The 60295-nt window shown below is 43.9% G+C and overlaps 1 protein-coding gene across 2 annotated transcripts; it reads left to right on the top strand.

Annotated features, from left to right (window-relative positions):
* Positions 1–2617: 2617 nt before the first annotated feature.
* On the top strand, positions 2618–59971 carry CDK5RAP1 (CDK5RAP1 mitochondrial tRNA methylthiotransferase). 2 transcript variants are annotated; one of them, XR_012236775.1, is made up of 15 exons: positions 2618–2765; positions 5012–5283; positions 10271–10374; positions 13178–13212; positions 22443–22543; positions 23350–23560; positions 27605–27725; positions 27863–28093; positions 28414–28511; positions 33720–33775; positions 36052–36182; positions 36276–36425; positions 46967–47098; positions 53953–54092; positions 59950–59971. XR_012236775.1 is itself a non-coding variant. In XM_073606547.1 (14 exons), exons 2-14 carry the CDS (start codon positions 5028–5030, stop codon positions 54031–54033), a joined length of 1707 nt encoding a protein of 568 aa, XP_073462648.1. In that variant the 5' UTR covers positions 2618–2765; positions 5012–5027; the 3' UTR covers positions 54034–54248. The 2 variants fall into 2 exon arrangements, 1 of the variants encoding a protein (XP_073462648.1); XM_073606547.1 differs by lacking the exon at positions 59950–59971 and having other exon boundaries at positions 53953–54248.
* The last annotated feature ends 324 nt before the right edge of the window (positions 59972–60295 follow it).

The raw sequence follows: 60295 nt of genomic DNA, 5'->3' as shown, positions 1-60295 counted from the left end.
TTGGAATTTACAAATGCAACAATTTAGAAATCAGGTTTAGCACTGGGAAACACTTTTTGATCGATACAAAGTGCATTTTATATACATCTATATGAATCAGACCAAAATGAGGGATAAATGAGGAGGGATGAGGGACAGAGGGACATTGCTCCAAATCAGGGACAGTTGGGAGCTATGGAGAAGGGTTTTCAGGGATCGTCTAAAAGCTAATAGAGTAGGAAATAATCGGACAGATTGGGGTAAGGCAAAGGGGATAGGAGGGTTTAGTTCCGCTTTAGCAAGGGCTCAATATATTATAGGTTGCTATCCTCATATGTTTAACCTTAGTGTTTTTCCTTGATCAAGAGACACCATACCACTGGACATTCCTTGTTGGCTTCATAAAAATTACTATTTTTTTTTAACAGGATCGATAATGACCTAGTCTAGGTCATTACCAGTGTCTAGTCTCCAGCAGTCGATGCATTGTGGGTGTTCCACAACATCACAGACTGCAGGCAGCCTATTTTATTTTTTTCTTCTCAGTTAGGCACATCCTGTCTGACAGTGTTGCAGAAAAATAAGAGCTCTACAAGGTACACCATTGTACAGCCAAAGCAAATAGACAGCAGACACTGTACATCTGACTAGAATATAGAACATGGCTCCATCTGTGTCCTTATAAGCTTAAAGGGGTTGTAAAGGTAAGTGTTTCTTTACCTTAATGCATCCTATGCATTAAGGTGAAAAAACACCTGTCAGTGACTGGCCCTTCGCCCCCCCCCCCCCCCCGTTTTTACTTACCTGAACCCTTGAAATTGTCCCACGCGCCATCTCTCGGCTAGGGGGTTCTCGGCTGTTGATTAGATAGATTGATAGCAGCGCAGCCATTGGCTCCCGCTGTTGTCAATCAAATCCAATGATGCGGCCACCGGGGGGGTGGGGCCGAGTCCTGCAATCGACGTCTATGGATGCCAAATACTGGACTCGGGAGCGCGCCCGCAAGGTAACCCCCCCCCCCGGGAGAGCAGGAGAGCACTTCTCCCAGGGGGTTATCTAATGCGGGGAGGAGCCGAGAGAGCCGCCGAGGGATCCCAGAAGAGGCGGATCGGGGCCACTCTGTGCAAAACGAGCTGCACAGTGGAGGTAAAACAAAAGGAAGAAGGACGGCGCCCTCTAAGTGCAGCGTGTTTTACAATAAGTTTATTATAAGTGGTATAAAAAGTGAGCCTGATGAAGGAGCACGCATGCTCCGAATACGAAGCGCCGCCTGCCGACCCCGTTCCCGGATGCGACGACATCACGACATTGCGGAGCTTAATGAAGCACCCACAATCTGCGTCCCAGCCACCCGGAAGCGCTGTGCGCATACAGTACCACCGGATAGCTATAGGACAGAGGATCACCTTCCCCGGCCTGTGAGATCCACACCATTCGGGAACATGCGGATGAACTTGTGTATTGCCATAAACGTTGGAATATATCTGCTCTCATGTGAGTGTTTTTAATCCACTTATAATAAACTTATTGTAAAGCACACTGCACTTAGATGGCCCCGTCCTTCTTTCTTTTGTTTTGTTCCAGAGCTCCTTCTAGCTTTTACTGACTGGCTGCCTTTTATACAATCAGCATCTGATTATCCTTACATGATTATCCTCACTTGGACTTGTTCTGAAATACTAATTTATTACTAAGTTCCCCTTTTTCCCCTTTCATAGCCCCCCCCCCCTTTTTTTTCAGTTGTTCAGTTTTTCATATGTATACAGCTACATCCAGAGCGCGCCATATTAATCCCTTGTTTTTTGATAGTGGAGGTAAGTATGATATGTTTGTTATTTTATTTTTCTTAAAGGAACCTTTAGCCCCGGTTCACACTAGGACGACTTGTCAGGCGACCTAGTCGCCTGACAAGTAGCATCCCGTTCTGTGCAATGGAACCGTTCTAGTCGCTCCGACTTAGAAAAAGGTTCCTGTACGACTTTGGGGGCGACTTGCATTGACTTCTATACAGAAGTCGTCTTGCAAGTCGCCGCTGAGTCGTGTCCTGGGTCGCCTGAGGCAGTCGCGCTGTAAGTCGTGCTGCCTCAGTGTGAACCGACCCTTAGTATCACTTTAATTCATGACTCAGGCATACCTCCCAACTTTCTGAAATGGCAATGAGGGACACCTATTAGCAAAAGTATGTATGTATAGGACACACCCCCTGCCACGCCCCCTTAAAGAGGAAATATACAAAAAAAAAATGATTAGGTAAACCCACAAGTGCTTTTTTTTACCACTACTATTCCTTTATATTGGCTTTTGAGATTTACAAATGGAGCAATTTAGAAACTGGATGAAAGGTTTAGCACCGGGAAACACTTTGATATTTAAAAAAAGTGCATTTTATATACAACTACACAGATCAGCCCAACATGAGGGACAAATGAGGAGGAAAGAGGGACTTTGTTTCAAATCAGGGACAGTCCCTCGAAATCAGGGACAGTTGGGAGGTATGGGTTAACCCCTGAAAGCTGGGACAACCCCTGGCAATCAGGTACAGTCAGTAGCTTCTGCATTTACAATATGACTAACAACACACAAGTAGTGTCATTCGGCCATTACACATTCTGCCACTAGATGTCGCTGTGGTAGTGCAGAGAGCGTCTCAGGCTGATGACGTCGCTGTGTTGTCTCCTGTCTCCTGTCCTCTGTCAGTGGAGGTGCCCATGTGTGATCGCTGTGCTGTGTGCAGGGTGCCCGGATCACATACTGCCCTGTTTTCTGTTTTATAGGGATATGCAAACGTGAGTATACCTGTGTGTGTGTAATACTAACTACAAAGTACTTGGAGACTTGTGTGTTGGAGGAATGTTTGCTCACAGGGCAAGGGGCAGCTGAACCTGCTAGGAGGTCCATGGAAGAGCATGAGTACATAATAAATGGGGCATCTACTGAGAGAAATGCAGGGCTGCTGCTCTTCTGATAATGCTATCTGCCTGGCTCTCTCTGGCTCTGCTCCTCAGATATTGCTGTCTGCCTGGCTCCTGGTACAAGTATGCAGCCAGTGAAGTCTGAGGGCATCAGAACTCCTAGGTCTGCCTATGTGTGTCAGTGACTTGGAGAATACTGATTCAGTAGGAGAGCCAGGCAGCTGGCATTTCCAGAAAAGAGAGGTTAGCATTGGCAGGCTCCAAACCGCTTTAGGTCTCCTTTTAACCACTTCAGCCCCAAGAGGATTTGCCCCTTAATGACCAGGCCATTTTTTGTGATTCGGCACTGCGTCGCTTTAACTGACAATTGCTCGGTCGTGCGACATTGTACCCAAATAAAATTGACGTCCCTTTTTTCCCCTCAAATAGAGCTGTCTTTTGGTGGTATTTGATCACCTCTGCGGTTTTTATCTTTTGCGCTATAAACAAAAAAATGAGCAACAATATTGAAAAAAAACGCATTATTTTTTACTTTTTTGCTATAATAAATACCCCCCAAAAATATATAAAAGAAATTTTTTTTTCCTCAGTTTAGGCCGATATGTATTCTTCTACATATTTTTGGTCAAAATAATATAATATAACGCAAAAGTTATAGCGTCTACAAAATAAGGGATAGTTTTATGGCATTTTTAGTTTTAACTTGTTTTTATTAGTAATGGCGGCGTTCTGCGATTTTTATCTTGACTGCGACATTATGGCGGACACATCGGACACTTTTGACACTATTTTGGGACCATTCTTATTTATACAGCGATCAGTGCTATAAAAATGCACTGATTACTGTGTAAATGATTTAGAAAAAACACAATATTTTGTTGTTTTTGCTATAATAAATATCCAAATTAAAAAAAAAAAAAAAAAATTTTTCCTCAATTTAGGCCGATATATATTCTTCTACATATTTTTGGTAAAAAAAAATCGCAGTAAGCGTATATTGATTGGTTTGCGCAAAAGTTATAGCGTCTACAAAATAGGAGATAAATTTATGTAATTTTTATTATTATTATTATTTTTATTTTTTTTTTACTAGTAATGGCGGTGATCAGCGATTTTATTTATTTATTTTTTATCGGGACTGAGATATTGCAGCTTTCAGATCGGACACTTTTGACACTATTTTGGGACCATTGGCATTTATACAGCGATCAGAGATAAAAATAGCCACCGATTACTGTGTAAATGTCATTGTCAGGGAAGGGGTTAACACTGGGGGGGCGATCAAAGGGTTAACTGTGTATTCCCTAGGTGTGTTCTAACTGTAGGGGGAGGGGACTGACTAGGGGAGTAGAGAGAGATCGGTGTTCATACTTAGTATGAGCACACAATCTGTCTCCTCTCCCCTGAGAGAACCGGGATTTGTGTGTTTACACACATAGATCCGCTCCTCGCTCTGTCACGAGCGATCGCGGGTACTCGGCGGTCATCCCGCCCGCTGGACACGCGCATCAGCTCCGGGGACACGCGTCGGGCACATGCGCCCGCTGTCACGTCTTAAAGGAGCGACGTACAGCTACAGCGATTTGCCCAGCCGAGCCAACCTGCCGCAGTATAACTGCGGTGGCTGGTCATCTAGTGGTTAACCTTTATGCTGTCCGAACTGTTTTCGTGTATTTTTGTCTCTTCATAAATTTTGGCCAATATGTATTCTGCTACGTGTTTTTGATTAAAAAAGTAATCCCAATAAGTGTATATTGATTGTAGACGCTATAACTTTCAAGCAAGCAAACTATGGGATACACTCACCGGCCACTTTATTAGGTACACCTGTTCAGTTGCTCGGTAGCACAAATTGCTAATCGCCCAATCATATGACAGCAACTCAGTGCATTTAGGCATCTAGAGGTGGTGAAGAAGACTTGCTGAAGTTCAAACCGAGTATTAGAATGGGCAGACAGCAAGCGGTTAATATACTTCTGGAGTTCTGCTTTAAACGCAAATTGTAGTGATTTTATATTTATCACTGTTTCAGTAATTGTTCAGTTTGCTGGAATGTTAGTTTTCTTTCTCTGTTGTAGTAAATGAGCTTTTTTTTTTTTTTTGGGATTTGCGTACTGCAGGTATTAGGAGCCACCAATGGAACCCTTAAAGTTATCCCGTCTTCTTTTCCGAGCCAAAATCTTGCTGTCCTGGAGACTTTTATCTACCGGTGTGTCCGGCTCTCAGAAAACTGCGACAAGGAAGGAAGAGTTCAGTTCCAGGCTGGGTACAGGCCCAAATCTTAAAGAATTTATTGCTAGCACTACTCCAGCAGTGGCTGTGCCTCCAACTATAGAAGAAGATGTACCTCATTATATCACGGACTGTTCTTCACCACCAGTGAATAATAAAGGTTTGTTTAGTGGACCAAGAGAAATAATAGTCTCTCTCTTACGCGGTGCTTTTTGTTACAAGAAAAACAGAAATGAAAGGTGCGCACACCTAGTGCATTACCAAAGATAATTTAATAATAAAAATGTTTTATATAAAAGTGGGTACTAGCTCTGAGCCTAGCTCTGAGGAAGGGGGTGCGCCCCCCGAAACGTGTTAGCTGTATCCCGTGTTCTGTGCATGTCCGTGCATTGTTTTTATGGCCTTTTTGTCAGTTGCATTTTTTATGTAGCCACTTTTATATAAAACATTTTTATTATTAAATTATCTTTGGTAATGCACTAGGTGTGCGCGCCTTCCATTTCTGTTTTTCTTGTAGTTCCTTTCGGTTTACCCCATCTGAGGAAGGCAGCATCCACCCAGTTTTGGATACCATATATACCGTATTTTCCGCACCATAAGACGCACTTTTTTCCCCCAGAAATATGGGGGAAAATGTCTCTGCGTCTTATGGAGCGAATGCATGCTAGGCGCCGCCGCCGATGGCAACGCCCCCCACCCCGGCGCCATCGCCAGAAGAGAGGCAGGAGAGCAGAGGACAGACATCTGAAGCCCCTGTGAGCAGGGCCAGACTGGCCTACCGGCGACTGCAGCGCTCTCCTCCCTCTGTTCTTCGGCGCTCGTATGTCACGGAGCTGGGTCTGTGTGCAAGGTCCCGCCCCACTAGACCGGCTCGTGTGATAGTAGATTGAATCAGTGTTCCACTTATCACATGAGCCGGTCTGGAGGGGCGGGACTTTACACACAGACCCAGCTCCGTGACAAAGGAACGACGGAGGACAGAGGGAGGAGTGCGTTGTGTTATCCAGAAAATGGTGAGGCTGACATTAGTGGGCAGAGAGGCTGCAATTGGTGGGCACACAGAGGCTGCAGTTGGTGGGCAAAGTGAGGCTGCATTTATGTGCAATGGTCAGGCTGCATTTCATGGGCACTGGTAAATATTTTAGGACACCATTTGGTTCAGAATATTTTTTTTCCTCCACTAAAACCTAGGTGCATCTTATGGAGCGAAAAATACGGCTTTCACACCCCCAATTTTATTTGATATCTGTTCCTCCACACCTTGGAAGACCTATTAGCGCTGGAAGTGACTGTGTTTTCAGTGCATTTTGTTAACCTGGCTTTGGGAAAGATTTATTTCTTTTTTGACATCTGTGTCCCATTGTGGAGATTTCCCCTCACTTCCCGTCCCATATCCAAACAGGAAGTGAGAGGAAATTCCATGCGAATTAAGGGGACCCCGAGGTCACCAGAACTAGTGTCCCTATTGGAAGATTTCCCCTCTATTACTTTTCCAGGGACACCCCAAAATTTATGATTTTTCTTTTACTTTCATTGATATTGGTAAACAGGAGTTACAGAGGAGGTCTTGGGCTAGAGTTATTCCTCTCGCTCTAATGTTCGCAGTGATACATCACCTGTGTGATTTGAACGTCGTTTATATATGCGGCACGACGTACATATGCATTTTCCTCTGCATGCGAGCTTGCGGGGATGGGGGCATTTTAAATAATTTAAATTTTTTTGTTTACTCTTTTTTACACTTTCCCTTTAAAACAAAATATTTTTTAATCACTTTTATTCCCATTACAAGGAATGTAAACATCCCTTGTAATAGGAATTGTGCGTGACAGGTCCTCTTTATGGAGAGATGTGGGGTCTATAAGACCCCACATCTCTCCTTCAGGCAGGAAAGGCTGAGATAAAAAAAAAAAATTTCACGATTCCGGCCTTTCTTGCCGAGTCCCCGGCTTGTGACGTCATAACGTTGCAGCCTCCAAGAGTCATAGAGATTTCCGGGGACAATCTGTCCCTCGGTTTTCTCTATTACTCTCTTCCGGCTCTGAAGGATTCCTTCTCCGGGTCTCCGATTGTACGGGAGAGCCCGAAGAAGCACCAAAGGGCGGCGGAAAGGGGGGGGGGGATGTCCCCTCTGCTGCCTGCAGGAATGATCAAGCAGCTTAACTGCCACTATGATTGTTCTTACGGTGAAGGGAATCGCTGGCTGAAAAAAATGATATCTGGATGATGCCTGTAGCTGCAAGCATCATTCAGATATCCCCCCTCAAAATCCAGGACATCATATGACGTACCTTGGGTGCGAGGAGATTAATAGATTTTTTTTTTTTTTAAGGAAATTATTTTTTTCAGTTTACAACAGAAGCACAGAAATCATCTAAATTGTATTCTTGTCAGTTCCGCTACCCTGCTTCTCTTTTTTCCAGAAGTGATTCAATAATCCTACAGCCTCTAATTACTAATGTAACAATGCAGGTGCCCCTGGAGGGTACAGCTAGGTGAGCTGAACTGTATAGAGTATGACTTGCATTTAGGGCTTCTATAATATTGAGGATGAATTGCTCCACCGTGGCTGCAGCTACCTGAAACTCTCTGGGGGCAATTTATTAATACTGGAGCACTCAGAATCTGGTGCAGCTCTGGTAGCGAATCAGCTTCTAACTTCAGCTTATTCAGTTAAGCTTTGACAATAAAACCTGGAAGATGATTGGTTTCTGTGCAGAGCTGCACCAGATTTTGCACTCTCCAGTTTTAGTTTTAGCTTCTCTGTCTGCAGAATCCTAAAGAGTGTGCAATAAAGCAGTGTTTATATGCCTGGGAGGAACAGCTGTTTAACCACTTGCCGACCAGCCGCCGCAGTTGTACTGCGGCAGAATGGCACAGCTGGGCGAAACGTTATGTAACGTCGCTTTGCCCTGTGTCCACTAGGAGCGTGCGCTCCCCCTGCTCGCCCACGGAGCCGTTGCGAGTCTCCCGCGATCGCTCGGGGCACACGGAGAACCGGGATCTGTGTGTGTAAACACAGTTTCCGGTTCTCTGAGGGGAGAAGTGACAGATTGTCTGTTCATACAGAGTATGAACAGCGATCTGTCATCTCCCCTACACAGTCCCCTCCCCCCTTCAGTTAGAACACACACTAGGGAACACATTAACCCCTTGATCGCCCCCATAGTGTTAACCCCTTCCCTGCCAGTGACATTTTTGACACAATGCGTCAAAATTGTCCGACGTGTCCGCCATAATGTCCCAGTCCCGATAAAAATTGTAGAAAATCCGCCATTACTAGTAAAAAAAAAAAAATAATAATAAAAATGCCATAAAACTAGCCCCTATTTTGTAGACGCTATAACGTTTGCGCAAACCAATCAATATACGCTTATTGCGATTTTTTTTTTTTTTTTTATTACCAAAAATATGTAGAAGAATACATATCGGCTTAAACTGAGGGAAAAATAGTTTTTTTTATATATTTTTGGGGAATATTTATTATAGCAAAAAGTAAAAAATATTGCTTTTTTTTTTTCAAAATTGTCGCTCTTTATTTGTTTATGGCGCAAAAAATATAAAAACACAGGGGTTATAAAATGCCACCAAAAGAAAGCTCTATTTGTGGGGGAAAAAAGGACGTCAATTTTGTCTGGGTGCAACGTTGCACGACTGCGCAATTGTCAGTTAAAGCGACGCAGTGCCGAATCGCAAAAAGTGTTCTGGTCAGGAAGGGGGTAAAATCTTCCGGGGCTGAAGCGGTTAATTCAACCATTGCTAGCAAAAACAGATATACAGCAGCTGTACAGATCTTCCTGCACCTCCAAATGTTTACATCCGTCTGGGGACAGATACATAGCTCTGGACGCAGATAAGCTTTAAAAATTTAAAGAATAAGTTCACCTTTGGAACATGTTACATGTTCCAGCTCCTGCACCTTCCCTCCCCCCAAATCCACTCCCTGTGACAGCAGGAGGGGGTTCCTCTCCCCACACGCCCAGTGTCACTTTTTAAAAGTAGTGCGGCTGTGCGGGGCTCTGCCCACACAGTCACGCCATTCATTCACAGTTTCCTGTGAATAAATAAACTACAAGTACCGTCAACCAACCACGCCAGTTGTACTTGTAGGTTGAATGAACTGCACGCATGCTGATCAGCTCTCCCATAGTTCATTCACACTGCCTACAGCTCTGTAATGACATCACATACAGAGGTACGGCATCAGAGCTATAGGCAGTTTGTGCAGGAGCCTGACAGTCTGCTGATCACGGCTGTAACACTTTCCAGACTCCTGTTTTACATAGTTAGTCAGGTTGAAAAAAGACATAAGTTCATCTAGTATAGTATAGAATAAATGCACATTTGTTTACCTGCAAAAAGATGTGTGTTTATTATTTTTTTCTGTAAAGGTGAACTTATCCTTTAATGAAAAGCAACAGAAAACAAACTTATGTTAAGATACTTCATACTTAATTGCAAAGAAAATTTCAGCATGGATTTTTTTTTGTCCAGTAAACAAAGAATACTTTACTAAGTCAGAAGAAGGCAGCAGCGGACATCTTACTACACTCAGCTATGTCTTGAACAGAAATTTTAGCAATAAAGTGAGCGTATATAAATATAGTATGTTGACATCTGTGATACTGTGTTAATGTTACATTCTGAAAGAAGCTGGATGCCAGCAGCAGGAAGGTGGCGGAGGCCATGTTGGTACACCCCGCACTGCTCAGCGCTAAACCTTTTAGGCTTTCAAAATTAAACATGCAAACAGCATCATAGATATCTATCTGTCTATCTGTCTATCTGTCTATCTATCTATCTATCTATCTATCTATCTATCTATCTATCTATCTATCTATCTGTCTATCTGTCTATCTATCTATCCGCACTCACTTTACTGCTAAAATTACTGTTAAATTCAAGACATAGCTGGGTGTAGTAAGATGTCTGCTGCCTTCTTCTGACTGCAGGTGTTCTGTCAGATTAGTAAACCTGTTAGAGGTGTACGCATGCGCAGCTGACGGAACGTCACTTCCGGTACCTATTCTGACGTGTCGCCGATTCTGACGGAACAGGGGCATTAGGTCTATTTTTAAAGGTTTGATGCTATGGAGTGCAATTTGTATGTTAAGTGAGATTAATACATTATGTCTTTATTTCCTTAGTATATTTTGAAACATATGGATGTCAGATGAATGTAAATGATACAGAAATCGCTTGGTCTATCTTACAGAAAAATGGATACGTCAGGATTAATACAGCAGCTGAGGTAATGAAACCACTATAGAAACACAGTATAGTTAAATTTTAGTCAGGCTGTCCTAAACCCCATGAGTTTTCATGATGGATGTTTATGGGCTGAGTTACCTTCTAATGGGGACTCCAGTGGTAATCTTCCTATTACAGCTCCAAAAATTCCTTCCTTCATCCTTTGTGCCGTACATTTCTTACTTCCTCTGGATAACAAAACTATATTCTTAAGGGAGAACCATTATGGCGATACAACTCCATTTGTTGTTGCCATCATTACACTATATTATATATAAAGGTAAGTACCCCCCTGTAGAACAGCGTGGGAGTCCCCCCAAAATCCATACCAGACCCTTATCCGAGCACGCAGCCCGGCCGGTCAGGAAAGGGGGTGGGGATGAGCGAGCGCCCCCCTCCTGAACCGTACCAGGCCGCATGCCCTCAACATGGGGGTGGGTGCTTGGGGGAAGGGGGGGCACCCTGCGGCCCCCCCCACCCCAAAGCACCTTGTCCCCATGTTGATGAGGACAAGGGCCTCTTCCCGACAACCCTGGCTGTTGGTTGTCTGGGTTTGCGGGCGGGGGGCTTATCGGATTCCGGGAGCCCTCTTTAATAAGGGGGCCCCCCGGATCCCGGCCCCCCACCCTATGTGAATGAGTATGGGGTACATCGTACCCCTACCCATTCATCTGGGGGAAAAAAGTGTCAATAAAAAAACACGCTACACAGGTTTTTAAAGTAATTTATTAGGCAGCTCCGGGGGTCTTCTTCCGACTTCGGGGGTCTCTTCCGACTTCTCTGCTCTCCGGCCTCTTCTGCTCTCCGGCCTCTTCTCCCGGTGTCCAGTTCTTCTCCTGCTCGCCGGTTCTTCTGCTGTGCTCCTCTGCTATCTTCTGCAATTTTGCCGCTCTCTTGCTAGCGGTGGCCCGGTCTTCTCCATCGTCTTGGTCCCTCTTCTCTTCTTCCGATGTTGACACGACACTCTCTCTCGCTGTAATGCTGTGTACGCAGAAGAAGAGAAGAGGGAAGAAGAGGATGGAGAAGACCGGGTCGCCGCTAGCAAGAGAGTGGCAAAAGAGCAGAAGATAGCGGAGGAGCCTGGCAGAAGAACCAGACACCGGGAGAAGAGGCCGGAGAGAGCGGAGAAGTCAGAAGAGACCCCCGGAGCTGCCTAATAAATTACTTTACAAACCTGTGTAGTGTGTTTTTTTTTTTTTTTTTTTATTGACACTTTTTTTTCCCCAGGTGAATGGGTAGGGGTACGATGTACCCCATACTCATTTACATAGGGTGGGGGGCCCCCTTATTAAAGGGGGCTCCCGTATTCCGATAAGCCCCCGCCCGCAGACCCCGCCAACCAACGGCCAGGGTTGTCAGGAAGAGGCCCTTGTCCTCATCAACATGGGGACAAGGTGCTTTGGGGTGCGGCCCCCCTTCCCCAAAGCACCCACCCCCCATGTTGAGGGCATGCGGCCTGGTACGGTTCGGGGGGGGGGGGCGCTCGCTCGTCCCCACCCCCTTTCCTGACCGGCCAGGCTGCGTGCTCGGAGATAAGGGTCTGGTATGGAAATCCATACCAGACCGAAGGGCCTGGTATGCTCCTGGAGGGGGAACCCATGTCGGTTTTTTATTTAAAATTTGGTGTGGAGTTCCCCCTCATAATCTTATTTTTCCTGTAAAGTCGCTTCACTATAGATGAGGATCTGACTTGGAGGTGACTTCCATTGAATTCTATGGGTACAGGTCGCCTAGAAGTCGCCTTGAAGTAGTACAGGAACCTTTTCTGAAGTCGGAACAATTTTAGTAGTGTACATTAAGACGGCTCTCATTGACTATAATGCAATTTCCAATGTCAAGCGACTTGGGGCGACTTGAGGGCTGACAAATCGGATCCCAAGTCGTTGTATTGTGAACCGACCCTAAGGGCGAACTTTTAGAAAAAATAAAAATATTTGAAAAAAATAGAAAAATTTGTTACATGTCCTTCACATTCGACATTGTCTTTTCTCTTTCCGCAAGTCCAGATTTGATCAGTTTTTCTGTTTCAGAGTATTTCCAACCATTGTCTCCTTCATGCCCCCGAAGAAGGGATTTGCCTTGAATATCCTGAAACGCGTTGAGTTACAGGAGAAGTGCTGTGTTGTTCTACTCATATGCTACACATGAATATTGTATATTACCTTGTACATTACTGTCATGTTTATGTATGATAGGGTTTTTATGTAATATGTTTTTCTATTTTTTCAAATATTTGTATTTTTTTTCTAAAAGTTTGCCCTTAAAGTCCCTTTTTGTATCCGGGAGGTACTTACGTTTATATACTGGATAACAAAACAGTTCTAAATAGGGAAATTTGTTTCACTGTTCCATATTTTATTTTAATTGTTTTATTTACAGCTAAACTCTCAGGAGATACAATAATACAGCTCTGGAAAAAAATATATAATTACAGTGAGCTCAGACTGGAAAAGGAAGACACAATATTAGGAGGCAGTCAGTTCACATGCTGATAGGAGGAGAGAGCGGAGTGAGACGGTCATAAGCTCATCAGTTGCTGGCTTTTCCTTCGCTGTCCAGTCACAGGATAAAGGTGGGAAGGAGACCTGAAAGTGTTCTTTACTGCAGTAGAGAGACAAATCTGGTCCCCTGCCAAGTAGACAATGTAAATCTCAAAAGTAAATTGACAGAAATAGAAAATCCTTTGGCAGGTAAAACCGCTCCTATCTGTGTATTTAATCTGTGTATTTGCCGTTTGCCTGGAGTTAAGCCTTAGGTCGTGGTGATGCATCCTTTCAGGTATTGATTCTCTCCTTTTATTCTAGGCTGATGTGATCCTTCTGGTTACATGTTCAATCAGGTAAAGTCTCCATTTTAAACTGAATGTCATGTATATGTGGTTGCTATTGTTTGCTTTACCATAAAATATAAATACAATAAGAGCTGCACTGACAATCAAATTTATGTGATGCGATGTGCTAACCAGAGGGGAAAACAACACAAATTATATAAGCGAATAGAAAAAAAGATTACTCTGTATATGGTTAGCATAAGCAAAGCTATGTAGGTTCTAATCAACCTTCCTTTTTTTTTTTTTTTTTTTTTTATATAATACAGACAACATACATAAACAATATTTTAAAGAGGAAGCATATAAAGTTCAGTAAAGCACTCACAAATCCCCAACTTACATGATGCTGCAGTCACCCATGGTAGGGAGAGTGATGTTTTGAGATCTGGACATCTATGTGTTTATGCAGAAGAAGTGGTTAGGGATTTACACTTAAAGCGGGGGTTCAGCCACACCGCCAAAAAAAAAAATATTAAAAGCCAGCAGCTACAAATACTGCAGCTGCTGACTTTTAATACATGGCCACTTACCTGTCCCGGGGTCCAGCGATGTCGGCAGGGGACGCAGAGAACCCGCTCGGTTCTCGGCAGCTGCCGCCGCCATCCTAGGTGAGGGAATCAGGAAGTGAAGCGTTGCGGCTTCACTTCCCGGTTCCCTACTGCGCATGCGCGAGTCGCGCTGCGCGTCCCAAGTGGTCCCCGCTCTCTGCTGGGAGCTGTGTGTTCCCAGCAGACAGCGCGGTGGGGACAGGAAGAGGCATAGACTCCCATGGGAGTCTATGCCGGAAGTGGGTGCAAATACCTCTCTTAGACAGGTATCTGCACCCCCCTCCCCCCTGAAAGGTGCCAAATGTGACACCGGAGGGGGGGAGGGTTCCGAAAAGCGGAAGTTCCATTTTTGTGTGGAACTCCGCTTTAACCACTTGACGACCGCCTCACGCCGATGTACGTCGGCAAAGTGGCACGGACAGGCAAAATCACGTACATATACGTGATTTGCCTTCCGCGGGTGGGGGGTCCGATCGGACCCCCCCCCGGTGCCCGAGGCGGTCGTCTTTTGTCCAGCGGCGATCCGTGATGAGGGGGAGACCATCCGTTCGTGGCCCCCCCCTCGCGATCGCCGCCGGCCAATGAGAACACTCCTTTGCTGCTGTATGCTAAACAGCAGCAAAGGAAGTGATGTCATCTCCCCTCGGGTCGGTATTTTCCGTTCCGGCCCGAGGAGAGAAGACATCTATGTGAGTGCACAACACACACACACACAGTAGAACATGCCAGGCACACAAAACACCCCGATCCCCCCCCCCCGATCGCCCCCCGATCCCCCCCCCCCCCCTGTCACAAACTGACACCAGCAGTTTTTTTTTTTTTTTTTTCTGATTACTGCATAGTGTCAGTTTGTGACAGTTACAGTGTTGGGACAGTGAGTATTACCCCCCTTTAGGTCTAGGGTACCCCCCTAACCCCCCCTAATAAAGTTTTAACCCCTTGATCACCCCCCGTCACCAGTGTCACTAAGCGATCATTTTTCTGATCGCTGTATTAGTGTCGCTGGTGACGCTAGTTAGTGAGGTAAATATTTAGGTTCGCCGTCAGCGTTTTATAGCGTCAGGGACCCCCATATACTACCTAATAAATGTTTTAACCCCTTGATTGCCCCCTAGTTAACCCTTTCACCACTGATCACCGTATAACCGTTACGGATGACGCTGGTTAGTTTGTTTATTTTTTATAGTGTCAGGGGACCCGCCGTTTATTACCGAATAAAGGTTTAGCCCCCCGATCGCCCGGCGGTGATATGCGTCGCCCCAGGCAGCGTCAGATTAGCGCCAGTACCGCTAACACCCACGCATGCAGCATACGCCTCCCTTAGTGGTATAGTATCTGATCGGATCAATATCTGATCCGATCAGATCTATACTAGCGTCCCCAGCAGTTTAGGGTTCCCAAAAACGCAGTGTTAGCGGGATCAGCCCAGATACCTGCTAGCACCTGCATTTTGTGCCTCCGCCCGGCCCAGCCCAAGTGCAGTATCGATCGATCACTGTCACTTACAAAACACTAAACGCATAACTGCAGCGTTCGCAGAGTCAGGCCTGATCCCTGCGATCGCTAACAGTTTTTTTGGTAGCATTTTGGTGAACTGGCAAGCACCAGCCCCAGGCGTCAGGTTAGCGCCAGTACCGCTAACACCCACGCACGCAGCATACGCCTCCCTTAGTGGTATAGTATCTGAACGGATCAATATCTGATCCGATCAGATCTATACTAGCGTCCCCAGCAGTTTAGGGTTCCCAAAAACGCAGTGTTAGCGGAATCAGCCCAGATACCTGCTAGCACCTGCGTTTTGCCCCTCCGCCCGGCCCAGCCCAGCCCACCCAAGTGCAGTATCGATCGATCACTGACACTTACAAAACACTAAACGCATAACTGCAGCGTTCGCAGAGTCAGGCCTGATCCCTGCGATCGCTAACGTTTTTTGGTAGCGTTTTGGTGAACTGGCAAGCGCCAGCGGCCTAGTACACCCCGGTCGTAGTCAAACCAGCACTGCAGTAACACGTGGTGACGTGGCGAGTCCCATAAGTGCAGTTCAAGCTGGTGAGGTGACAAGCACAAGTAGTGTCCCGCTGCCACCAAAAAGACAAACACAGGCCCATCGTGCCAATAGTGCCCTTCCTGCTGCATTCGCCAATCCTAATTGGGAACCCACCGCTTCTGCAGCGCCCGTACTTCCCCCATTCACATCCCCAACCAAATGCAGTCGGCTGCATGAGAGGCATTTTTATGTCCTCCGAGTACCCCTACCCAACGAACCCCCAAAAAAGATGTCGTGTCTGCAGTAAGAGCGCGGATATAGGCGTGACACCCGCTATTATTGTCCCTCCTGTCCTGACAATCCTGGTCTTGCATTGGTGAATGTTTTGAACGCTACCATTCACTAGTTGAGTATTAGCGTAGGGTACAGCATTGCACAGACTAGGCACACTTTCACAGGGTCTCCCAAGATGCCATCGCATTTTGAGAGACCCGAACCTGGAACCGGTTACCGTTATAAAAGTTAGTTACAAAAAAAGTGTAAAAAAAAAAAAAAATATGAAATAAAAAAAAATAGTTGTTGTTTTATTGTTCTCTCTCTCTCTATTCTCTCTCTCTATTGTTCTGCTCTTTTTTACTGTATTCTATTCTGCAATGTTTTATTGTTATTGTTATTATGTTTTATCATGTTTGTTTTTCAGGTGTGTAATTATTTACACTTTACTGTGCTTTATTGTTAACCATTGTTAACCATTTTTTTGTCTTCAGGTACGCCATTCACGACTTTGAGTGGTTATACCAGAATGATGCCTGCAGGTTTAGGTATCATCTTGGTATCATTCTTTTCAGCCAGCGGTCGGCTTTCATGTAAAAGCAATCCTAGCGGCTAATTAGCCTCTAGACTGCTTTTACAAGCCGTGGGAGGGAATGCCCCCCCCCCCCACCGTCTTCCGTGTTTTTCTCTGGCTCTCCTGTCTCAACAGGGAACCTGAGAATGCAGCCGGTGATTCAGCCAGCTGACCATAGAGCTGATCAGAGACCAGAGTGGCTCCAAACATCTCTATGGCCTAAGAAACCGGAAGCTACGAGTATTTCATGACTTAGATTTCGCCGGATGTAAATAGCGCCATTGGGAAATTGGGGAAGCATTTTATCACACCGATCTTGGTGTGGTCAGATGCTTTGAGGGCAGAGGAGAGATCTAGGGTCTAATAGACCACAATTTTTTCAAAAAAGAGTACCTGTCACTACCTATTGCTATCATAGGGGATATTTACATTCCCCGAGATAACAATAAAAATGATTAAAAAAAAAAATATGAAAGGAACAGTTTAAAAGTAAGATTAAAAAAGCAAAAAAATAATAAAGAAAAAAAAAAAAAAAAAAAAAAACACCCCTGTCGCCCCCTGCTCTCGCGCTAAGGCGAACGCAAGCGGCGGTCTGTCGTCAAACATAAACAGCAATTGCACCATGCATGTGAGGTATCGCCGCGAAGGCCAGATCGAGTGCAGTAATTTTTCCAGTAGACCTCCTCTGTAAATCTAAAGTGGTAACCTGTAAAGGCTTTTGAAGGCTTTTAAACATGTATTTATTTTGTTGCCACTGCACGTTTGTGCGCAATTTTAAAGCATGTCATGTTTGGTATCCATGTACTCGGCCTAAGATCATCTTTTTTATTTCATCAAACATTTGGGCAATATAGTGTGTTTTAGTGCATTAAAATTAAAAAAAAGTGTGTTTTTTCCCCAAAAAATGCGTTTGAAAAATCGCTGCGCAATTACTGTGTGAAAAAAAAAAATGAAACACCCACCATTTTAATCTGTAGGGCATTTGCTTTAAAAAAATATATAATGTTTGGGGGTTCAAAGTAATTTTTTTGCAAAAAAAAAAAAACTTTTTCATGTAAACAATAAGTGTCAGAAAGGGCTTTGTCTTCAAGTGGTTAGAAGAGTGGGTGATGTGTGACATAAGCTTCTAAATGTTGTGCATAAAATGCCAGGACAGTTCAAAACTCCCCCAAATGACCCCATTTTGGAAAGTAGACACCCCAAGCTATTTGCTGAGAGGCATGTCGAGTCCATGGAATATTTTATATTGCGACACAAGTTGCGGGAAAGAGACAAATTTTTTTTTTTTTTTTTTTTTGCACAAAGTTGTCACTAAATGATATATTGCTCAAACATGCCATGGAAATATGTGAAATTACACCCCAAAATACATTCTGCTGCTTCTCCTGAGTACGGGGATACCACATGTGTGAGACTTTTTGGGAGCCTAGCCGCGTACGGGACCCCGAAAACCAAGCACCGCCTTCAGGCTTTCTAAGGGCGTGAATTTTTGATTTCACTCTTCACTGCCTATCACAGTTTCGGAGGCCATGGAATGCCCAGATGGCACAAAACCCCCCCAAATGACCCCATTTTGGAAAGTAGACACCCCAAGCTATTTGCTGAGAGGTATAGTGAGTATTTTGCAGACCTCACTTTTTGTCACAAAGTTTTGAAAATTGAAAAAAGAAAAAAAAAATGTTTTTTCTTGTCTTTCTTCATTTTCAAAAACAAATGAGAGCTGCAAAATACTCACCATGCCTTTCAGCAAATAGCTTGGGGTGTCTACTTTCCAAAATGGGGTCATTTGGGGGGGTTTTGTGCCACCTGGGCATTCCATGGCCTCCGAAACTGTGATAGGCAGTAAAGAGTGAAATCAAAAATTTTCACCCTTAGAAATCCTGAAGGCAGTGATTGGTTTTCGGGGTCCAGTACGCGGCTAGGCTCCCAAAAAGTCCCACACATGTGGTATCCCCATACTCAGGAGAAGCAGCTAAATGTATTTTGGGGTGCAATTCCACATATGCCCATGGCCTGTGTGAGCAATATATCATTTAGTGACAACTTTATGAAAAAAAAAAAAAAAAAAAGTGTCACTTTCCCGCAACTTGTGTCAAAATATAAAATATTCCATGGACTCAATATGCCTCTCAGCAAATAGCTTGGGGTGTCTACTTTCCAAAATGGGGTCATTTTGGGGGGTTTTGTGCCACCTGGGCATTCCATGGCCTCCGAAACTGTGATAGGCAGTGAAGAGTGAAAGCAAAAATTTACACCCTTAGAAATCCTGAAGGCGGTGATTGGTTTTCGGGGCCCCGTACGCGGCTAAGCTCCCAAAAAAGTCCCACACATGTGGTATCCCCATACTCAGGAGAAGCAGCTAAATGTATTTTGGGGTGCAATTCCACATAGGCCCATGGCCTGTGTGAGCAATATATCATTTAGTGACGACTTTTTGTAAATATTTTTTTTTTTTTTTGTCATTTTTCAATCACTTGGGACAAAAAAAATAAATATTCAATGGGTTCAACATGCCTCTCAGCAATTTCCTTGGGGTGTCTACTTTCCAAAATGGGGTCATTTGGGGGGGTTTTGTACTGCCCTGCCATTTTAGCACCTCAAGAAATGACATAGGCAGTCATAAACTAAAAGCTGTGTAAATTCCAGAAAATGTACCCTAGTTTGTAGACGCTATAACTTTTGCGCAAACCAATAAATATACGCTTATTGACATTTTTTTTACCAAAGACATGTGGCCGAATACATTTTGGCCTAAATGTATGACTAAAATTGAGTTTATTGGATTTTTTTTATAACAAAAAGTAGAAAATATCATTTTTTTTCAAAATTTTCGGTCTTTTTCCGTTTATAGCGCAAAAAATAAAAACCGCAGAGGTGATCAAATACCATCAAAAGAAAGCTCTATTTGTGGGAAGAAAAGGACGCAAATTTCGTTTGGGTACAGCATTGCATGACCACGCAGTGCCAAATTGGAAAAAGACCTCTGGTCCTTAGGCAGCATAATGGTCCGGGGCTCAAGTGGTTAAGCCTCGTACTCACGATCGGACTTTCCGACAACAAAACCGTGGAATTTTGTCCAAAGGTTGTTGGCTCATACTTGTCTTGCATACACACGGTCACACAAATGGTTGGCCTACAATTACGAATGTAGTGACAACTACGTGGTTTTTCAGCTCTTTAGCGCCACCCTTTGGGCTCCTTCTGTTAATTTCGTGTTAGTAGAAGTTTGGTGAACGTTGATTTGCACTTTTCTTTTCGCGTTTTTCTTTTAACGCTTTTCAGTTTGCGCTTTTTATTTCATGCTTTTCAGTTAGTTTCTGAACGGCCGTTCGTCAACCAGAATCCGATTGCGGAATCGGACGAGATAACGTGTTATTTATTATTGGCCTTGGAGTTATTGCTTTGACGTTATTTTTTTGGTTGAATAATGATTTGATTTGGTATATTTTCTATAATTTTGGATGCATAGAATGAACTTTTTGGTTATTTTCTGTTAGCAGAAAACATGACTGATATTTTTTTTTTTTAATGCACAATAAAAAAATATGTGTAGAATAATACTTGGCTATGTGTTTTACTTCAAATGACAGTTTGGGAGTAGGCAGTTACATTTTAAAAAATACAATGCAAATTTAACAAGGGACACCAACATAGTTGTATCTTTGATCTTAAAAACTACAGGATAATGGTGTTGTGGTAACTTGCCCAAATAAAATAAAAAAAACATAATAATATTATTCTTGATATCACTAGAATAAAAAAGCCTTTGAAAATTTTGTTTCTAATAACTCCATCAGTATCACCAGCAAAGCAGCTTCATTATTATCTCATTAAAGAAGAAGAGAATTGTGCGCTGCATTTCAAGATTTTTCCATTTGCCACGTCACGAATGTCAATTCTCCATTATGAATGCTAGTTTACAAGACCGACCGATTCCGGCTCGTCCTTGCTTCCGAGCATGCGTGTTTGTACTTTGGACTTTTGTCCGACGGACTTGTGTACACATGCTCAGAAAATCCGACAACACACATTTATTGGCAGAAAATTTGAGAACATGCTAGCCAACATTTGTTGGCGGAAAGTCCGACAACAAATGTCCGATGGAGCGTACACACGGTCGGACTTACCGCCAACAAGCTCACATCCAACATTTCCCATCGGAAAATCTGATCGTGTGTATGCGGCATTAGACTAGGTTCACACTTGTGCGGGTGGTTGCGGATGCCAGAATCGCACCTGCAACCACCCGCAGCCAAAACGCACTACTCTTTTACAGAGGTGCAGAGTTGCCATTCATTCTCAATCACACTCCCACGCATCTAAACATGCAGCACATTTGTGGTTTTGGAAATCGCATGCTGCATCCAATTTCCCTGGGGCTGCAGTTTTAAAAAGGTGCAGGCACTTTTTTTCCTGCAATTTCCTCAGGCACAGCAGCCTATTTAAGTGAATAGGCTGCTGTGAGCATGCAAACGCAGGCTGCATCTAACTCATAGGTGTGAGCCAAGCCTTATGCCCTGTACACACGATCGGACTTTCCGACGGAAAATGTGCAATCGGAGCTTGTTGTCGGAGATTCCGACCGTGTGTAGGCTCCATCGGACTTTTTCCATCGGAATTTCCGACACACAAAGTTTGAGAGCTGGATCTAAAACTTTCCGACAACAAAATCCGTTGTCGGAAATTCCAATCGTGTGCAGACAATTCCGACGCACAAAGTGCCACGTATGCTCGGAATCAAGCAGAAGAGCCGCACTGGCTATTGAACTTCATTTTTCTCGGCTCGTCGTACGCGTTGTATGTCACCGCGTTCTTGACGTTCGGTATTTCCGACGAACTTTGTGTGACCGTGTGTATGCAAGACAAGTTTGAGCCAAGATCCGTCAGAAAAAATCCCATGGATTTTGTTGTCGGAAAATCCTATCGTGTGTATGGGGCATTAGAGTGTATTTCCACTTTTGCAGCCAAATTGGGATAACATATATTTATATGTGTTACATGTTCCCATTAATCTAGCAGAACGAAATTGCTGCTTACCTTTTTACTGGCTTAAAAAACGAACTCAGTGATCGTCTATGTAATTTTAAGAAGGGGGTGGGGAGGTATATTTAGTATAATTATTTTTGTTTGTACTGTGCTGGCAAAACTCATTATCTGTAAACTAGATGTGAACACTGTGTGTCCTTAAAGGTACACACTACAGTTTTTTTTCGTGCAACCAAAAAAAACCTGACAGCTCCGGTCAGGAGCCGCTGTACTAATCATGCAAGGTTAGTCCAGCAATCTCCCAAACTGAGCTGTTGTGTTCTGACAGGGGGACGCCCCCCCCCCACCAGAACACTCTGATCAGCGCTCTCTGCCATTGGCTGAGAGCTCTGATTGGGAGTCGGTTGGCTGCTGGTTTTCCACTGAGGGTGCCTCCTGGTAGCCCACTATACCTGCCTTGCCTCCCCAGCAAAGTATACCCGCTGATCCACACTACCTCACCACCTTCCCACTGCAGGAGTCCACCCTGAGTAAGCACCTGGTCAGATGGTGTCAGGGCTTACCCAGGAGTATGATATCTGTGCCCCTATACCCCCAAGGTGCAAGGTGGGTACTTCTTAAATTTGCTAAAACCTTCATCATTGGAAAAACTTACATTATTGTATCTATTACTGATATATAGTATAGGTGTACTTTAAATTACTAGTGTACAGTGACAATGTAGGTAGATGTGGTCACAAAAATAAACCATATTGATAGATCCAAGATGTATTACCTTTTTGTTGTTTTTTATTTTTTATTTTTTTTGTCTTCCGTGTTAGGATAATATGAGTTCTTATTTGTTAATTAAAATTCTGTTATTTCTTGGCAGAGAAAAAGCAGAACAGACCATTTGGAACCGTCTAAAGCAGCTTGCACATCTTAAGAAAACTCGAAATAAATCCCAAGGTCCTTTGAGGATAGGAATGTTAGGTATGTGCACAAAATCTATGCCAGCTACCCTTAGGTCTGGAATAAAGGGGGAATTATCATAGTGCTTAGTTATTTCTTGTTAACATTCAGAGCCCTTTCACACCGAGAGCGCGGTGCTTTACCGTCGTTTTTGAGGCGCTTTTTTGCCGCTACTTGGGCACTTTTAACCCCCTCTAGTGGGCGATGAAGGGGTTACTAGCGCCCGCAAAGCGCTGCTGCCGAGGCGCTTCAGCAGCGCTACACATTGATTTCAATGGGCAGGGGCGCTTTGGAGCAGTGTATACACTTCTCCTAAAGCGTCTGAAAGATGCTGCTTGCTGGACTTTTTTTTTAGGTCCCGCCAGCGCAGTGCCCCAGTGTGAAAGCCCTTGGACTGGAACTGCAGATGAGGCATTGAGGCATTTTTCAGGCGCTTTACAGGTGTTAGTTTTACTGCTAAAGCGCCTGAAAAAACGCCTCCAGTGTGAAAGGGGTCTTACAAGTTAACAAACGGTCCTTTTATGTTTTTCATATTTATGAAATCCTACAGAATGTGCTGATAATAGCGGGCTTTCTAATAAGAAAGCTTGGCAGTTGCTGCCAGCTTCCTGACTGTCTCTGTCTAATTGAACCTTCATGCAAGGCCATGAAATGGAGAGGGAGGGCACATCCTTGACTAAATAGCAGTTCAAATTACAACCTATTATTCACCTATTATTATTATTATTTAAAACACGGTAAAGTAGCTCAGCAGAGGTGGTGGGGAAAAAACTTGACAAGGCTTTTTACTAATCATTATGTTGTGTGCTTTTATTGTCTTGGTGAAGGATGTATGGCAGAACGTCTGAAAGAGGAAATCCTTCAAAGAGAGAAGGTGGTGGATGTACTAGCTGGTCCTGATGCTTACCGTGATTTGCCTCGACTTCTTGGTGTGGCAGAAACGGGCCAGCAAGCTGCCAATGTTCTCCTTTCCTTAGATGAGACCTATGCTGACATCATGCCGGTGCAGACTTCTGCAAACAGCATTTCTTCTTTTGTGTAAGTGCCTTTAACGTTCATTAATACGCCAATAGAGCCATCACCAGAGAAACTCATTTTAGCTTCTTTTTTTCTGAAATCTGAAAATTCAATCATTTCTGAGGTAAAGACCTTTCCATTGGTGGTTAACCACCACTGCCTTGTTGTCTGAATGTCCTGGTGCAGGTGATGGGGTTTATCACTATCATGGTGCACAGGTGTAAACTATTGCTTTTGAGATAGCCAGATAAAGCTATTCTGGCACAAATTGGGGGGATCAATCTGCGGCAAACTAGTCTTGACAGTGCGATAAAAGAGAAGGGTGCAGCAAGGGGTTAAAATAAATATATTAATTTACCAATAATTGCAATGTCCGCCAACATGGTAAAACTCCAAAGTCAAGCTTAGAATCCACTTTACAGCACAGCTAGAAGATAATGTCCGGTGGGCTGGGAACTGCCAAATTGAGGCCGAAGCACGCTAGATCCACCCTAGCTGGAAAAGGAGTGGCGGCGGCAGCTGCTGCTGCTGCAAACATGCTTGGATAGGGAAAAGAGTGAAACTGACAGGCAATGTGTTTAAGGCACACAACGCCCCTCCCCTTTCTCATCGTGTTGCACTGTCTTCCTCTTATCTGCAATCTACACGTGCTTGCAGCCGATGCAGACACCGCTGCTTTCACTAGAGCAGGTCCAACGCACTTCTGCTGGCCTCAGTTTGACAGTTCTCTGGGACTTTTGACATTTCCTGTCTGTGCTGCAGTGTGGTTTCTTGGCTTTCCTTTGCACTATATCGTTTAGATATTGTATAAACATTATGGTACAAAGGCCTGTCCGATTTTACATCAAATTAATGGATTGTTGTTCTCCTATAACATAGTTTTGTTTTTTTTACGCTAAAGGAGATTGTATAGTGAATTGAAAGAGAAAAAGAGCACAAACGTGGGGGGTGGCAAAGGATAAAAAAGGGGTAACACATCTTTAACCACTTCCCTACCGTGCATAGTCATATGACGGCGGCAGGAACCCTTTGTCCCTCCGGGCCGCCGTCATATGTTGTCTTTTACTTTCTGAGCCTCTAGGGGGCGCGCGCACTGCGTCACTAGGCACCCGATGCGCGTGCCCGGCAGCCACGATGTCCGCCGGGCACCCGCGATTGCCCGTGAACACAGCAGGACAGTTGATCTGTGTGTGTAAACACACAGATCCACGTCCTGTCAGAGGAGAGGAGACCGATAGTGTGTTCCCAGTACAGAGGAACACCGATCGGTCTCCTCCCCTTGTGAGTCCGCTCCCCCTACAGTTAGAATCACTCCCTAGGACACACATTTAACCCCTTCCTGGCTCCCTAGTGTTAACCCTTTCCCTGCCAGTGACATTTATACAGTAATCAGTAGGGGTGCTGAAATTAATCGTTGCATCGATGCATCGCGATTCGGGTGTCCCCGTTGCGGCATCGATGCATAAGGACCGGAAAATCGATGTCCGGTGACGTCATTATTACTAGCCCCGCCCCTCCCGGGAAAGCGCTCCGAGCGTATTTTTAAAATTACTTTATTTAAATTAATGTTGTATTACAATGGATGCTGTGCCCCCACTGTATGTGCTTTTTAAAAAACAATGTCAGTTTATACCGAATTTCGCCGTAGTAGTACAGTCATGTGACTCCCGGCCCGTCCCGCCCCTCTCCTCTTCCGTCTCCTGAGTCCTGACGTCAGCGGGGATTTCTCAGTTCCGCCCGCCTCTCTTCTATTATGATAACTGTAGTCAGCCGGCGGGACTGAGAATTCCCCGCTGACGTCAGGACTCAGGAGACACGTGAGAGGAGAGCAGAGAGGAGAGCGGAGAGGGGCGGGACGGGCCGGGAGTCACATGATCGTACTACTACGGCGAAATTCGCTATGAAGTGACATTGTTTTTTAAAAGCACATACAGCGGGGGCACAGCATCCATTGTAATATAACATTAAAAGAAAGTAATTGTGGGGGGTTAGTGATGGCTGCATTTAATGGGCACAGGTGGCTGAGTTTGACGGGCACAGGTGGCTGCGTTTGACGGGCACAGGTGGCTGCGTTTGACGGGCACAGGTGGCTGCGTTTGACGGGCACAGGTGGCTGCGTTTGACGGGCACAGTGAGGCTGCATTTGATGGGGGAGGTTCAGTATTTTTCAGTTTGTTTGCGCCCCCCAAAAAAATTTGGAGCACCAGCTGCCACTGGTCAGCACAGAGACAGTACAGGGAACTTCACAGGGCTGTTTGTCATCTGTGGATTCTATCCCTTCTGACCTCCAAGCAGCTGTGTGTGTGAATCTCTGTACCCTGTAGTGCACCGGATTAGTGCACTTTTTAGGGAGTGAGGTTATTTTTAATTCAAAGCGGAGTTCCAGTCAATTTTTTGTTTATTAGAAGTCAGCAGCTACAAAAAAAGTGTATCTTCTGACTTTTAATAAAAAGACACTCACCTGTCCCACAATCCAGCAACGTGGCCACCCAAACCCTCCCTTCTCTCCCCTGCCTGTCCACAGCGCTGGCAATACTACTGTAGGCATCCGGCTGTGACAGCTTGCAGCTTCACAGCCGGGTGCGCATGTCTCACTGCGCTGTCCTGCATAGCCGGGCAATCTTTTGGGAACTGTGATGTGTCCCAGAAGATTGCACGGTGTGGAAGGGCCGCCTAGGTGGCCCAAGCGGAAGTGGGAGCTCGTCGGTAATCGTGATGCATCGCGGAATCGAATCGAATCGTTGACCAGATAATCGTAATCGAATCGAATCCTGAGACCAGTGAAGATGCGCACTCCTAGTAATCAGTGGCTATTTTTAGCTCTTATCGCTGTATAAATGTCAATGGTCCCAAAGAAATGTCAAAAGTGTCTGATCTGTCCGCCACAATGTCGCAGTCACGATAAAAATCGCAGATCACTGCCATTATTAGTAAAAAAAAAAAAAAAAAAAACAATAAAAATGCCATAAATCTATCCCCTATTTTGTAGACGCTATAACTTTTGTGCAAACCAATCAATATACGCTTGTTACGATTTTTTTTTTTTTTTTACCAAAAATATGTAGAATAATACATATCGACCTAAACTGAAATTTGTTTTTTTTTTTTTTTTTTTTATGGGATATTTATTATAGCAAAAAGTAAAAAATATTGTGTTTTTTTTTTTTTTTTTTAAATTGTTGCTCTTTTTTTGTTTATAGCGCAAAAAATAAAAACTGCAGAGGTGATCAAATACCACCAAAGAAAGCTCTATTTGTGGGGGGAAAAATGATCAAAATTTCATATGGGTACAGTGTTGCATGACCACGCAATTGTCATTCAAAGTGTAACAGCACTGAAAGCTGAAAATCTGGTCTGGGCAGGGAGGGGTAAAAACATTAAATCAAAATATTTTAAAAATACCATACATTCAATGGACTTTCAAGGTACCCAGGTAGACATATATCACAGCATTTTTTTAAATCAAGTTAAAATATTATGTTAAGTACCAGCAAACTATACACTGATCCTGTATATTTTGCTGGTGCTTTTTAAATTGGAACTTGATTGATTTAATAAAATGCTGTGATTTTAATATGTCTACCTCGGTGGATGCAGCGTCGGTCAGATGCTGCATCAGTCCCCTGGCGCCTCTGCTCCGAGAACTGAGCCATCCAACACCGCTGATCACTCTGTTTTCAGAGCTCCCTGAGCAGAGAGCTGTAGACTGTCAGTCACAGCTCTCCGCTCTGCCCCCTCCTCGCTCATTGGAGCACTGAGCTGTGGAGGGGGTGGGGACGGCCAGCTCAGGCTCTCAGCGGCTCACTAAGAGGCTGAGCCGTGTGTCAGTCCAGGCACCTGGCGAATCCCGACTTCCATTGTTGTGATGACGCGGTGCCTGGACTGACAGCAGTGACGTCAGCAGAGAGCGGACTTCAGCCAGCTCTCTGCTCATATTGGGTCACAGGATTGCAAAACGAACTGCACTCCTGTGATCCATAGGAGAAGTACAGCTACAAGAGCTTTGGCTGTACTTCTCCTTTAAGGCAGATGTTAGTTCTCTTATTTAACCAAATTTCCTTTCAGCTCCATCATGCGAGGATGTGATAACATGTGCACTTACTGTATAGTTCCCTTCACTCGTGGCCGAGAACGAAGCCGTCCAGTCCACTCCATCCTGGAAGAAATTAGAATGTTGTCTGATCAGGTAAGTAGATATGCATTGTTTACGTAAATATATTAGTACCCAGCAAATGCAGATTTTAAAGTGCAATGTACACTTGATTTAAAGTGCAATGTACACTTGATTAGGGTATTTTGCTTTAAATTTTTCTTTTTTTCCAGGGAGTAAAGGAAGTAACATTACTAGGTCAAAATGTCAACAGTTACCTTGACAATTCTTCAGTCCAGTTCCTTGCTTCAGAGGCGTCTCATCTGAGCCGTGGTTTTAGTACGGTCTACAAGCCTAAAAAAGGAGGGCTAAGGTTTGTGGACCTTTTGGATCAAGTCTCCAGAATAGATCCAGAAATGAGGATACGATTTACCTCTCCGCACCCCAAGGATTTTCCAGATGAGGTTGGCAATACTGCAGTTTTCTGTGACGCATACTTATTAAAAACTTTAGTAGATCAAACAAATCCTTTGGCTTAAAAAAATATTTTTTTTAAAGGGATAATCTGGTGTTGCCATATTGCATTTCATCTGCAGCTGTGCCTGCCTGTGAGGGGGGGAGGCTGTACAATCAGTTTTGATGGTATTACAGTCTGCTTGCTGAGCGATATAAAGAAACATTTTCTATTGATACTGTGTTAATTTACTAAAGGTCTCGATCAGTTGGGTTGGGGATGTCCTGTTGCCTTTACGCTAATATTGTCTCCCTTGTATTTGCCTTGTAGGTCCTTCACTTACTAAGAGAAAGGCATAATATCTGCAAACAGCTCCATATTCCAGCTCAGAGTGGAAGTAACAGGGTTTTAGAAGCCATGCGAAGAGGGTGAGTTTTTTTCATTTATTTTCTAAGGCAGGGATCCTCAAACTACGGCCCTCCAGCTGTTGTGGAACTACACATCCCATGAGGCATTGTAAAACTCTGACATTCACAGACATGACTAGGCATGATGGGAATTTTAGTTTCTGAACAACTTGAGGGCCATAGTTTGAAGACCCCTGTTCTAAGGTATAAGGGCTGAACCGAAAAGAATGAATACATGTGGAAAATTCACTTTTTCTTTCCTGTTCATTAAAGCGGAGCTCTGCCGAAATTTTTTTTTTTTTAAAAGTCAGCAGCTACAAATACTGTAGCTGCTGACTTTTAAAACATGGACACTTACCTGTCCAGGGCGCCCGCTATGTCGGCACCCGAGGCCGAACCGTCTCTCGGTCCTCGGGTGCTGCCGCCTCCATCTTCGGTAAGGGAATCAGGAAGTGGAGGCTTGCGGCTGCACTTTCCGGTTCCCTACTGCGCATGCGCGAGTCGCGCAGCGCAATACGGATGGTCCCTGCTGTCTCTGGGACCCGTGTGTTTCCCAGCAGACAGCGGGGGGGGGGGGGGGGACAAGAAGTGGCGTAAATAACCGCAGATTCTGCGGCTATCTATGCCGGAAGTGGGTACAGATACCTGTAATATACAGGTATCTGCACCCCCCTCCCCCCTGAAAGGTGCCAACTGTGACACCGGAGGGGGGGAGGAATCCGATGAGTGGAAGTTCCACTTTTGGGTGGAACTCCACTTTAAGGCAGTTGGGACGTCTTTTGTCTTTGGGGTTATACTGCTGCCAACAGGAGCATTGGACACTGGCAAAAAAAAAACTGTGATCCAGCCTAGGACAACCTCTGCTACTGCACTACCAGCACACTTCAGTTTTGCTAATGTACTGTACTAGGGGGATGTGCGGCTTCTCTTCAGCTTCACTGCGAAAAAAAGAGTTTGCTATTACTTTTTTATTTTTTTCATACTGTTCAACATTCTTAATTTAATACTCTGTTACATGGCTGCTAGATCTGGTCTTCAATTGCAGCTAGCTGATTCACAGCCTAGGGTTTTGAATGCCACTGTTGTATTGGATGTTGCAGGGATAGCCTGGAAGTGCAAACCGAAATAAAAGAAAAACAGGGGCGCACCAGCCTTGTGTATTACCTTTTTTTTAAAAATTTTTTTTATTAAAATGATTAAAAGAAACAACTCACAAGCAATGGGTGGAAGAGGCACGGCACGAAGTGTACCGACAGCCAGCATGCGACTTTAGGATAAGCGATGCCTTCCAAAGATCGTTGAGAGATGCATAATATCACAATAAGCTTACGCGTTTCGAAGGGAGAATCCCCTCTTCATCAGAGCTATGCGATCGCATTAAGCTTATTGTGATATTATGCATCTCTCCACGATCTTTGGAAGGCATCGCTTATCCTAAAGTCGCATGCTGGCGGTCGGTACACTTCGTGTTGTGCCTCTTCCACCCATTGCTTGTGAGTTGTTTCTTTTAATCATTTTAATTAAAAAAAATTTTTAAAAAAAGGTAATACACAAGGCTGGTGCGCCCCTGTTTTTCTTTTATTTCGGTTTGCACTAGGATTCCCCATCCGTGAGGGCAGCAAAGCCTGTGTTGACGCATCTCTCTTTGGTGATCCACCTGTGCGCAGGAGTCGTGGTTTTCTGTTTGCTATAGCCTGGAAGTGACCTTGGGACACTGGGTTCTATGATGCAAGACTCTTTCCAGACTCCATCCTGGTAAAAAGTTAGCAGCTGAGCAATTTCTAGGTCCAGAGCTGCTGACATTGCCTCAATGCTTGCCCTGTCTCACTTGGTAAGTGGAGCAGTCATTCAGAGCACCAGGAGCTACCTCACTTACTTGAGTTATTGGACGGCTTTGAAATTCCCTGTACCACAGAAGGGGTACTCGCTGTTTGAATGAGTGCCCCCCAGTTCATGCTCTACTAATGGTTCTGAGGCTGCTTGCAGCACGCTTACTGATGCCCCTAACATCTGCAGCCTGGAAGCCTTTTGCCTTCTGCTCCTAGAATTCAATCCTTCTTTGGAGTCTTCTTTAGCTGTGTTAGGTGTTGCCGGTTCCTCTGTCCATTCAACTGATGTTTTTACTATAGTCATGCAAGATTTTATGGCCCAAGTCACCCAGTTATTTACTGGCTGAAGCCACATAGGCCACAAGCACAATCTGATTTACCCACGGACTGCGGTCTTAGTGGCTTTTGAGTCATTGGCTGCAGAGGATCTGTCTGATTCACTTCAGTCCTTGCTTGGTGAGCTTATCCTTGAGGGGTTGTAGTCTTCTACTACTACTTCTCACTACTGTAAAAGGGGAGGAGAGGAGGGGATGTGAAGGGGGGCTGAGGAAAATGCTGTGAAGAGGGGATCTTGATGTGTAGGGGAGGGAACTGTGATGTCCAGAGGGGACTGCGAACACTGATGTAAGAACGGGATTGTGATATGAGGCTCGGTTCAGATCTGTGCATGCGCATGTCGGTTACCCATTCATTTTAATGGGCTGTACTACCCATGAGAAAAGCGGGGAAAGAAGTCTCTGACCTTTTTTTCTAAATCGCATAGCACCAACATGCATGGTACTGTTGTGCGCATATATCCTAAAGTGCGGCGCATACCTCTGCGGGTCGGGAACAATTTCCCATCTGCAGAGATGGGAACTTTGCCTAAGAGGAGAGGGGGGCTGTGATGTGAAAGATCTGAGTCATAGCACAAACATGCAATTCAGACCTCTGCTGGAAGAATATTTTACTAACCGTACCTCCGTGAATTTGAATTTGGTACCCCTGGTCTAAAGCATCATTGCTCCAGTTCTTGTTGCAGAATGATTTCAGGGGTTTTACTCTAACCTGTTTACCATTTCCAAACTCAAAGGGGGTATCTGTCCTCATCTTGGATCTAAAAGCATTAAATGTCTTTGTTCAAGCTCAAAAATTCTGCATGGAATCTACCTGGTTTTTCATTGCCTCTCTATATCAGGGGAGACTTTTGACTTCTGTGTACATCAAAGATGTGTACCTACATGTCCCCATTTTTCCAGCGCATCAGTGTTTCCTACACTTGCTGTGAGGCCTCCACACTACCAGCTTGTGACCTTGCCCATCAGTCTTTCATCTGTATCCTCAGGTGTTCATCAATGTGTTGGCTCCACTATTAACCCTCCCCAGTCTTACTCCAAACCTCTATAATGCAATATTTTTGTCATTGTGGGACAAGTCATTCTGGTCCCTGACAGATTAATTTATTTGGCAACAAGGACTAGATTGTCCCTGGCTTGGTGGCTTGGGAATTCAGTTTGAGGAAGTGTTTCTGAGCTGTCTTTTGGAAGATCCTCACCATGGATGCCAGCCTGTTGGGCTTGGGTGCAGTCTTGGGTATCCTGCCGGTGAGAGAACTTGGTTGTTAATCAGTGTCAGTCACGTTCTGGAACTTCAGGACCTCTGTGTCTCTGCAGCACTAGGTGATCTTGCTGGATGGGCATTCAATCTGGATTCAGTCATGCAACGCCACATCGGTGACGTACATCAATCATCAGGGAGGAGCCAGAAATGTTGCCATTGCAGGAGAAGAAGACCGAATCTGATTCAACAGCAAACTGAAGTAATGGATCCTCTGGTGATTTTTGGGTGTAATACGGTGCCCCGAAAAAGTATTCATACCCCTTGAAATTCTTCACATTTTGCCATGTTACAACCAAAAACGTAAATATATTTTATTGGGATTTTATGTGATAGACCAACACAAAGGGGCACATAATTGTGCTATACAAGTCATTCTTTCATTAATTCATTCAGAAGCGGTTTAACCTTATGCTGCGTAGGGGCTTTTTCACTGTCAGGGTGGTAAGGATGTGGAATCCACTTCCACAATCGGTGTTGTCAGTGGAAAGTATTGATGGTTTAAAAAAACTCTTAGATGGGCATCTTAGTTATTATACAGGTATATGGGATATGATTTTTGACATGAGCACACCCACACAGGTTAAACTGGATGGACTGGTGTCTTTATTCAACCTTACCAACTATATATGTAACATATTGCACTGTTATTATTTAACCTCTGACTAAAAACCTAGGCAACTTGTTTCTTCTTTGGCTTTTTTTTGGGCATTCAGGATTGTACTGTTACCAAGCAAGTATTTAACCTCTGATATTTTGAACTAACAAATATCTTCACATTTTTCTACTGTTACTTTGGTTAATTTATATACTTTTGCTGCTGATTTACTTTATATTGGTTTACATTGGTAACTGCCTAGCTTGAGTGGGTGATAGGATGAGCATAGCACTGATACCAATGTTATAGGAGTGGGTGTGTATGTACAGTATATGTATGTATTTTCTAATTTTTGTAATAAACCTTATTTTTGAAGATAAGCGGATGGTGGTGGTCTTGTTCTCAGTTTTCCTTTTTTGTGTTTATGTAAGGTGGTATTGAGGCCTAGGCCTTTCTTTCTCTGCCGTTCACTTCAACCATGATATTGTTCCTTTTTCTCCCTGTCCAGCTTCAGTTTACCAAAAGGAAAGTTCTCTCCATTTTCTGAATATAATTTCTCTTTTTGTCACCTTGGATAGTTACAGTAAAACTTCTCGTTCCATCATCCAAGCTTATGGTTTCAAGATTTGGATTCCACACTTTGCTGTCAAGGTATGCTTTAATAGACCTGTGAGCACTTCTTGGGCTTTTCAGCACCAAGCAACTGTTTCTTGGATCTACAAGGCTGCCTCCTAATTTCTCCCATTCTTTCAATCATGTTCCATCGTGTGGATGTTGCTGCTTCATCTGATGCCAACTTGTAGTGTAAGGTCCTTCAAGTGGCTCTTTAAACTGAGTTTTCTGTTGTTGGATTCGTCAGCGTTTATTTGCGATTTTGCCCACCGCTTAGTTGGACTGTTTTTGAATGCACTGAAAGACTTCCTGTGTCTCTTAATGGGTGAGAGAGAAAACAGGATTTTTGTCCTTACCATTACATCTTTTTCTTAGAGTTCATTGGAGGACACAGGTCCCACCCACTCAGTGTTTGTCATCATTTTCTTGGTACTGCTGCTGGTGTTATCCTGGGTTTGCTTGCAGTTTTTGTGTTTACCAGTGTTTAATTCTCCTGCAGGTGGCAGTATAACCCTGAAGGATAAGACTTCATGTGTCTCTCAATGGATTCCAAGATTACTGTAATACAAAAATCCTATTTTCCTTGTTTTGCAGATATAGCAGAGAAGCTTACATTGATCTTATACATAATATAAGAGAGCACATTCCAGGTAGGTTTTCACTTTTTTGATTTTACACATCGCTAATGCTCCTCACTAGAGGAGGAAATTTACTCAATAAAGTGGTTCTAAAGGCAGAATGTTTTTTAACTTAAAGGAATTGTAATGTCAGAAGGTTTTTTTATCTTATTGCATTCTATGCATTATGATAAAAAGCTTTCTGTTTGCAGCAGCCCCCCTAACACTTACATGAGGTCCCTCTCTGTCCAGCAATGTCCACGAGTGTCTCAGCCATCCGAGGTTCTCCCTCCTGATTGGCTAAGGTACAGCAGTGGTGCCATTGGCTCCCGCTGCTGTCAATCAAAGCCAGCCAATCAGGGGGTGGTGCTGGGTCGGGGCTCTGTGTCTGAATGCACAGAGAGTTATGACTCGGCTCAGGTGCCCCCATAGCAAGCTGCATTCTGTGGGGACACACAACAGAATAAGGGGGCCAAGATCACAGAAGAGGGACCCGAGAAGAGAAGGATCAGTGCTGCTCTGTGCAAATCCACTGCAACAGAGCAGGTAAGTATAACATGTTTGTTATTTTTATTGGGGAAAAAAATGAGACTTTACAAACACTTTAATGCATTCCTATACCTTCTGCATGTAGCCCCCCCTCCCCCCGTGATGCACTCGGATATCAGATCCCTGCCCTCCGCACCAACTCGTGACAAAGGACTGGCCAATCTCACCCCGCCCTGTCGCTTGCGTAACAATACCACTCTTGGCTGCACCCGGCACAAAGATTTCCCAGCTTGCAGGACCCAATCTAGGTGCCAGCAGCCTGAGAGTGATTGTCACTGGGCTACGTTACTTAACAGGTGACAGGTAACAGACCCGGGCACCTGATTGGCGGAGAGGCGGTTCAGTGTTAGGAAAGTCAGGTGCTTCAAAAACACCCCCGCCGCTGTAATTCAGGTGCCCGGCGCCCAAAAAGGGCCCGGGCACCTGAATAGGGGGTGGCAGTGGCGGCCATAGATAGATTCATGCAATGCCCAAATCTATCCATAGTGCACAGAGGGGGTGGCAGGAGAGAAGGGGCGGCGCCCGTGCACCCTTATGGACGGGCCGCCACTGACTGGGATGATGGAATCTACCAAGAGGCAGATATGTGTATTGTACAAATTCCAACTGAGGTATTTATGACCCAACGTCTGTTAACTCTCTCGTCCTTCAAGTAGGCAAGCTCAACAGTTTTATGGCCCCTGAAATGGGTATTGGGAGATTGATAAGAGGTCACTGGCATGAGGTTGTGGATTGTATGAGTTAGGGGGGAAGGTCATTGCAGCTGTGTCTTCTTATGACAAGATACCATGGGAGACTTGTGACCTGAACAAAATGGCTGCTACACACACACAGCTAGTTTTGTGCCAAGTACGCACGATTACTACACCTCCCTCCATTAAATATTATTATCATTTAAGGTACTTGTATAGCTCCGTCAATTTACACAGCTCTTTACATATACATTGTACATTCACATCGGTCCCTACCCTCAAGGAGCTTACAATCTAAGGTCCCTAACTCACATTCATATACTAGGGCCAATTAACCTACCCGCATGTCTTTGGAATGTGGGAGGAAACCGGAGTACCCGGAGGAATCCTACGCAGGCACAGGGAGAACATGCAAACTCCAGGCAGGTAGTGTCGTGGTTGGGATTCGAACCAGCGACCCCTTTTTACTGCTAGGCAAGAGTGCTATCCACTACACCACTGTGCTGCTCTAATATTTACCTGATCCTGATCTCTATACAGTGATGTGCATGGGATCAGTCGCTCTCCCTCCTCATTGGACAGAGAAGTAGCAATGGGAGCTATCGCAATCACAGGAAATTGGGGGGGAGGTGCCGCACTGTGCTCTGTGTCAATGGACACACAGACCCGACTCGGGAGGGAGCACCTATGAGTCCCCCCATAGCAAGCAGTTTGCTATGAGGACACTCGGCGGGGGGAGGGGCCAGGAGCACCAGCGAGGACTGCAGAAGAAGAGAATCTGTGCCTTTTTTTTTTTAAATCATTTTAAACTTCAATCAGCTTGACAATACCAGAGTACATTTACAGTCCATGTCCAGGTGTTACTGAAACGTACCCCCGAACATCCCTTTCCCAGCACTAGTGGACAGATAAGATGGATCACATATATGTATTGCAAGCATGCATTTCAATCATGGGGCATATTTGTGACTTCTGTTGAGCTGGTAATTTACAGTGAAATATGGTATTCAATTAATATAATTATATATTATGAACTGTATTTAATAGATTCTTCTTTCTTTATGATAGGTGTGAGCCTCAGCAGTGATTTCATTACTGGGTTCTGTCAGGAGACTGAGGAAGATCACCAACAAACAGTTTCCCTGCTAAGAGAAGTTTCCTACAACTCAGCTTTTTTATTTGCCTACAGCATGAGGAAGGTAGCTTGACCATATCAGGTGGTATTCTTTGTGCCTGAGACTTTAGTGTTTTGGTCCTTAGTCATTGGTCCTTTTTTTTGTTTGCTGTGTCAGAAAACGAGAGCCTTCCATAGGCTGAATGATGATGTCCCAGCTGAAGTGAAGAAAAGAAGGCTTGAGGAGCTCATTGCAGTTTTCAGAGAGGAGGCTGAACGGGTCAACAAGAGAGAAGTTGGGAACAAGCACTTAGTTCTGGTAGAGGGAGTGAGTACCTTATGTTCAAATTGGATGGATTGGATCTGACCATTCTTCCTTAAAGTGGTTGTAAACGCTCCCTAGTGACTTTGAACTATAGGTAAGCCTAGAATAAGACTTACCTGTTGGTAGTGGAAACGGCGCACGTTTAGGAGATATTTCACTTGTAGTGCGCTGATGTAATCGGCGCATGCGCTGTGAAGAAACGGACCTCCGTGCCGTTTCTTCCCCCAGCGTGTGCAGTTACTGATGGCTCCCACGCGCATGCGCGGTAATGACGTCACGCAGCTCCCGGATTCCGATAAGCCCCCCGCCCGCAGACCCCGACAACCAACGGCCAGGGTTGTCGGGAAGAGGCCCTTGAGGGCATGCGGCCTGGTACGGTTCGGGCTGCATGCTCGGATAAGGGTCTGGTATGTATTTTGGGGGGACCCCCGCGCCGTTTTTTCGGCGTAAGGGGTTCCCCTTAAGATCCATATCAGATTGAAGGGTCTGGTATGCTCTTGGGGGGGAAACCGAAACCCATGCCGGTTTTTTATTTAAAATTTGGCGTGGAGTTCCCCCTCAGGATCATCAGAGCACAAGTCGCATGCCAAAGTCGGATCAGGCAAGACGGCGATCCGACTTTGATCCAACTTCAAAGATATTCAGTGGGCTATAGTAGGATCAAAGTAGTGCAGGGAGCATTTTCAAAGTCAGACTGACTTGTGTTGGACCAGTTAAGACGGCTCCTATAGGGAAACATTGATTTTCACACGTGGTGCGGCATGAGCTCCCAATGTCGGAGCGTTTGTCACACCAGTGTGAACCCGGCCTAAATAATGATCTGAACTTCATTTTTATACATTGTAATTTTTTGTAAAGTCATTTCACGCTACAAAATTTGCCACCATCATTTCTTACTGCACGTTCTTTGTACAACAAGCGCTCCTGTATGGGACTCTAAAAAGCAGCAGCTAAAATATATAAACAACTAGTAACATAACTAGGATGACCCCAGCAGAGTGTTCTAGAATAGCTTTTATTTTATGGATGCCTTCTTCATAGATATGTATTTGCTTTAGTTGCCACTACTACTGTGCCAGCATTCTCATAGTTGCAGGTCCTTCATGGTGCTCTAGAAAGAGCTGTTAATCAAAGAGGGGGTGACTGGGCAAGTACCAAGTTATATTAAAGTTTATGTCTGGGCACAATAAACATAAAATATATGCAGATCATGCACATATCTCCATGTTTATCCTTTTAAAAATGTTGCAAGTACATAAAAATCCCTGATGATCCTAGAAATTCCGTGAGTTCTTGATTTCCTAGTATGGGCTGACAATACTGCCTCTTCTGTACTGAAACTCCAAGAAGTGCTGTCAGCCCTGCCTGAATTATCATTTGCTGGATTACAGAACTCCCCCTATACCAGGTCATGTTTGGGAGATTCCCACATGCATTCATTGATATTTTTGTTTTCCAGTAAAACAATGTTGCTACCTTGACCCCCAGGAGTCTGCCCACAAATAGTATGTAGGTGAAGGGCCCTTGTGATATGTAGTTTTTAGGGACATACCTATGTCAATATAAACTGATATAGGAAATTGGGAACTGGATTTCTGGCAGGATCAAAAGGTATTTTTCTGTACTTGCAGAATTTTTTACACAGTTAGACATTGGGAAATACTGTATGCATTTGTTGCAGAGATTTACAATATATTTCGTTTTTTCAGCCAAACACAAATTTTATTCTTAAGGTCCTTAACCACTTCAGCCCCGAAAGGATTTACCCCCTTCCTAACCAGAGCACTTTTTGCGATTCGGCACTGCGTCACTTTAACTGACAATTGTGCGGCCATGCAACATTGCACCTTTTTCCCCACAAATAGAGCTTTTGGTGGTATTTGATCACCTCTGCGGTTTTTATTTTTTGCGCTATAAACAAAAAAAAAAAGCGACAATTTTGAAAAAAAAACAACATTTTTTTTTTACTTTTTGCTATAATAAAAGTCCCCCGAAAATATATAAAAGAAAACCATATTTTTCCTCAGTTTAGGTCGATATGTATTCTTCCACATATTTTTGGTAAAAAAAAAAAAACGCAATAAGTGTATATTGATTGGTTTGCACAAAAGTTATAGCATCTACAAAATAGGGGATAGATATATGGCTTTTTTATTAGTAATGGCGGCGATCTGCGATTTTTGTCGGAACTGCGACATTATGGTGGACACATTGGAAACTCTTTTGACACTATTTTGGGACCATTGTCATTTATACAGCGATCAGTGCTATAAAAATGCACTGATTACTGTGTAAATGACACTGGCAGGGAAGGGGTTAACCACTAGGGGGCGATCAAGGGGTTAAGTGTGTCCTAGGGAGTGATTCTAACTGTGGGGGGAATGGGCTACTATACACATGACAGAGATCACTGCTCCCGATGACAGGGAGCAGTGATCTCTGTCATATAACTAGGCAGAACGGGGAAATGCATTGTTTACAAAGGCATATCCCCATTCTTCCGCTCCGTGAGATGATCGCGGGCACCTGGCGGACAATGAGTCCGTGGGACCTGCGGTCACGAAGCGCGCGCCCACAATGCCGCATCTTAAAGGAGACGTACCTGTATGCCCTTTTACTCACCCGTGCCATTCTGCCAACGTATATCGTTGTGCGGCGGTTGGGAAGGGGTTAAAGAGGAGCTCCAGCTGTTTTTGTGTTTATTAAAAGTCAGCAGCTACAAAAAGTGTAGCTGCTGACTTTTAATAAAACAGACACTCTGTCCCAGGATCCAGCGATGTGGCCGCCTGAACCCTCTCCTCTCCCCAACACCTGCATTACAACTGTGGGCACCTGGCTGTTGCAGCTTGCAGCTTCACAGCTGTGTGTGCACTGCACGTGCGCAAGTCACGCCGCACCTTCTGAATGGTTGGGAAATCTTCTGGGACCTGTGACGTGTCCCAGGAGATTGCAGGGAGGCAGGGGGAGGGGAGAACTTCTGCTTGAATCGCCTAGGCAATCCAAATGGAAGTGGGCACCTGTCAAAACTCTGTACACCCCCCACCCCCCCCCCACAAAAAAAATGACATGCCAAATGTGGCATAGAAGGGGAGGGGGGTGGGGGGAGTGCTTAAGGAGGAACTTCCCTTTTTGAGTGGAGCTCTGCTTTAAGATTTAAGGTAACACAGCAGATATACCATGAACACAAATGGGGTGCATCAATTGCTTCAAGCGGGGTTTCACTGTCTTTTTATTTTTGGCAAACTGACAATGTATATGTATAGTATATTTTAACATTGAACTTACATGTTCTGTTTTTCCAGCTTACTGCTCTCCGTTTTCTGCATTAAAAAAAACGTATATCTTTTTCTTTAGCCGGGTTTCATCTTGTCTGTGGGCATGTGAAGCCCACAGGCATCCTCTTCCGGGATACGGTGCTGCTGATAGACCAGCATGCACCGCCCGTTCTAGCCCCGATCTTGTGCATGCTCAGTACACACAGATCGGATCGCCGTCAAGAGCTCAGGTTGCCATCACAACGGGCGTCGTTGTAGGAAATCACGCAAGATTTCACGGCGGCTCTCCGCATTGACTCCTGGGATGAATGACACGAGATCCCAGGAGACAGTGCGCCGCAAACAGGAAATGACGAAAATACCCGCAAAGTCCCCGCTCACAGCTGCAGGGACAGAACAAAGGAAAGCACGTATATCGCAAGGTAGAAAAAAAAAAAAAAAAAAAGGTCCATATAGCACTCGGTGCTATCTATACAAGCCACTGATATCAAGTATAAAAAATGGGTGAAGATCCACTTTCAGTTGTTGAGTTGAGAATACATGCCGATGAGAGCAGTCTTTCAGTTAGACCCTACGGAGATGAGAGCTGTTACTGTATAAAAGGGTTGGCGGTGTCTGATTTACACCCTCTTACACACTGTACCTTTCACACCCCTATACTGTTCAGTGGACAGTGAACTATTATCATCAAAACTGTCCAATGAACATGGAGCTGACCTGGGAATCCAGAAATCTAACCAAGAGTTAAAGTGGTTGTAAACCCTTTACAACCACTTTTCACTACAGGTAAGCCTATAATAAGGCCTACCTGTAGCTGTGGGAGTTCACCGCTCCAGAGTAATCACTTCTCCTAAGAACAGCTGTCTTCACAATTAGACAGGGTGCTGGCTCTGTTTGCAGCAGAGATAGTGGAAAAATAGAACGCTGGATAGCCGCACTCCAAAAAAATTGCCTTTATTTTAAAAATTGAATATCAAAGCATCACAGGTCAATACAGATTAACTGCACAGCCACTGGCGTGTTTCACACCAGATATGGTGCTTAGTCATAGCTAGAGTGCTAAAGATGCATACAGGTATATATATAACAAAATAATTAGACATATCATTATACAAATGAACAAATCATGTGTGTCATTCATTTCCAATGAGAACACCTGTGGCCATCTAGGATTCAAAAATTAACCACTGGGTGAAGAGAGAGAGAGGGAGAAAAAAACCCTACGCCTCACCCAGCAGAGACCAGATAAATATAAAATGATAAATACATCACAATGGTAAATCTCAAATGCAGAAAGAAAGAAGACCACCAATGCAACCTAAAAAGAACATGACACATAATGAAAAATAATACCATATCGTATGTAATTAAAAACTCCACATGGGCCAGCATATGCAACTTGGCGAAAAAATATATGTATATCAACCCGTGCATCAATGATGATGCATGCCTCTCAAAAAATATGTCCAATCTGCTAGCATATAGTCTCAATACTTCCATAAATATACATTCATGTTAAAGCTACCATTAAATATGATATACCAATAAAACGTACACATGTATAAATATATTAAATGCTCTCGATCTGATGTTCTCTCTTAGATCAACATTAAGGGCACCCCCTTCCGATCTTGAAAAATGAGATAGCTGATGGAATAGGATCATATATATATAGATGTACCCCTGATAATATATCCATAGGGAAACCTTAAATAGTATAAAGAAAAAAGTATAAATGAAAAATATATATTATATATAATCACGCTACAGTAAAGATAGGGGAGACACATGAACATATGAAAAACAGTCGTATAAATAGCCACATGGACATATCCCTGCAGACAAATAAGATGACTGAAAAATCAAAATGCTGTGTTTATTGGGATCTGCCTGCTGTCTCTGTGTGTGTGTCTCTGGTATGTGTCAGCTCATCCACATCTTCCACCGTTAACTGAAATTGGGATCTACCTGCTGTCTCTGTGTGTGTGTGTGTCTCTGGTATGTGGCCTTCTCTATCTGTTGCCCTGTGCGAACAACCATGACATTATTTGTTTTTCTGGTCTGTCTTACCTAAGTTTTATGTGTTGATCTTGTCTTGGCCTCTTGCTATTCTGACTTTTGAAGCAAAAAGTTCACTTTGACTGCTAGGCACTCTTATAGTCACTCATGACTAATTAACGAACTTCAACCCCACCCTTATAACAGTATATATTTGAGCATCCTTAAGGGGTGAGCACATTGCATGGGGCTTCTATCCCTAAGGCTTCTATCTCTAAGTGATTCTTTCTACAAGTGATATGCACTTCATTCTCTGCACTTCAGCGATTGCACGAAGCAAACGAATACAGCAATCTGCACTGGAAAGCAGCTAACAGACTGCAGGTGACCCTGTCTCTCTATTAAGCTCTCCTTCCACTCTGTAACATGCACTCTCTACCACTGCTTCTGACACTCCTCTCCTCTCTCCTCAAACTCTCTTACCTTCACCCCCCCCCCCACTCCACCCGCCTGCTTATACATATCACCCTGCCTTCTGTCTTTCCCCTACTACTGCTCCTACCAACTCTCGCTCATTCTACATCCATACACTGATAAAACCTCCAGTACTCTGAGACATGCCCCTTCACATATATCACAGTCCCACATTACCTCCCTCACCCTCCTGCTTCTCCTAATCTCTGGTGACATATCCCCAAACCCTGGGCCACCATCATCTGTCTTTGCCCAACGCTCCCATCCCCCTACACGCTCTGGCAGGAGCCACAACCCACAGAACTTGGTCTCTATTCCTCTTTCCAAAACCAGCCCCCCCTTTTCCTGTGCCCTGTGGAATGCACGTTCTGTCTGCAACAAACTCACCGCCCTCCACGACCTCTTCATCACAAATTCCTTTAACCTACTTGCCATTACTGAAACCTGGCTTCAGGAATCGGATACTATTTCTCCTGCTTCCCTCTCCCATGGGGGCCTTCTCTGGACTCACTCCCCCAGACCAAGTGGACGGAAGGGAGGTGGAGTGGGAATCCTTCTAGCCCCATGCAGCACCTATCAGGTTCTTCACCCACCTCCCTCTCTGACACTCTCCTCTTTTGAGGCACACTGCATTCGTCTTTTCTCTCCCATTTCTCGAAGAATTGCTGTCATCTACCGGCCCCCTGGACCGGTATCAGCCTTTCTTGATGACTTCTCTGCCTGGCTACCCTACTTTCTCTCTTCTGAAATCCCCACAATTATTCTTGGGGACTTCAACATCCCTGTCAACACTAACACTACTATTACTTCTAAACTTCTCAGTATAACCTCATCGCTTGACCTGAAGCAATGAATACAGGCTCCTACCCACTCCAATGGCAACACCCTTGACCTTGCCTTCTCCTATCTGTGCACTCCGTGCAACCTTTCAAACAATCCACTCCCACTCTCTGATCACCACCTTATTAGTTTTGCTCTCTCCTTGTCTTCCACCTCTTCTCCCTCCAACCGCCTAACAGTTACACGCAGAAACCTTCACCACCTCAACCCTTCTCTTCTCTACTCTGCTACTGATCACCTCTATGACAAAATCTCCCCCCTGTCCTGCCCCAACCTAGCTACTTTCATCTACAACAGCTCACTGTCTTCCTCCCTAGACAAGCTGGCCCCCCTCACTACATGCAGAATTAGGCCCCGACTGCTACAACCCTGGCAAACAGATGACACCAGAAGTCTCAGAAAACGTAGCCGCGCTCTTGAGCGCCTGTGGCATAAGACTAAGACCCAGGAAGACTTCACACAATATAAATCTGCCCTCCTAAAATACTACTCCTGCCTTCACACTGCCAAACAGACCTACTTTATCACACTCATCAACACCTTCTCATCCAGTCCACGTCAACTCTTCTCTACCTTCAACTCTCTACTCTGTCCTCCACTGCCTCCACCCACCAACTCACTCACTGCCCAGGTGATTGCCAATCACTTCAAAACTAAGATTGATACAATTCATGAGGAGATCGCCAATGCGCAAAAACCTCCCCCATGCAACACCCCATGTCCACAGATACAATCATTACTTCCCTCATTCAACCCTGCTACTACTACTGAGGTTGCTAAAATTTTATCTAGCACTCATCTAACCACTTGCACCCTGGATCCTGTTCCCTCGCAAATGCTACGCTCACCCTCTGACTCGATTCTACGCTCTCTAACTCACATTTTCAACCTCTCCCTCTCTTGTGGCATCTTCCCAAACTCTCTAAAACATGCGCTAGTCACCCCCATACTAAAAAAGCCCTCACTGGATCCCACCAATCTCAACAACTTACGTCCCATCTCCTTACTCTCCTTCTCCTCCAAACTTCTTGAAAGACTGGTCTACAACCGACTAAGCGACCATCTGACCATGAATAAACTTCTTGATCCCCTTCAGTCCGGTTTTCGCCCTCAACACTCCACGGAAACTGCTCTCCTTAAACTCTCAAATGACCTACTAATGGCTAAAGCCAATGGACACTATTCTATAATACTTCTCCTGGATCTCTCTGCTGCCTTTGACACAGTGGACCACCCCCTCCTCCTCAAAAAACTCCACTCCTTTGGTCTCCGTGACTGTACTCTTCGCTGGTTCTCATCCTACCTATCCCACCGCTCCTTCAGTGTCACTTACAACTCTACTTCCTCCTCTCCTCTTCCTTTTTCCGTTGGGGTCCCCCAAGGTTCTGTTCTCGGACCTCTCCTTTTCTCAATCTACACCACCTCCTTGGGTCAGTTGATTGCCTCCCACGGCTTTAAATATCATCTCTACGCTGATGACACCCAAATCTATCTCTCCACCCCCCAGCTCTCTCCATCTGTCTCCTCACGCATTACCAACTTACTAGCAGACATATCAGCCTGGATGTCACATCACTTTCTCAAACTCAACCTATCCAAAACCGAGCTCATGATATTTCCTCCCTCAGGTGCCACTTCCCCTGATCTCCCTGTCAAGATCAGCGGCTCAACTATCAACCCATCTCCCCACGCCAAGGTCCTAGGTGTAATCCTGGACTCTGAACTAACCTTTCGACCCCACATTCTATCACTATCCAAAGCTTGCCGCCTCTGTCTTCGCAACATCTCCAAGATACGCCCCTTCCTAACCAATGACACCACAAAGCTTCTAATCCACTCCCTGGTCATCTCCCGCCTTGACTACTGCAACTCCCTCCTCATTGGTTTACCTCTAAATAGGCTATCCCCACTTCAGGCCATCATGAACGCTGCGGCCAGGCTCATCCACCACACAAACCGCTCAGCGTCTGCTACACCCCTCTGCCAATCCCTCCATTGGCTGCCACTCAGTCACTGAATTAAATTCAAGATACTAACTATAACTTACAAAGCCATCCACAACCTAGCCCCTAGCTACATCTCTAACCTAGTCACAAAATACCAACCTAATCGTTCTCTTCGCTCCTCCCAAGACCTCCTGCTCTCAAACTCCCTTGTCACCTCATCCCATGCTCGCCTTCAGGACTTCTCCAGAGCCTCCCCCATCCTCTGGAATGCTTTACCCCAATCCGTCCGATTTTCTCCTACTCTATCCACTTTCAGATGATCCCTGAAAACTCTTCTCTTCAGAGAAGCCTATCTGGCCCCACCTAACAACTGTACATTTATCTTCTCAATCAGCACATCACCCACAGTTAATACCTCTTGTATCTCTTGACCTTCCCTCTTTGATTGTAAGCTCTAAGGAGCAAGGCCCTCTGATTCCTACTGTATCAAATTGTATTGTATTTGTACTGTCTACCCTCAAGTTGTAAAGCGCTACGTAATACTGTATAATAATAATAATAATAATAATAATTTATAAATTAAAAAACATGCTTGTGTGTAAACACACCATTAACCGAAGCAAAAATAGATAAATATGAATATCAAAAGAATTCTTTTTTGCTAGCTAGAATGTGTATTAAGAATGCATGTCCCTCACAACTCAAAGACAACAAGAAAGAGGAAACAAAAAATGGAGGAAGACTGAAAGACTAAAAGATAAAAAGAAGTAACATAGCAAAAATGGAGATAATGAGCCAACCAGAACTCAGATGAAATATACTAGCAGACAGCGGACAATGTGGACCCCCCCATCCAGAAACATAATTTAGGTAAGTGATCAGTAGAAAGAGGAAACAAAACCAATCTCCGTTTAAACATGCCATCAATGTCAGAAAAACTGACAGTAGAAACAAGAAAAGGACACTCACCAAAAAACACTATTATGAATAAATAGATAAAAAATTATATATTACTCATAATAGTGTGTGATGTCCCATTCAAAGTTGAGCCCAGAAGGCTGCGTAGTGTTGAGGTGAAATATCCAGTGTACCTCTCTCTTACAGAGTAACCTGAACTTATCACCTGATGTATTTATGATTTTATATACGTGGAGCCTCTGCTGGGTGAGGGGAGGGGTCTCTCTCTCTCTCTCTCTCTCTCTCTCTCTCTCTCTCTCTCTCTCTCTCTCCCCCCCCCCAAATGGTTCATTTTTGAATCCTAGATGGCCACAGGTGTTCTCATTGTAATTTAATGACACACAAGATTTGTTCATTTCTATATGGCCTACCTGTAGCTACCGTAAATATCTTCTGAACCTGCAGGGTTTAGGAGATATCCCCTGTATCAGCATGTGCTGACGTCATCGACGCATGCGCACTGAAGCAATGGCTCGTTCATGCTGTTGCTTCAGCTGACGTTCTGTTACCGGTGGCTCCGGCCAATCACAGCCAAAGCCCGCGATACCCGGAAATGACTTCAGGAGACATGTCGCCGGGCAGAGCAGTGTGTCGGGACCGCTGTGGGAGCTTCGATCTCAGGTATTTCATAATGAGCTAGTATGCTATGCACACTAGCTCATTATGCCTTTGTCTTGTAGGTTTTTTTTTTTTTTTTTTTTGTGGGTTTACAACCACTTTAATAATGCTAAACAGGGAAGTGGTACAGTGATCCTACAGCCTAGTCAAGGTGAGTGTATTACTAGAATGGCTGGCCAAATTTACAGTAAACATCTCTGTGTATTATATACATATACATAACTGTGTATTGAGCTGTTTGCTTGGAGCAAATATAAAAGTAGAATAATAAATCTGTTATCCAAAAGTACATGCACAAAAAACATCAATGCACTATAAAATTGTGTCCAATGTAAACGGCATGGAGTTCTCTTGGCAGGTTTTAGACCTCAACCACTCACATCTTATACACCTCACCTTTCTTTTGATATTCTTACAAGTTGGTTATGTCTTCCAGGTCAGTAAACGGTCATCAGCAGAATTATGTGGAAGAAATGATGGTAACCTCAAAGTGATTTTTCCTGCGGCAAGCAGCTCCTCACCTGAGAATGAAGTTCACGTCAAACCAGGAGATTATGTATCAGTAGAGGTCAATACATATTTCTCTCCATTACTCTTCTGTCTAATGTTCCTCTCTTTTTCTCACCTCATCATTCAGGGCGGCACCTGGAGAGAGCGCAGCTCCACCCATTTTCCCAGGAAACACTGCAGTCAGTTTCTTTAAAAACCGGTCACTTCCACCATGGCCTCAGTTGTAGTGTTTCCTCCGCCATGGTGGAAGCGCTGCAGGGAACCAAGGGTGTGCTACGCTCCCTCCAGGTGGGGATAGTATGGGGCATACCTGTGGTGTAGCCTGTAGGTACAGGCCAGCCCAGCATCCCCCCTTACGAAAGGGGGATGCTTCGGTGTCTCCTCCTCTTCATTCCGGCAATGGTCAAGCTGCTGGCGGTCTCTGCTCTCTTCAGACCGGCAGCTACAGGCTGGAAGGAGGGAGGCAAGCTACACAGCGGTGAGGGCAGCGTCTCCTCTGTTGCCAGCCTCCATGCTTTCCGGGTGGTGAGTGCATCATTTCCGGTCCTCGCAGCAGAGAAAGGACCGGGAAAATCAATGAAAAAGCAGCCAGATGCCACTAGGACCTTGGCAGCATGGATCCACAGGAACAAGCGGCGGGGGCACGAGCAGGAGCCACTAACGCCAGCCAGAGCCAGGTAAGCAGGGGCAGAGGTCCCTGTATATTATCCTTTAGGGGTCTTGAGTTTTTCCCTCTCTTACTCCCCTGGGGGGAAGAAAGGGAGCCTGTATCACTCTCCTTGGACCATAGCACTAAGGAGAGTTTTTTTTTTTTTTTTGGCATGGTGACCCAGTGGGGAAGTCACTAGCATTGTAAAGCTGCGGTAACAAACACAGGGTGTAAAGAGTTAGCTCTTCTATTTGGCAGCTGTTTTTTTTCCTAAAGGGCTTTAACTGTTTATCTGTTTTTTGTTTAGATATACAGTGCCTTGCAAAAGTATTCACCCCCTTGACATTTTTTGTGTTTTGTTGCCTCACAACCTGGAATTTACATGGATTGTTTGAGGATTTGCATTATTTAATTTACAGAACATGCCCACAACTTGGAAGATGTTTTTTTTTATTGTGAAGCAAACAACAAATAGGACAAAATAACAGAAAAGGTCAATGTGCATATTCGTTATTCACCCCCCTAAAGTCAATACTTTGTAGTGCCACCTTTTGCGGCTATCACAGCTCCAAGTCACTTTGGATAAGTCTTTATGAGCTTGCCACATCTCACCACTGGGATTTTTGCCCATTCCTCCTTGCAAAACTGCTCCAGCTCCTTCAAGTTGGATGGTTTGCGCTTGTGAACAGCAATCTTTAAGTCTGACCACAGATTTTCTATTGGATTGGAGTCTGGGCTTTGACTAGGCCATTCCAACACATTTACATGTTTCCCCTTAAACCACTCAAGTGTTACTTTAGCAGTGTGTTTGGGGTCATTGTCCTTCTGGAAGGTGAACCTCCATTCTAGCCTCAAATCACACACAGAGTGGTACAGGTTTTGCTCAAGAATATCCCTGTATTTAGCACCATCCATCTTTTCCTCAACTCTGACCAGTTTCTCAGTCCTGACTTCTGAAAAGCATCCCCACAGCATGATGCTGCCACCACCATGTTTCACAGTGGGGATGGTGTTCTTTGGGTGATGTGATGTGTTGGGTTTGCGCCAGACATAGCGTTTTCTTTGATGGCCAAAATGTTAAATTTTAGTCTCATCAGACCAGAGCACCTTCCTCCATACATTTTGGGAGTTTCCCACATGCCTTTTCGCAAACTCAAAACGTGCCATTTTGTTTTTTCCTGAAAGCAATGGCTTTCTTCTGGCCACTCTGCCATAAAGCCCAACTCTAATGCCGCGTACAAGTCCGACGGTTTCGTACGTGATTACGTACGACTGGACTAAAACAAGGAAGTTCATAGCCAGTAGCCATTAGCTGCCCTAGCGTCGATTTTTGTCGGACTAGCATACAGACGAGCGGACTTTTCGACCGGACTCGAGTCTGTCGGAAAGATTTGAAACATGTTTCATTTCTAGGTCCATCGAACTCTTGGGAGATAAAAGCCCGCTGCAGCCCACACACGATCGAATTATCCGACAGACTACGGTCCGCCGGACCAAGTCTGCCGTAAAGTCCACTCGTGTGTACGCGGCATAAGCGTATGGCTTATTGTCATCCTCTGTACAGATATTCCAGTCTCTGCTGTGGAACTCTGCAGCTCCTCCAGGGTTACCTTGGTTACGTCAGCTAGGAGGGTGAGTGAACTGCAAGCCCTGTCTATCATTGAATCATTTTTTTATCTTTTTCCGGACCGGGTAGTGCTAAGAACTGACCCGGTTTTTCTACCAAAGGGTTCAACAGTATTTCATAGGTTGCAGGAAATAGTTCTCCCAATCTTTTGCCCTAAACCATCCGGCACTAAGGAAAGAGCTTTTCATAGCCTGGATGTAAGAAGATGTATACTGCACCTCAAATTCGCAAGAGAATTCAAAAGACCAAATTCACTGTTTATATTGTTCTCAGGCCCACGTAAAGGGTACAGTGTTTCTAAGAACACCATAGGAAGATGGCTACGAATGGCCATCAATGAAGCCTACAAAGCTTCAGGGGTAGATCTTCCCGCAGGGGTAGTGGCACATTCAACCCGGGCAGTAGCAACGTCCTGGGTGGAACGAGCAGGGGCTTCACCGAGACAGATCTGCAAGGCGGCTACGTGGACAAGTTTTTCCACCTTTACCCGCCACTACAGGTTGGACTTGCTCTCAGCATCAGAGCAATCGTTCAGCAGGAAAGTCCTGCAGCCGGTGGTCCCACCCTAGAGTAAGTACTCTCTTATCTCCAGGTGCTGTCCTGAAACACGAGGTGAGAAAACCTTAGTTAGACTTACCGGTAACGGTATTTCTACGAGTCTTTCAGGACAGCACCTGGAGAGAGCGCAGCTCCACCCATTTTCCCAGGAAACACTGCAGTCAGTTTCTTTAAAGACCGGTCACTTCCACCATGGCCTCAGTTGTTTATAGAGTACCTCCAGCCATGCTGAAATTAGATAAGCAAAACATAGCAATAACACCACATTTTATAACACAATTAGGGCGGGTCAACGGTGCTGTCCTGAAAGACTCGTAGAAATACTGTTACCGTTTTTTTACAACATGCTACTAGCTTTTGGCAAAACCACTGTTGTCGAAACGCATACCTCCACAATGCACAGCAAGGCACTACCTTGCATTTCTGTGAGATGTGATAGCAAAAGTCCAGCAGTTGCTATCTTGGATACTCTGGTGTGAATAGTCTCTCTCTCTCTCTCTCTCTCTCTCTCTCTCTCTCTCTCTCTCTCTCTAGCTGGCCATAGACAGAGTAATTGGTTGTAGGAAAGAAAATCACTTGAGTACACATCAACACAGTCAGTGTTGATGGGGCAATCCCCCTCACAGAGCCATTGTGCTCTATAACCCCATCCTCCTCCCCCCGGGAGAACACAGTGATTACTGCTAACGGTTATACGGGACCTTGTAACACTAACGAGTCACATGACACCGGGGAGGGAAAATGGCTAATTGGGCCCAATTGGGACATTTACACTTAGGGGTATACTCACTTTTTTTGCCAGCAGTTTAGACATTAATGGCTGTGTGTTGAGTTATTTTGAGGGGACAGCAAATTTACACTGTTATACAAGCTGTACACTCGCTACTTTACATTGTAGCAAAGTGTCATTTCTTCTGTGTTGTCACATGAAAAGATATAATAAAATATTTACAAACATGTGAGGGGTGTACTCACTTTTGTGAGATCCTGTATATTCGTTAACTACATTTGCAGATGTCGCTTTTTTTCTACTGCTTGTAGCAATAGTACTTTTCTAGTGAGTATGTAGGCCACTTTAAAGCTCTTTTCCCTAATACTCTTCCTTCAACCTCTCATGCTGTGCAACTTTTGAGCTCCTCTCAGCTTCCCACCAGACTGTAGCTGCTTCCTGTCTATATCCACCTATATAAACCTGTGCCACAAAAAAAATATACAGTCGGGTCCATAAATATTGGGACATCGATACAATTCTAATCTTTTTGGCTCTATACACCACCACAATGGATTTGAAATGAAACGAACAGGATGTGCTTTAACTACAGACTTTCAGCTTTAATTTGAGGGTATTTACATCCAAATCAGGTTAATGGTGTAGGAATTACAACAGTTTGTATATGTGCCTCCCACTTTTTAGGGGACCAAAAGTAATGGGACAATTGGCTGCTCAGCTTTTCCATGGCCAGGTGTGTGTTATTCCCTCGTTATCCCATTTACAAGGAGCAGATAAAAGGTCCAGAGTTAATTTCAAGTGTGCTATTTGCATTTTGAATCTGTTGCTGTCAACTCTCAATATGGGATCCAAAGAGCTGTCACTATCAGTGAAGCAAGCCATTGTTAGGCTGAAAAAACAAAACAAACCCATCAGAGAGATAGCAAAAACATTAGGTGTGGCCAAATCAACTGTTTGGAACATCCTTAGAAAGAACGCACCGGTGAACTCAGCAACACCAAAAGACCCGGAGGACCACGGAAAACAACTGGGGTGGATGACTGAAGAATTCTTTCCCTGGTGAAGAAAACACCCTTCACAACAGTTGGCCAGATCAAGAACACTCTCCAGGAGGTAGGTGTATGTGTGTCAAAGTCAACAATCAAGAGAAAACTTCACCAGAGTGAATACAGAGGGTTCACCACAAGATGTAAACCATTGGTGAGCCTCAAAAACAGGAAGGCCAGATTAGAGTTTGCCAAAGAACATCTAAAAAAGCCTTCACAGTTCTGGAACAACATCCTATGGACAGATGAGACCAAGATCAACTTGTACCAGAGTGATGGGAAGAGAAGAGTATGGAGAAGGAAAGGAACTGCTCATGATCCAAAGCATACCACCTCATCAGTGAAGCATGGTGGTGGTAGTGTCATGGCGTGGGCATGTATGGCTGCCAATAGAATTGGTTCTCTTGTATTTATTGATGATGTGACTGCTGACAAAAGCAGCAGGATGAATTCTGAAGTGTTTCGGGCAATATTATCTGCTTATATTCAGCAAAATACTTCAGAACTCATTGGACGGCGCTTCGCAGTGCAGATGGACCCGAATGACCCGAAGCATACTGCGAAAGCAACCAAAGAGTTTTTTAAGGGAAAGAAGTGGAATGTTATGCAATGGCCAAGTCAATTACCTGACCTGAATCCGATTGAGCATGCATTTCACTTGCTGAAGACAAAACTGAAGGCAAAAAGGCCCCAAGAACAAGCAGGAACTGAAGACAGTTGCAGTAGAGGCCTGGCAGAGCATCACCAGGGATGAAACCCAGCGTCTGGTGATGTCTATGTGTTCCAGACTTCAGGCTGTAATTGACTGCAAAGGATTTGCAACCAAGTATTAAAAAGTGAAAGTTTGATGGATGATTGTTAATCTGTCCCATTACTTTTGGTCCCTTACAAAGTGGGAGGCACATATACAAACTGTTGTAATTCCTACACCGTTCACCTGATTTGGATTTAAATACCCTCAAATGGGTAAAGTCTGCAGTTAAAGCATATCTTGTTCATTTCATTTCAAATCCATTGTGGTGGTGTATAGAGCTAAAGATTAAAAAAGATTAGAATTGTGTCGATGTCCCAATATTTATGGACCTGACTGTATATACATGTGTTATCATACAGTGCTTAACTAAATTCTTCAATAAATCACATAGGGGGAAAATCCCTACATGACCCACTGCACACTTTAGAGGGTCATGGTGATTCAGTAGGCAGCTTGTAGATTGTGATTTATTGAAGAATTCAGTGAAGAAGATTATGTGAAAAATTGAAGAATTCAGCAAAGGACAAAGCAGTGCATGGGAGTAGCCACACGCATCGCCTACTAAGCAGCTACTGTATATGTAATGAGCCTGTAAACAGCTCAAAGGCTACAAACAAACTTGGAGCTCCTTGAATCCTTTCTGGTGTGTAACAGTTTGGCCTTGGATATTCATTGCTTTAAAGTGGTATTAAACCACTGCAGAAATAAAAGAAAACCTTTACCCTGTAACACAAATGCATACTGTGCTAGTATGTATCGCATACTAGCACATTATGCAAGACTTACCTTAAAACAAAGCCCATCCAGCCACGTGCTGTCAACGCTGAGAGGGCTTCCATCTTTCCCCAGTCTTCCTTCCGGGTTCGCAGCCTCCGGCAACATGAGTGGCCAGGGGCCACAATGATGCCACTCCCGCACATGCCCTCGGCTACGGCGTGGCCTCTGAAGGTCCGACGCGGTATGCCGGACCTTCAGACGTCACTGGCTGCATGCAGTGTGAATATCTTCTAAACCGTGCAAGTTTAGGAGATAATCACTGTGCCTACAGGTAAGCCTTAATATAGGCTTACCTGTAGGTACAAGTTGAAAAAGTGGGTTTACTACCACTTTAAAAGATGAGAGGAGCTTGATCTATATATCTATATATCAGCTGTGTCCACAGCCTTGTCCTTCCACCCATGAGAATATTATTATTGAAATACTTTAAGAACAGGCTAACAAATTTTGGATATTGTCCACAGGGGACTGTAGACACAGACAGGGACATCCCACTGTTGAAATATCCAAGACATGTAGGCAAGCAGAGGCTAACCCAGTAGTCCACCAGTAGCAAAAAATATCCCTTTGGGTTGGACTGGTCGTTTACCTGTGCGTGACAAAATAATTTGCACTTTAGAAAGCAAATAGACAATCTAGATAAGATATGTGATCTGTCCCTTGTATGTACAGTCCTGTATGTCAATAAGCAGAAATATAGTTCTTTGGTAGACTTATGGAAGTACCGAAAATGCTGCTGGATGAATATTTTTTTTTTTTTTTTTTTTTTAGATAACGTCATCTAGCTCACAAAGCCTTAGAGGAAGACTCATTGGGCTGGCCAGTCTTCAGTCATCACCTGCAAATTCCTGACTATGAGAGTTTTCTTCTTGATTTATAATAGGATGAAGCTTATACATGATTTATAATGGGTATTTTACTGTATATTTGTTTCTAATGTATTTATGATACTTATAGTAAAACTGAATGTGTGAAAAATGCTATTTTTACATATGCCTTTAAATGCACTGTTAAGAGTTTTCTTGTATTGGACATACTGTAAAAATAAAAGAAAAATTTCCACAGAAGGATTGTAACACTGTGATTTGTTCTGTTTTTGAACTACGTATCCACATCGTAAATCTGTTTTACTATGCTAGACAATTAAATAACTTTATTCTTTAATTAAAACAAATCTGTCAGTAACATTGCAACAGTTTTTTTTTTTTTTTTTTTTTTAAGAAAAAGTCAAATACAGAAATCCTTTTATGTTTTTTATGCTGCCTGTGGGAAGATTTAGCCTCTCTGATCGTCTTGGTGCTCATTACCACCAAGGAGTAATTTTGATGAGAGATTGCCGTTTCCATTTAACCTCTTCTTAAGGTGAGGGGATGGGTTGACTTGGGTACAGTCAGCCTGCCCATAGATGGATCGAATCTCAGTCAGTCTCTGAACAGGTTGAGCTTTGATCCATCTCCAGCAGGTTTTACAAATTCCTTAGAAAGTGAGAAAATAGTAGTACATAATTATTTTTAATTAGGAAGAGCACAAATTAAGACCTCAGAGTTCACGCATCTCTTCCTCACAATAGACTTGTTACAAAAGAGGTCTAGAGCTAGAATTATTGCTCTTGCTTTAATGTAATGTTTCTGGCAATGCCTCACATGTGTGGTGAGAACACCATTTACATAAGCATGCGCGACCTACGTATGCATTTCCTCCTCAAACTAACTGGTGGAAAGTTCTAAACTAAGTTTAGAAAGTATTATTTTAAAAAAAGGTAGTTGATGCTTGAACAAAAACTTCTAGCAGAGGTAGTGGGGCATTTAACAGTAAATGGCTTCATGCTTAGGACAAACAGATCTATACTCACAAAAAAGTTAACAAAAAAAAAAACGGGCAGACTCGATGGACTACTCAGACTTTATTTGAGCTGTCAATTTTCTAAGTTTCCATGTTTGCCTCTGTGTGCAAGCATATGGGAATAGGACTCTTTAAAAAATGTATTATTATTATTATTTATTTTATTAAATTTTTTTAAATTATTTTTACACTGTCCCTTTATTTTTTTTTTTTTTTGTTTAACCACTTCAGTCCTGCAAGGTTTTCCCCCTTAATGACCAGGCCATTTTTTGCGATACCGCACTGCGTCAATTTAACTGACAATTGCACGGTCATGCAAAGCTGTACCCAAACAAAATTGATGTCCTTTTTTTCCCACAAATAGAGCTTTCTTTTGCTGGTATTTGATCACCTCTGCGGTTTTTATTTTTTGCGTTGTAAACAAAAAAAGACTGACAATTTTGGAAAAAAAAAAACAATATTTTTTTACTTTTTGCTATAATAAATATCCCAAAAAAGTTATAGCGTCTACAAAATAGGGGATATATTTATGGCATTTTTGTTATTATTTTTTACTAGTAATGGTGGTGATCAGCGGATTTTAGTGGGACAACGACATTGCAGCAGACAGATCAGACACTTTTTTTGGGCCCAGTGACATTTATACAACGATCAGTGCTATAAAAATGCACTGATTACTGTGTACATTACACTGGCAGGGAAGGGGTTAACACTAGGGCGGCGATCAAGGGGTTAAATGTTCCCTAGTGAAGTGTTTCTAACTGTGGGGGGAGTGGACTGACTGGGAGTAGAGAGAGATCGCTGTTCCTGATCACTAGAAACAGCAGATGTCTATCTACTCCCATGTCAGAACTGGGATTTGTTTGTTTACAAACCCCCCGTTCTAGCTCTCTGTGGAGGGATCGTTGCCGCTGGCCACGCTCATGAGCTCCCCTGCCATGCAGCGCGCCTGCTCGCTTTAGCTGTTAAAGGGACCGACGTACAGCTGCGGCGATTTGCGGGAACGAGCCGACCTGCCGCAGTATAATGACGGCGGCTGGTCGGCAAGCGGTTAATCACTTTTTCTTTTCTTGCTATCACAAGTATTGTAAACATCCCTTCTGAGAGCAATAAAGCAGGACAGGTCCTCATCTACCCTTGAAAGCATGAGATAAAAATGTTAAACAAAACCCTGTTGTTATGCTTTGTAAAAAAAAAAATAACTAATTTTCCCTAACCAGAAGTGACTAAATGCTCACCGCTTCCAGTCTCCTAGACCAGGGGTCTCCAAACTGCGGCCCAAAGGCCAGATGTGGCCCTTTGCTAGCATTTATCTGGCCCTTGGGGCACTATTCCTCCTAGTGATATAAGACACTAGACACTATTCCTCCCACTGACACCAACAAGGAGGCACTATTTCTTCTACTGATACCAATGATGGGATACTATTCCTTATACTGACCACCAACCCTGAGGCCATATTTATTCTCACTGGTGATGGGTCTGGGAAGTTTTCTGCCCCCCGCTGGCCACAATTCGGTCCTCCTAAAGTCTGAAGGACAATAAACCAGCCCTTTGTTTGAAAAGTTTGGAGACCCCTGTTCTAGACCATGAAGATGATGGGGGACATAGGCAATAGATAGGATCCCAGACTATCTGTTGGGATGGAAGAACAGTTGAAGAGGGTGGGGAAAGGCCCCTCCTGCTGTTTGTCCTTCTGTAGTTAGCCGCTAGGATCACTTTTACTGTGTAGGGCATCGTGGGCTGAAAAAAATTATACTGGGGTTATGGCTGACAGCTGCAGCCATGGCCCTAGTATAACTGCTTGAACCCAGTGACGTGCATGTAGGTGACTGTGCATCATGTGGTTAAGTTAAATTAGATGATTTTGCCCATTCAGCCATCTAGAGCAGGGGTCCCCAGCCTTTCTAAACAAAAGGTAAGTTTACTGTCCTTCAGACTTTAGGGACACTGGACTTTAACCACTGACCTGTGGGAGTAAACAATGCCCCATCATTGGTATTAGTGGAATGAAGAGTGACCCATCATTGGTGACGGTGTGAGGAATAGTTCCTTGTATCAGTGGGAGAAATAATGCCGCTGGATAAAGGCAAGCAAATTGCAGCAGTTTGGAGACCACTGCTCTAAGTATTTGGTCTCCAAACTGGCACTTTGCACGCCATTATCTGACCCTTGGAGCACTTTTCTTCCCACTGATAAAAGACACTATTTCTCCCACAAAAAACATCAATGGGGCATAAATCTTCATACTGATATCAACAACGGGGCACTAGTTCTCCCATTGACACCAACGATGGGGCACTATTCCATGCAGTGATACCTAAGGTATGGAGCACTATTCCTCCCACTTACACCAATGATAGGACACTATTTCTCCGACTGATAACAATGATGGGCACTATTCGTGCCATTTACACCAACGCTATGGCACTATTCCACCCACTGATACCAATGATGTGCACTATTCCTTCTCCTGACACCAATGATGGGGCACTATTCCTTCCACTGATACCAGTGATGGACAGTATTCTTCCCACTGACGCCAAAGATGTATTGCTTACTCCCACTTTGGAGTGGTTTGGAGACCCCTGATGTATAGCACAAAAATACTAGGTCAAGAGGAGCAAATGGGAAGAGTCCTCTGGTCTTTGTAAACACTGATGCCGTGTACACACAAGCAGACTTCTCGTCGGACTGAACTCCGAAGGACTTTTCAACGGAGTTCTGACGGAGTTCCAATGAAATGGACTTTCCTACACACGATCACACCAAAGTCCGATTATTTCGAACGTGATGACATACAACCGGACTAGAAAAGGAAGTTCAATAGCCAATAGCTGCCCTTGTGTTGTTTTTGGTCTGTTGGACTAGCATACAGACGAACGGTTTGTTCGATAGGAATTGATTTCGAACTGTCCCACGTATTTTTCCGTCGGACCTTTGATGCCGAAAAGTCGTGTGTACGCGGCATGACAGGAGAATCTTGGGGCTTACACCTATGTGTGTGGTGAAGATGGTATCTCACTAATGGATAATTATCTGCTTAAGTCTCTCTTCACTCTAAAATCATAACTAGAAGCAGAACAGCACAGTTATCATTGAGAATTTTATATTATTCTCTGTTAGTCTGCTGCAAATCACGGCAATTTGTATGAAGGGTTAAGGGGGCATGTCAATTCAACTACCAGAATTGGGTATTCGGAAGGGTAACTCTTGTAGTAGGGTTTTTGTCTAAGCAGGTTTTCTCTTTAATATATCTTTGTTGTCACAACTTGGCTAACTAAGATTGCATAAAAAACGCTAACAGAGTGTACATGCCAATTTAAAATGGTTAAAAAAAAATGGCACAATTTTAGTTAAACATTTTGGGCAAATTGAGAGGGTGAAGATCTGCACCAAAAGTGAAGGGAAATTAAAAAATGCAGAGATGTTATCAGAAGAGGAAGTGAGGTGAAACTTTCTATTGGGGACATTTGTTTTGTAACAGCCGTCAGAAGTGGGATTTCCCTTATTTTATGGAGAGTTCTGATGAATTCCTGCTACAGCTTTGAAACAGAAAGTAAAAGAAAATCACCCAGACTATATTTTCTTCATGGTCTATGACAGAACAGAGGTGCACAAACTTTTGAAAAGCGTGGGCCACTGTGGCATCGCGCAGACAGTTTTGCACGCAATGGAGCTGTGGATTGTATACCACATATCTTCCTTTCTGTTATGTAAATGCATATGCCTTTTATTAAATTGGGGTTTTATTATACTGCACCATGAAGCTTCTCCTTTGTTTTGTTTCGAATGGCAATTACTAAATGCAGCTCAGGGTGACATTTAAACATTGTCTGTTTGGGATTTCCTCTTGATAACATATCTTTGGAGCCAGCCAAGGTAACCAACTGGGTTACAGCGAAGTGCAATTAGATCTCCTTGTGTTGAGAGATCTTGCTGTCTGGTAAGAGGCTCTGCATGTGGTAACATCACTTGAGCACTGAAGCACTTTTTTGCATAAATTGATCGGCACTGAAAGCACTTTACATCACAAGGTGGAAAATCATGGAAGAAGTTGGGAATTTTAGGAAATAAGGTCATATCAATTTCAGGCTGTTTACTAGTCCAGTCACTTCCACTGGGTATATGTAAGGTGGGGATCCTGAACCTAAAACCAAGTGTATCAAATGTGGACAATATAATATAACCAATTACCGCTGGCTAGGCATTTTATATGCGATCCTAAAGTTAAAATTGATGGTTATAGATGGGGCTAATCGCAATAGGAGAAGTGGTAATTGTGACTTACCTTTAAGAAAGAAAGGGGTGCAGTGGATACTTTTGATAGATTTATATCTCTGTGTGAATTGGTCTCTTTTTAGATATTTGATGATGAATTATTTCCCTGTAATTTGTCAATGAGGGTTTTATGAACAAATTCTGACATATTTATTGATTTATGGTTGGAAATTGTTGATATCATTGTTTTTTTTATTAGGTTGTCACTAGGATGTGTAGAAAGTGAAGCCGGGGATTGTATCCGGTTTTCAGTCATTTCCTTGCTTTTGATTGATTAAAGAAATTCTTTGCAGATGTAATTCTGGATGCTTATCTAATTAACTTAAATTGATTCAAAGTGTTCATGATATAAATACAAATATGTGTTTTTCAAATGTTGATGTGTTCCTGTCTGAGGAAACAAAAAAAGAGCGTCAATTTTGAAAAAAACACAATATTTTGTACTTTTTGCTATAATAAATAATAAATATTTTTTTTTAAAAAAAAGCAAATTTTTTCTCAGTTTAGGCCGATATGTATTCTTCTACATTTTTTTGGTAAAAAAAATCGCAATAAGCATATATTGATTGGTTTGTGCAAAATTTATAGGGTCTACAAAATAGGGGATAGATTTATAGCATTTTTATTATTTTTTTTTTTTACTAGTAATGGCGGCGATCTGCGATTTTTATCGGGACTGCAACATTATGGCGGTGAAGATATTTGCCAGCACACCACGGAACGACATCAATAGCGTCCAAATGGGTAATTTATTGCATGATCACAACACAAGGAGAGTGCAACGTTTCGGAGTCATGCAGGACCCCTTTGTCAGGCATGTCACATGCCTGACGAAGGGGTCCTGTGTGACTCCGAAACGTTGCACTCTCCTTGCACTCTCCAGTATGTACAGGAGAGGGGTGCTGAGGGTATGATGGGGGCAGTATGTTATTTTCTTTGAACTTTGTTTCGTTTAAATAAAAGTGGGCTGCCAAGCCTTTAAAATACAGTC

Source organism: Aquarana catesbeiana, linkage group LG12, assembly GCF_042186555.1.
Source record: "Aquarana catesbeiana isolate 2022-GZ linkage group LG12, ASM4218655v1, whole genome shotgun sequence".
Lineage (NCBI taxonomy): Eukaryota > Metazoa > Chordata > Amphibia > Anura > Ranidae > Aquarana > Aquarana catesbeiana.
Note: the sequence above shows the minus strand (reverse complement) of the source record. Positions and strands in the feature narration are given on the sequence as shown.

Bases quoted from the DNA above. Each gene is read 5' to 3' on its own strand.
- CDK5RAP1 (XM_073606547.1), top strand. From the start codon at position 5,028: ATGGAACCCTTAAAGTTATCCCGTCTTCTTTTCCGAGCCAAAATCTTG. The intron at 22,544-23,349 runs GTATGTGCACAA...GTCTTGGTGAAG, and splicing joins TTTGAGGATAGGAATGTTAG to GATGTATGGCAGAACGTCTG. The intron at 47,099-53,952 runs GTCAATACATAT...TTTTTTTTTTAG, and splicing joins GAGATTATGTATCAGTAGAG to ATAACGTCATCTAGCTCACA.